The 72,089-nt window shown below is 37.9% G+C and overlaps 2 protein-coding genes across 3 annotated transcripts; both read left to right on the forward strand.

Annotated features, from left to right (window-relative positions):
- Positions 1 to 37,592: 37,592 nt before the first annotated feature.
- On the forward strand, positions 37,593 to 47,556 carry LOC111911038 (putative glucuronosyltransferase PGSIP8). Its single transcript, XM_023906818.3, has 5 exons — positions 37,593 to 37,825; positions 43,849 to 44,104; positions 44,259 to 44,460; positions 44,610 to 44,757; positions 46,940 to 47,556. Exons 1-5 carry the CDS (start codon positions 37,593 to 37,595, stop codon positions 47,520 to 47,522), a joined length of 1,422 nt encoding a protein of 473 aa, XP_023762586.2. The 3' UTR covers positions 47,523 to 47,556.
- Positions 47,557 to 68,706: 21,150 nt separating this feature from the next.
- Positions 68,707 to 71,868, forward strand: LOC111911039 (uncharacterized protein At5g41620). Of its 2 annotated transcripts, XM_023906819.3 has the most exons (3): positions 68,707 to 69,171; positions 70,274 to 70,387; positions 71,053 to 71,868. In XM_023906819.3, the coding sequence occupies exons 1-3, from the start codon at positions 68,791 to 68,793 to the stop codon at positions 71,755 to 71,757; spliced, it is 1,200 nt and encodes a 399-aa protein (XP_023762587.1). In that variant the 5' UTR covers positions 68,707 to 68,790; the 3' UTR covers positions 71,758 to 71,868. The 2 variants fall into 2 exon arrangements, with proteins under 2 accessions (XP_023762587.1, XP_023762589.1); XM_023906821.3 differs by lacking the exon at positions 70,274 to 70,387.
- The last annotated feature ends 221 nt before the right edge of the window (positions 71,869 to 72,089 follow it).

Here is a 72,089-nt window from a genome sequence, read left to right on the forward strand (position 1 = left end):
TGGATCATCCATGGACCATCCTATGGGTTTTAGCCCAGCTTGATTATCCATGGAGCATTAGCCCACTATACAAGTATGGATGATTTACACAATCAACCCATATATTTAATTAGTCTTCTTTTGATCATTTAATTAATTCTAGATTAATTCTTGATCAATACTAATTAAATAATCCTATTAATATATTAGAACTTATAATATATTAATCAACCTTAAGTGTTATTTCTCTCATTATAGTCTATCCAAGTGCATGATGCCATGCAACCCAAATGGACCATGTCGGGTCGGGTCAAGTCTTACCAATTATATTTATGGACTTAGACATTAATCCAATAGTCTCCCACTTGGATAAGTCTAAAACTATTATTGCAAGTATGACTTCAAGCACCGACTGGCAATCGTAGCTCTCAAAAGCTTTCGTCGAACTCTGACCTTGCCGATGAACTCTGACCTTTGTCAATGACATGTCCATTAGATAAGTGATCATATATTCCTCCATTCTGGATATCGTATGGACTGAGACATGGATTATCAATCATTCTCTCTGTCCATTTGTTGTTTCCCGATTTCCGATTCATGATGACTGACTGATTGAACAAATCAAATCAATCCTGGCTTGGCCAAGCACTAACATGTGTCATCATTAAATCATCGAGGGGCCCACAGATATTGCTTTTATCCCGAATGTAAAAGGAATGCATAAACTTCGACTCATATGGCTTGTTCTGCTACTTGTTGAATCATACACAAAGGCACGTTTTATAACATCGAGTTACGAATGCTTTTTCGTGCAATCAATGTACTATCAAGTCATAGTAACAACTCATATCTCTAGGTTTGAAGAATATAAGATATTATCGTCTCATGATCACTCGTGATAAAATCCATGAAGTGATTCAAATGAGCGTGGGTTGAATCCAATACTCAGAACTTATGAGCACCCATGAGTGTTGTAGCACAACTTTGTCCACCAACTTGGACCTCTACAAGCCAACCCATGACAGTCTTGATTCATATCTACTTCCAACATATGACCGACTATGGATGGTTTGAATAACTTAGTCGTTCCGGAAGAATAACCTAGTTATTATGGAAGTCAAAACATGCAAAGTGAAAAACAAAAATAAATAAATCTAATATGGTCTCAGAACTTACGAATATAAATAAAACACCTTTTATTTATCACCATATGATTGCACATTATTCATTGTATACTATTTCAGCTATCAACTTTATTCTTGAATTTAAAACAATAGTTGTCCCATTCTCCAAGCATGTACACTATGTTTTCTAAACACTAGTCATGCCATACACCAAGTATGCATACTATGTTTGTCTATGACCCTTACTTTGTGAAATAAACCAATTGACCAAACTTTCAATGATTCTAATTTCACACTCCCGAATTTTTATGGAAAATGCAGGAATTCCAAATTCATGCCATTTTACCTAAATCTGTTAGATTCTCAACTTATATGCAATGATTCTCTTGTAATGATTATGCACAAACTCAAAAAGATTTGACAACAACCATTACAGAGCATTCCAAAGAAGATCAACTCCTTGGAAACATCCTTCTTGCATTAAGTTTCCTAATCTTATACAGACTTATTGAACAACTTCCACCAATGGGATCATTTCCACATTCCCTTTTTGACTATCACTTCTGAACAGGAGTTGCCTCTTTTCAGAATATGTCAATATGGTCCTTCCAACAATTAACACTATACTTCCAACTGTCCCTGAGCAACCAATCTTTGGTAAACCTTAGATTGTCCTCGACAATTGCTTAATTGTTTTAGTCATATACAGTTCTAGACCTTTTCCCTTCTTAATGCCCCAGGCATCTGGAAAATTTTAGACAGGATGAATATTGCACATGTAATCGATCCTATATCCGAAGCATATGGGACATGATTCATGATGTCTCACATAAAGACTAAACCAGTCTTTTGCTATAATACTTTCATTTCTATTTGCCAAGTTCTCATAATTCAAATTATGAAAAGGGATGACGTAATCATAATCGAATTTTAGAATGCAAATAATGAACCCATATATAGAATTTCCTTATGTTTAGCCATTCCAACATGAAATTCATATATATTCTTGACTAAATTTGATTAAAATCTCAATCTATGCTTTTAGAAATGAAATGAAGTATAATTTCCTCTCCCTTAATTATAGCAAAACAACTTTTTCAACCACTGCAGCCTCACGAATTGAAACTTTTGTTTTCTATAATTAACATTGCTAACTTGCAACCTTTATCATAATTATCATGCTCCCACTAACATGATGATTATTAGAATAACACTTATAATCCCACTAGCTTTGACATGTACTCAGAAATCAGCTGGACTTCTAGAAATCAATAATTTACTGACTTTCTTACCAAAGTTCAGATTTCTGATACTAGATTGCTTTGATAAAACTTATCAAAATCATACACCTTGTCTTAGATAGCTCACAGGTGTGTCTAAACAATTATGAAAAGGGATGCCATAATCATAATGTTTAGACCTTTTGTCATTCCCATAATTGCTATCTACTCAAAATCTACTTAGTGAAAGAGTTTCCTTACCATCATTTTCATGAATCGAAGATAAACCTTATGACACTTAGATTTTATGGTGTAAGTGTTCCTATTCATGTGAATTTGTCAAAACCATAATCACAAGACTAGGTTAGTGACAAATCCTAACTCATATGGATTGAACTTGTGCAATCTTTACTTCTTGCCACCTGGCAGCTTAAGGGCCTACCATTGCTTCCAAGTAGCTATGCAAACAATTGAGAACATGTAGAACTCAAATGTATAGCCAACTTAACAAGAATGGGCACAGAAATGTCAACACGATAGGTTATAAACCTCACGTCGTGTGTTACTGTTAAACTACAAGTTTTTATTCTTGATTATATCTTGAACTTCTTTTCAGGATCTTTAAGACTCCCACTGTCCTCTTGACATATAAGACTATCTTGCCAAATATTCAAGAGATAGTGTGGATTCTAATCAAGACAGACACTTAACACAATTAGCCTTATTTGGTCTTTGTTTTATCCAAAACATCACAACTTACCAATTTCAAATGTACAAGAGAAGAAAACTTTTACTCTTACATTTGACAAGTGTTTTTTTAACCTTCTTTAAGACATGGCACTCAAGTTACAATCTTGGAGTATGACTCTAAGAATTGTTATGGAATGAAATATGACTCATCTTCTTGATTTAACAACTTCAACAATTCATAGTTCCTCTTCTTAGCTATCAAAATGCACTTAGAGAATGAATTGCGATAAGGTCTCTTAATCATTAAGATGATCATATATACATGATTACTAAAGTACTCTCCCAGCTCCTTCCCCTTCGCTGAAGAGGTACTTGAAACCAAAACTGTAAGCACGAAGCTTAGTGAGTTCCCCCATCGTACCACATACCATACAATCACATAGCATACATACTGCCAGGAAATTATGGGGTGCCCGACCTACCCGGTACAGCAATTCTGGGGTGCTGACCTACCTGTACGGCCTATTTGGGGTGCCGACCTACCCATGCGGCCATTCTGGAGTGCCGTCCTACCCATGCGGCCATGCTGGGGTGCCGTCCTACCCATCTCAAGCCATTATGGGGTGCTGACCTACCCGTCGGTCCTAACAATCGAACTTCAGGGACTATTCCACCCCTTACTTCTACTATCACATATATCATAACACAAACATACTACCAGACATATCTGGGGTGTCCGAACTACACTTCGGTCCTAACAACCGAACTTGGGGACTATTCCCCGCCTACTACCACTGTCACATATAACATATCATGTCAGCATAAAACATATTATTCCAGCATATAAACATATCATCACGTAATGTCAGACATATCTAGGTTGTATGACCTACCCTTCGGTCCTAACAACCGAACTCTACTACTATCACATATAACATATCATGCCAGCATATAACATATTAGGTAGCAGCAAACCTAGATGAATATCACAAAGACAATCATCTAACATATGACTCCTACTGGTGGGCCGATATTGTGGCCGTAGACCCACCGCTACTGGAAGGTAACTCACCTCGAACAAGTAGTTGCTGATAATCCGTGTGGGAAGTCTCTACCTACTGCTGCTCCGGAAATCCTCCGACTACAATCCCCACCAACACTTAGTCAAAAATTGACATCTACTCTTAGGGTAAAATAACTATTCTACCCCCAATCAAGTCCAAGTCAAAGTCAACTTCAAGTTGACCCGACTCGCCGAGTTGGGTCGTCAACTCGCCGAGTCCCTCACCCTTTACTCGTCCTCATCCATGACCCCACTCATCGAGTTGGGCCGTCAACCCGACGAGTTCTTCTCTCATATGAACATCACATGAAAACTCATCTGACTCGCCGAGTTGATGAACAACTCGTCGAGTTGACCTTCATCTGATGAACAAGTTCTGTCCTCGCCTCGCTGAGTTGATGAACAACTCGTCGAGTTCATCTTCATCCTTAAGAAGATTGCCTTGGACTCGCCGGGTCCAAGAACGGACTCGTTGAGTCCAGTCTTGACTAATTCCATACAGTCGATTTAAGTGAGATCTAAGACACCAAAACCATAGATTTGGCCTCCAAATGTCCACTTTATAAGTAAAGTTCCAAACTTGATGCACATGCATGGGGTTTTTAGCTCAAAAATCCACATAAAGTGTCCTACAATGTGCATGGGGCTCTCATGGCCCTAAAGTTGGAACCTTTATGCCATGAGACCCCTCTTAAGGTCCAAATCTGAAGTCAAAACCCACTCAACACTTCCAATTCTGAAACATGACTTAGAAATCCAAAGAGATCCCAAGTTAAAGATGAATAAACACATAGATGAGTCAAGACAAGGGAATTATACCTTGAAGCTGCTGAAAATGAAGTAAAATCCCTGGATCTACGGTCCCCAACTCAAGTTCCAAGCTCCTTCCTTCCTTCCCAACTTTACAACCACACAAGAACACCAAAAATGGCCTTAACAAAGCACAAACGGCTAGGGTTTCAATGAGAAGTGTTTTGGGAGCATAAGGGACAATATGGCCGTCATATCATTGCTTAAATAGGGTGCAAACCCTCGGATTAGGGTTTTTGTCCGAACAGTACCTACTCGCTAAGTCCGGGACCCGACTCGCCGAGTTCATCACTTAAGTCCTGCGTTCTGTCTCGCTTCTACTCGGCGAGTTGGTCCTTCAACTCGCCGAGTCCAAGGCCAAAATGTGAAAAAATATAAATATCTAATGAAGGAAATACGAACCAAGAACCAGGTGCTACAAATCTCCCCCACTTATTTTAGACTTCCTCCTCGAAGTCTGCTGCTCGTTCCTGAAACAGCTCGGGGTAATGCTCCATCATCTCGTCCACCGGTTCCTAAGTCCATTCTGAGCCCTTCTGGTGCTTCCATTACACCTTCACGAGCTCCACCCTCTTGTTCCTCAAATCTTTTGACTTCCAGTCGAGGATTGCCACAGGCCGCTCGATGTAATTCAGGTTGCCATCAACCTGAATGTCCTTCAAGGGCACCACTGCCGAGTCGTCCACCAGGCACTTTCCTAGCTGAGAAACATGAAAAGTGTCGTGTATATGACTGAGTTTGGCTGGCAAATACAGCCTATATGCCACCTTGCCCACCCGGGCTAGAACCCTGAACGGTCCAATGTACCTGGGGCCCAACTAGCTCCGCTTCCTGAATCGGATAACACCTTTCCATGGCGACACCTTAGGAAGAACCATATCCCCGACCTCGAACTCTAGGTCTGATCAGCGTTTATTAGCATAGCTTTTCTATCGGCAGGAGGCGGCAACCACTATTCTTATGGAGGGAGCTAAAGTTTTTGGGTCCAAACTCTCACACACAAACACATAGCCACCCCAAAGTGGCGGCTGGTGGGGGCAAATAGTGGCATGAGGTGGCAGCCACCTCCTATAACATCACGCCACTAAACACACATAATTTCACCATATTACACACATATGCGAGAAACACTCATAAAACAGCCACCCCCGCGGCGACAGGCGGTGTTCGGGGATGACAGAAAAGAAAAATGGCAGCAACCACCATGGTTGGCTGCCATGGTGGTCATTATGATCTCCGGATAAAAAAATTCACACATACACACAGAGAGACATAATCTGAAACACCCATCCATACATGAAATGACCCACACAACACCGCCACCCACACAGTGGCAAACGACAGCCGAAGGTCGCAACAATAGAAGCAGCCTGTCATAGATTAAGTTTTTGGAAAGTTCCACGATCGACTAAAGAACACCGGAACGATCAAGTATACTCGATAAGTCTCCGGAGAGATCAAGAATGCTCTACGACACCCTGGAAGATGCTAGAACATTATAGATGTCCGTGGAACAATGGAGAACGATCTGGAATAATCAAGAAGGCACTAGACGAAGCTAGAACGACCTGGAAGACTTTGGAACGATCTAGAGCACGCTAGATCATACAAGAATGATTTGGATAATGTCAGGACGACCTAGAGATTTCTAGAGCATCGTAGACAATTTCACCATATTCTAGAGTCATGTAAAACACATGTATATAATAGGAAGAGTCTAGATTAGTCATGAATGATCGGGACCTAGAAACTTCCATTTGAGGAGGTGTAAGGTTCCTATAAATAAGGGGAGGACTCATTTGTCGAAACCATTGAGAAGTTGAGTTATATAATAGAAGCTTTCTTGAAGTGTCCCTTCTCGCAAATCTTGCTTCCTAAGTTCATTAGTACATCTAGATCATCGAAGTTAGCCTGACCTAGTCGGAGAAGCACTAAGTGGCACACAGTATTGACTAGTCTAAAAGAGTCATCTCGTGACACGTGGTATCAGATCCAGGTTCGAGCAAGCAAAAGACATTATGATGGAAGGAGCAAGTGAAGTTGAAACGTCCCAAAAACACGACCCAAAATCTTTTGTTTTAATAATAATAAAAATCATATACTGATCGTCATATCATGAAACCATATGTCAAATATCTCAACTCATAATAAACGTCATGAACATTTGTGCCAAATCAAACTATGAATCAAAACAAACTCCCAGGAATAAGACTGAAGCTGTGGTGTGTGCGATGCCATCATCCCGAGCTCTTCCCTTTACTTGCGGAAGTACCTAAAACCAAAACTGAAACTGTAAGCACGAAGCTTAGTGAGCTCCCCCAACCTACCTCATACCAAACAAACATATAAACAACTACTGGGCCCCCGCCCACTGCATCGGACCGAAGCCCGGAAACTGCATCGGACCGAAGTCTGGAAGTAACCAGGGCCCTGCCCTCTGCATCAGACCGAAGTCCGGAACTAACTGCATCGGACCGAAGTCCGGAACTAACTGCATCAGGCCTAAGCCCGGAACTGACTGCATCGGACCGAAGTCCAGAACTACTGGACATAATATAGCATGCACATATCAACTAGCATAACCACATAGACTACATACTGAGTCGGGCCATACTCGAAACACATAACACGCAAAACCTGTCTGAGCCACGAAGGCATCAAATATTCTAACTACTGCATCGGACCGATGTCTGGAAACTACTGCTAATTAAACGGGTCGGCATTGTGGCCTTAGACTTGTTCCTTTTGGAAGGAAAACTCACCTCGTAGCCTAGCTGCTGAAAGAACTGCTCTGGAATCTGTCTGTTGCGGCTCCGGCTTCACCCCGGCTACAATTTCCATAAGTACCCTCAATCAAATACAGATAATAATACTGAGGGTAAAAAGACTATCTTACCCTTGGTCACAGTCAACCTATCGGTCAAAGTCAACATTTTGTTGACATGAATCGTCCAATTGGGTCACCAACTCGTCGAGTCCTTACTCTCACTTTCTTGCTTCAGCCCGATACTACTCGTCGAGTTCGGTATAGACTCGACGAGTTCCTCTTCGAAACTAACATTCAGACAATCTGCATCCGACTCGCCGAGTTGTATGAACAACTCGTCGAGTTCTCCTTCAACATATGAACACTCTGACTGTGACTCGCTGAGTTGTATGAACAACTCGTCGAGTCTGTTCTTGAGGTATGATGATTGCCTTGGACTCGCTGATTCAGGGCATTGACTTGCCGAGTTCTTCCACGAATGAGTCTAAACCTCTAGCTCACTGAGTCCATCTCTCATTTACTGGTTCCACTGGGCATAACTCGAAAAGGGGAAAACAGAAGACTTGCGACTCGACTCGCCGAGTCTGAAGAACGACTCGCCGAGTCGTATACATGCAATCACTATATACTCGATTCTGCTTGAAACCAGTTCATTCCATTCATAGATCTGGGTTCTTGGGGCTTGATTAACATGTAAAGTTTCCAACTTTACGTGTAAATAACATCAAATGAAGGTTTTAAGGCTCAAAGCACACTATAAGAGTAAATCTAGAGCTTTCATGCAAAATGGCTCCATAAAGGTACTAGATTTAAGCTTCTGGAACTCAAACCTAGCTAGATCCGAAGGCTATTCATCTCAATGAGTCCTCTATTGCTACTACCAAGCCAAGAAATGGTTCAAGAATAGCTTTAATGGCTTTCCAAAGGGGATTAAAGCATAGAAACAGAAAAGGGTCGAGTTATACCTCACTATACTCTGAAATGCCACAAAGATCTTGGATCTCCTTCTTCTTCTCTTGATCTACCTTCCTTCTTCTCACAAGATCTTCAAAGAATTACACCAAAACACACAAAAAGCTAAGAGAGTTGTAGGGTTTCGAGAAGGATGCTCTGGGGGGGGGGGGGGGGATGGGGGCTGACTTGGGGTCCAAAAAAGTTGTTTAAATAGTATGCAAACCCTTGAAATTAGGGTTTCATCCAAACAGGCGGACTCGCCGAGTCCAGAATATGGACTCGCCGAGTAGCCAACTTAAACGTGCTCAAAATCCCGACTCTACTCGACGATTCTGGCTACTAACTCGTCGAGTTCCCTTGAAAACTTGAAAAATATAATTGTTTAAATAACATACCAGAATTGGGGTGTTACAACTCTTCCCCACTTGTCTCAGACTTCGTCCACGAAGTCTGCTGCTACTTATTCTGGAAACAACTTTGGGTAATGCTCCCGCATCTCCTCCTCGGACTCCCATGTCCACTCTGAACCCTTCCTGTGCTGCCACTGCACCTTCACTAACTGAATTACTTTGTTCCTCAAGGTTTTTACCTTCCGATCTAAGATCGCAACTGGTCTCTCCACATAATTCAGACTGCTATCAACATGAATATCCTCCATGGGTACTACTGCCGACTCATCCACCAAACACTTCCTCAACTGAGAAACATGGAAAGTATTGCGGATCTGGCTAAGCTCTGCTGGAAGATCTAATTGGTAGGCGACCCGACCCGCCCGGGCCAAGACCCTAAAAGGACCAATGAACCTGGGGCCCAGCTTGCCCCTCTTTCGGAATCTGATGACACCCTTCCAGGGTGATACCTTCAGGAGGACCATGTCACCCACCTGAAACTCCAAGTCCGAACGCCACCTGTCGGCGTAACTTTTTTTCCGACTCTGCGCAGTCTGCAGTCTACTACGAACCTGCTGGATCAACTCCGTCATCTTAAGCACTACTTTGGTGCTACCAATGACACGCTAACAAACCTCGCCCCAGTAGATCGGGTTCCTGCACTTCCTCCCGTATAACATCTCGAAAGGAGGGCAGTCAATACTCGCATGGTAGCTGTTGTTATACGAAAATTCCGCTAACGGAAGATACGTATCCCAACTACCACCGAAATCTAGAACTCATGCCCGGATCATGTCCTCGAGAGTCTGGATTGTCCTCTCGCTCTGCCCGTCCGTATGAGGGTGGAAAGCGGTGCTGAAATGGAGACGAGTCCCCATCTCGTCGTGAAACCGCTTCTAGAATCTGGAAGTAAAACGGACGTGTCGGTCTGACACCACTGAGAGAGGCACTCCATGTCGAGCCACCACCTCTCGCACATAAATATCGGCTAGCTTCTCCGCCGATATACTCTCCTGAATCGGTATAAAATGAGCACTCTTCGTCAACCGATCCATAACGACCCAAATCAAATCCACTCCACGTGCAGTCCTGGGAAGCTTTGTGATGAAATCCATGGTGATGTCTTCCCATTTCCACACTGGAATCTCTAACGGCTGCATTTTTCCGTGAGGCCTCTTGTGTTCTGCATTGACCTTCCTACAGGTCAGGCATCTCTCCACATACCAGGCGACATCCCGCTTCATGCAGGGCCACCAATAATAGGGTCGAAGATCTTTATACATCTTCGTCGCCCCTGGATGGATAGAAAATCGAGACTTGTGGGCCTCATCCATCAGCACATGCCGTACCCCTCCCCAGTACGGCACCCAAACTCGACCATGAAGGGTCAACAATCCTCGACTATCATAGTCGAAGGAAGCTACTTGGCCCACGATCCTTTCACACTTCTGCCTCTCCTCCTTGAGGCCCTCGACCTGTGCCTCTCTGATCTGCTCCAGTAATGGACTAATCACTGACATTCTCAGACATATATCCCTGATCGGGGCTGCTGCCGCCTTGCGGCTTAGGGCGTTGGCCACTACATTGGCCTTCCCTGGGTGATAAAGGATCTCACAATCATTTCAATACATCTAACCATCGCCTCTGCCTAATGTTCAGATCCTGCTGATCCATGAGGTACCTCAAGCTCTTGTGATCCGTGTAAATGGTACAACGGACCCCATAGAGGTAATGTCTCCAAATATTTAGGGCAAACACCACTGCCCCCAACTCAATCATGCGTAGGATAGTTAGCCTCGTGAGGCTTCAACTGTATCGAGGCTTAAGCTATCACACGGCCTCGCTGCATCAACACTGCTCCCATACCTGTGATCGAAGCATCACAGTAGACCACAAAATCCTCTACTCCCTCTGGCAGGGAGATAATCGGTGCCTCGCATAATCTCTCTCTAAGGGTCTCGAATGTTGCCTGCTGCTCAGGCCCCCAGCGAAACACCACTGACTTCCTAGTCAGTCGGGTGAGCAGTACAACTATCTTGGAGAAATCCTGGATGAATCTCCTGTAGTACCCTGCCAAGCCTAGGAAGCTCCGAATCTCAGATGGAGACTTCGGGACCTCCCACTGCATCACGGCCTCTATCTTGGCCGGATTTACCAGAATACCCTTCTGGTTGACGAGGCGACCAAGGAATTGCACCTCGCGCAGCCAGAACTCACATTTAGAGAGCTTCGCAAAAAGTCTATCCCTCCTCAAGATCTCTAGCACCTCCCTCAGGTTCTCCTCATGCTGCTCCTGGGTCTTGGAATAAACCAAGATATCATCAATGAACACTATCATAGACCGATCCAACATCGGTCTGCACACACGATTCATGAGATCCATGAATGCGGCTGGAGCGTTGGTGAGCCCAAACGGCATCACCACAAACCCATAATGACCATAACGGGTCCTGAAAGCAGTCTTCTGCACATCCTCATCCCTGACTCGCATCTGATGATACCCGGAGCGTAAATCGATCTTGGAAAACCAAGACGCTCCCTGAAGCTGATCATGTAACAACGCAAATTTTCAAACAAATTTTTCATTTTAAAAATAAAGTATTTCCATTCAAAACAAGGCATAAATAATTTAAGTGTCATGTCAAATACAAACTGTCTAAATCCCAAGATCATAAAAACATTCTTCAATGTGTATCAATCACGCCGGCGCCTTCCCACGGTCCTCACTAGTACCTGAAACACATACATAACAACTGTAAGCATAAATGCTTAGTGAGTTCCCCAATATGCAACTTACGCACATACGCCTTTCCAGGCCCTGACCTTCCGGTCCTCAACACAACGCCTTCCGGCCCATAACATAATCGCTTCCCGGCCCATAACATATTGCCTTCCGGCCCACATAACATACATAGCACATATAACAAATAACTTACCACATATAGCATACATATCACATATCATATCTGACCTTCCGGTCACACAGTCAAACCCTTCCGGGTACAGTATAGTGAGAAGACTCACCTCGTGAATGCTGAAAGCTAGCAAATCCTGAAATCACTCGTGCACAATCCGACGAGCTACAACCTCCCTATAACATCACAAATCTCTCATTAACACTTATATCTTCTAAGTGTGACTATCCCTAAGAAGTCAGACTTAGGTCAACTCTGGTCAACAGCCAACGGTCAACGGTCAACTCGACCGGACTCGACGAGTGCCATGGCGACTCGGCGAGTCTAGACGTCCTCCAACTCTCTGAGATTCCCTATCTACTCGTCGAGTATCCTCCTTGACCCGACGAGTTACTCCTGGAAAAATCGCGGGGCCACCCCGACTCAACTCGCCGAGTCTGAAGAACGACTCGACGAGTCCCAGTTAGTCTTCAAGCTACTCGCCGAGTCTGTTCGTCGAACTCGACGAGTCCATGCCATGCAACTGCTCAAACTGCATCCTAAGGTCAGAACCGCTCCGACCATTCCTAGGTCTGGCCTTCCTAGGCTGATCCACCGCGTAAGGTCCTCATTTCAGTGCTCATGATACACCCTATGATTCATAATTCACATTTTGAACTAAGGCATAAGGATTCCAATCCAAAACCTTCATCAATTCCCGAAATGCACAGACATGGGACATTCTGGACCTCCAAAGGTCCCAATACAGGGTTACAATCGACATGGGGACTAGGGTAACATTCAATCTATTCACAAAAGGGTTCCATAAACCCTAATTCCATAATCACATCAACATAGCAGAGTATACTCGAATTCTTACCTAGATGATGTATCCTCTGTGTCCCCAATCCTCAGAATGTGACTCCCTTGCTGCTCCTTTAGCCAATCCCTTCTCTTCTTTGCACAACCACTCTTCTATAATCAACAATGGCCTATAATCCTTGCTCCAGATGCACACAATCGATTTAGGGTTCTTCTCAGAAGGCTAAAATGAACAATGACGGCCAATAAGTCTCCTTTATACGTCCCAAACCTGAACGGTTAGGGTTTTCGCTAAACAGCATAGACTCGCCGAGTCCATATCTGGACTCGTCGAGTCCAGTCGCGAACCCGCGACCAAGTCTGCGATCCTACTCGGCGAGTCTAGGCTCCAACTCGCCGAGTCCCCTCTTAAATCACCCCAAAAACATAACTTAACAATACCTGAGATTCCGGGCTGTTACAACTCTCCCTCACTAGGATTAGACTTCGCCCTCGAAGTCTCACTCTGAAAATAGTTCCGGATGCTGCTCCCGCATCTCACGTTCCGACTCCCAAGTCATTTCCGATCCCTTACGGTGTTGCCACTGAACCAACACCAGAGGTACCTCCTTGTTCCTCAGAACCTTGATCTTCCGATCCCTGATGGCCACTGGTCTCTCAGCATAATTTAGGCTCGCATCCACCTGAATATCCTCCAATGGAACTACTGCCGACTCATCGGCTATGCACTTTCTCAAATCCTAATACATCTTCGTAGCACCGGGATGGATCGAGAATTTCGATCTATGAGCCTCTTCCATCAAAGTAATACGCGTACCGCCCACGAACGGTACCCAAATCCGACCCTGAAACGTCATAAGCCCTCGTCCATCCTTAGCGAACTCTGAAATTAACCCCACAACCCGCTCTTTCTTCTGCATTTCTGGTCGCACAGCCTCAGCCTGTGCCCCACGAATAGCATCCAATACTGGAGTCATCACAGTCAGTCTCAAGCATACATCTCGCAATGGAGTGCTCTCCGCCCTGCGGCTCAACGCGTCGGCTACCACATTAGCCTTGCCTGGGTGGTACAGGATCTCACAATCATAATCCTTGACTACATCCAACCACCTCCTCTGACGCATATTTAGGTTGGGCTGATCCATCAAATACTTCAAGCTCTTATGGTCCGTGTATATCGTACATCGAACCCCATACAGGTAGTGACGCCAAATCTTGAGAGCGAATACTACTGCCCCCAACTCTAAATCATGCGTGGGATATCTCGCCTCATGAGGCTTCAGCTGCCTCGACGCATACGCTATCACATGACCCCTCTGCATCAACACTGCACCCAGTCCCGAAATCGATACGTCGCAATATACTACAAAATCTTCCATCCCTTCCGGGAGAGCTAATACCGGGGCTTCGCACAACCTCTGGCGAAGTGTCTCAAAGGAGGTCTGCTGCTCGGGCCCCCATGAGAATGCAACACCCTTGCGGGTCAATCTGGTGAGCGGCACTGCGATCTTGGAGAAATCCTTAATGAATCTCCGATAATACCCTGCCAACCCAAGGAAGCTCCTGATCTCAGAGGGTGACTTCGGCACCTCCCAACTCATCACTGCCTCAACCTTGGCCGGATCGACCAATATCCCTTTCTGATTAACAACATGTCCTAGAAATTGGACCTCCCGCAACCAGAAGTCACATTTGGAGAACTTTGCATAAAGCTTCTCCGACCTCAATACCTCAAGGACCTCCCTCAAATGCTCCTCATGCTGCTCTCTAGATCTCGAATACACCAGAATGTCGTCGATAAATACAATCACTGACCGATCCAACATCGGCCTGCATACCCTGTTCATGAGATCTATGAACACAGCCGGGGCATTGGTGAGCCCGAAAGGCATCACCACAAACTCATAATGCCCATATCGCGTCCTAAACGATGTCTTCTGGACATCCTCATCCCGCACTCTCACCTGATGGTACCCTGACCTCAGATCGATCTTGGAAAACCAAGACGCTCCCTGCAACTGATCGAATAAATCATCGATCCTCGGTAACGGGTAACGGTTCTTGACCGTCAACTTGTTCAACTCCCGGTAATCAATGCACATCTGGTGTGAACCATCCTTCTTCTTGACGAACAGAATAGGTGCTCCCCACGGCGAGCTGCTCGGCCGAATGAATCCCTTCCCCAGCAACTCCTGGAGCTGCGAGGACAACTCTTGCATCTCTGGAGGTGCAAGACGATAAGGCACCTTAGCAATAGGCGCGGCCCCCGGAACCAGATCGATACCAAACTCTACTTGCCTCACAGGAGGTACTCCCGGCAGCTCCTCGGGGAAAACATCTGGAAACTCACGCACCACAGGGACCTCCTCAACTGACTTCGGTCTCTCGGAAACCTCCCGCGTATCCATCACATACGCCACAAAACCCTTACAGCCCTGCTGTAGACACTGCCTCGCCCTAGCGGCCGAACAAAAAGCTGATCCCGAACGGGTACCCTCGCCGTACACCGAAAGAACTCCCCCACTATGGTCTCGTATAGTCACCAGCTGACGCTCACAGTCGATGACAGCGCCGAATCGGCTCAACCAGTCCATGTCCACGATGACACAGACATCACCCATCGCAATAGGAATCAGATCAATAGGGAACTCAACCCCGAAAATCTCTAGCACGCACCCCCGAAGAACCTCCGTGGCACAAATCACTCTCTCGTCAGCTATAGAAACTCTCAAAGGTCGGCTCAACGACTCGCGACTAACGCTTATATGCTGACTAAAGGCTAAAGATACAAAGGACCTACTCGCACCCGAGTCAAATAACACTAGAGCAGGCACAGAGTTCACAAGGAAAGTACCTACGCATATAATAACATAAGAATAACATCTCGACATTAAAATAAATACATGAATTACAGCATACCTACCACAACATCGGGCGCAGCGCGGACCTCCTCCGCAGTCAGTTGAAAGGCTCTCCCCCGAGCCCTCGGGGCCTCGACCTTCACCGGTCGAGTCTCAGTAGTCCTGGCAGTAGGTGCAGATCCCTGACGAAGCTGAGGGCACTCGGCCTTCTGGTGGCCGGTCTGGTTGCAATGAAAGCAAACCATAAACCCCTTGGGACACTCCCTAGCAATGTGCCCCTCCTTGCCGCACTTGTAGCAAGCACCAGCTCGACACGCCCCATCGTGACCCTTGCCGCACTTTCTGCAAGTGCGGCCCTTCGGACCTCCCGTCCTCGAATCGGCGGACTTGGTCCGTTTGGCTGCCGGCTGAGACTGAGTCGGCCGCCGGTCCACCTGCTGAGACTCGGCCTCCTCCCTGGCCTGGGTCTCCAACTCGATCTCACGCTTCCTGGCATTCGCCTGAAGCTCAGTAAAGTATGATAGGTGGAGTTCGACACAAACTCCCGGATATCCCTCCTCAAAACTCCCAAGTACCGGCTCATCCAAGCCTGCTCTGTGGACACCAGCTCGGGGCAGAACATCGCCCTCTCATGAAACTTCCACGTGATCACCGCAATAGAATCAGTACCCTGCTTGAGGGTTAAGAACTCCTGAACCAATCGTTCCCTCTCCACCGGCGGAACGTACTCGTCCCTGAACATAGCAGTAAACCCCTCCCATGTCACTGCTGTAATCTCTGCCAAAGTGAAGTTCGCCGTCACGAACTTCAACCAGTCCTTCGCTCCCAGACGGAGCTGGTTCAAAGCGAACCGTACCCTCAGGTGCTCCGGGCATGAACAAGTGTAGAAGCACCCCTCTATATCCGCGATCCACCTCATCGCAGCAATCAGATCCTGCGTCCCATCGAACTCTGGTGGCTTCGTGTTGCTGAACTCTCGGAACAGCAACGAGTCACCCCCCTGTGGCCTAGCAGCGGCCACAGCTGCGGTAGCTGCAGCGGTTGCAGCCTCAGTCAATGTGGCGTACCGCTCATCAAACGTCTCCATGAGGGTGGTCTTAATAGACCCAAACATCTCCGGGATCTCAGCCCGAATCACCGCAGCTACCTCCTCGTGAATCATCTGACGAATCTCCTCGTCACTCACACCGCTCGAACTCGCTCCGTGGCGTGGTCTAACCATGATGTCTCTGAAATACAACATAAAACTATCAGAGACTCCATCGAGTATAATCGCACTCGATAACGCAACCCTACTCAGTCCCCGATATCCAGGGATTCTTACTTGGGTCTCCCACTGACCCGGTGTCTTCGGTAGTACGAGCCCAATACTACCGACCACACCGCATCAGCATTCATCCCAAGTCTTCCTCCCCAAACCCGGGATAGTGAGTACTCTACTTCTGATATGCACTATCTACCCGCACACTAGCAAAGCATCTCATATCGGCAAACTTCCCTAGACTAAGGCATCACAAATCAGGCCGCTCTAGTCCTATCATGAATACCTAGTATTCTAGCATGCATAACAATTTATATCATATAATATTGTAAGGTATTTTGGGGATCTTTACCGTTCGGGCGCTGACTGATCGTACACACTGCTTCTTTCTTGCTTACCACAAAACCATTTACAAAAGTTTATGCCTTTATTTAAAAAGTTTTCCTCAAATCCTCGGTTTGAGTTCAGTTACTCCCGAAGGTGCACCCGAATCCCTCAAACCAAGGCTCTGATACCAATTGTAACAACGCAAATTTTCAAACAAATTTTTCATTTTAAAAATAAAGTATTTCCATTCAAAACAAGGCATAAATAATTTAAGTGTCATGTCAAATACAAACTGTCTAAATCCCAAGATCATAAAAACATTCTTCAATGTGTATCGATCACGCCGGCGCCTTCCCACGGTCCTCACTAGTACCTGAAACACATACATAACAACTGTAAGCATAAATGCTTAGTGAGTTCCCTAATATGCAACTTACGCACATACGCCTTTCCAGGCCCTGACCTTCCGGTCCTCAACATAACGCCTTCCGGCCCATAACATAATCGCTTCCCGGCCCATAACATATTGCCTTCCGGCCCACATAACATACATAGCACATATAACAAATAACTTACCACATATAGCATACATATCACATATCATATCTGACCTTCCGGTCACACAGTCAAACCCTTCCGGGTACAGTATAGTGAGAAGACTCACCTCGTGAATGCTGAAAGCTAGCAAATCCTGAAATCACTCGTGCACAATCCGACGAGCTACAACCTCCCTATAACATCACAAATCTCTCATTAACACTTATATCTTCTAAGTGTGACTATCCCTAAGAAGTCAGACTTAGGTCAACTCTGGTCAACAGTCAACGGTCAACTCGACCGGACTCGGCGAGTGCCATGGCGACTCGGCGAGTCTAGACGTCCTCCAACTCTCTGAGATTCCCTATCTACTCATCGAGTATCCTCCTTGACCCGACGAGTTACTCCTGGAAGAATCGCGGGGCCACCCCGACTCAACTCGCCGAGTCTGAAGAACGACTCGACGAGTCCCAGTTAGTCTTCAAGCTACTCGCCGAGTCTGTTCGTCGAACTTGGTGAGTCCATGCCATGCAACTGCTCAAACTGCATCCTAAGGTCAGAACCGCTCCGACCATTCCTAGGTCTGGCCTTCCTAGGCTGATCCACCACGTAAGGTCCTCATTTCAGTGCTCATGATACACCCTATGATTCATAATTCACATTTTGAACTAAGGCATAAGGATTCCAATCCAAAACCTTCATCAATTCCCGAAATGCACAGACATGGGACATTCTGGACCTCCAAAGGTCCCAATACAGGGTTACAATCGACATGGGGACTAGGGTAACATTCAATCTATTCACAAAAGGGTTCCATAAACCCTAATTCCATAATCACATCAACATAGCAGAGTATACTCGAATTCTTACCTAGATGATGTATCCTCTGTGTCCCCAATCCTCAGAATGTGACTCCCTTGCTGCTCCTTTAGCCAATCCCTTCTCTTCTTTGCACAACCACTCTTCTATAATCAACAATGGCCTATAATCCTTGCTCCAGATGCACACAATCGATTTAGGGTTCTTCTCAGAAGGCTAAAATGAACAATGACGGCCAATAAGTCTCCTTTATACGTCCCAAACGTGAACGGTTAGGGTTTTCGCTAAACAGCGTAGACTCGCCGAGTCCATATCTGGACTCGTCGAGTCCAGTCGCGAACCCGCGACCAAGTCTGCGATCCTACTCGGCGAGTCTAGGCTCCAACTCGCCGAGTCCCCTCTTAAATCACCTCAAAAACATAATTTAACAATACCTGAGATTCCGGGCTGTTACAGATCAAACAAATCATCTATCCTCGGAAGTGGGTAACGGTTCTTCACAGTTACCTTGTTCAACTCCCAGTAATCTATACACATACGATGTGACCCGTCCTTCTTCTTCACAGACAAAATCGGTGCTCCCCAAGGCGAACTACTCGATCTGATAAAACCCTTGTCTAGCAGCTCTTGCAGCTGCGTAGACAACTCATGCATCTCTGGGGGAGCCAACCGATACGGTGCCTAGGCTATCGGAGCCGCACCAGGGATCTAGTCAATCCTGAACTCGCCCTGCCTCTCGGGAGGTATTCCAGGAAAATCCTCTGGAAATACATCCGGGTAGTCTCGCACAACCGCAACATCATCAATCGATAACTTGCCCTTCTCCTGGGCATCTACAACATAGGCAATATTGATGGGTTTTAGCTATAAGAACATCCTATGTGCTCATACAAACCCTAATGCTTGGATCTAGGTTTCTCTATTGTACATGCAAGTTATCCAAGACTATAAACCCTAGATCTAACATATGATAATCAATATAACATATAAATTAGGGTTTAGATCATATCTTGATTGTTATGTAGCAATAACAATCCCAAATCCTTCTTGTAATGAATTTAGAAAGCTTAGAGTCACAAATGTCACTCCTCTAATGGTTCACAAACACCAAGAGCAAGAGGATGAAGAGGAGAAGAGAAAGAGGCTCTCAAAAATGTGTGGATACCCTAGAGAACAAGTTCACCACGTTTTTGGAGCATAAGGGTTCTATATATAGTGAGGCTATTAGGGTTATCTAACAAGGAAACCCTAATTTGGATGCTTAAGCCCTAAGCAACCCATGGACTCCTTTCCTTAAAGGCCTTGGACGATTTCTAATGGGTTTTCCCATAGAATTCGTCCAACCTTATAATATAAGGCAATCCATGGACCAATTGCAATTATCTTATAATTACAATTCTGGTCCCTTAAGTTTAATTAATCTCTTTTAGTCACAAACTTAATTCATATTAATTCTTGACTAATATTAATTAAACAATATGATTTCTCTTTTAATATACTATTCTCATAATATATTAATAAATCATATTTAATCCTTTCCCTCCATAATTCATCCTATCAAGTTGCTTTGGTGAAGGCAACCCAAAAGGACCATGCACCATCGGGTCAAGTACATACCAAAATAGTTATGGACTTAGACATTAATCCAACAGTCTCCCACTTGGATAAGTCTAATAACTATTATGCATATGACTTCAGATCCTGATCTGCAATCATAGCTATCTAAAGCCGCTTTCAACTCTGATCCTATCAGATACGCGTGTCCTTTAGATAAGGGATCATATATTCCTCCATTCTAGATATCATATGAGACATGATTTTTAATCATTCTCTCTGTACTCTTTCTCGACTTCTGATTTATGACGACTGACTAATTGAACAAATCAAATTAGCCCTAGCCCGGCCGAGCATTTACGTTTGTGATCACTAAATCATCGAGGGGACCAAAGATATCGCTTTTATCCTACTTTGGATAAAAGGAACAAATAAACTTTGATTCAATGCTCGCTTGCACTCACTCACCGAATCACACACAACAATATGTTTTATGACACCAAGTTACTGGTGCGTTTACATATTATCAATGTGCAACCGACTCGCAAGATACAACTCACACATCTTGGTTTCAAGAATATAAGATGTTATCGTCTCACCAATCACTCGTGATACAATTCATGGAGTGATCCAAGTGAGCGTGGGTTTAATCCAATGCTCAAATCATATTCATAAGCACTCATGAACGTTGCAGCAAACATTTGCTTATGTCTAATACTCTTTAGACAATCCACACACCAATTCACCACAGTCTTCATTCATACCTACTTCCAACATATGAACGACTATGACCCGTTCGAATAATTTGACTGTTCTCAACCAATTAAATTATTCAGGAAGTCAAAACATGCAAAGTGAAACACAAGGATAATACTAATCCCATATGGCCTCAAACCTTGAGTATAAATAAAACACCTTTTATTTATCACCATATCGATTACTCATTATTTGTTGTTTCAGGTAATCAACTTCTTACTTGAATTATTACAACACTTGTCCCATGCTCTTAGCCTGCACACAATGTTTACCTATGGTTGTTACTTTGTGAAATAGATCAAACTAACACATTTCCAATCATACTCATTTCACAACTCCTAATCCTTTTTTTTATAAGTGAAAGAATATCAAATTCTTGCCACTTATAGAATATGCTAGATTCTAACATTTTATGCAATGATCCTTTCGTAATGTCATAGCACAAAGGTCACAATGACTATTGCCAATGAAATTACAAAGTCCTCTATCGGAGATTGTTACAAGACAATTCCTTAGATATGATGTCTCTCACTCAAAGTACATTCCTTTGAACATCCTTTTGCATAAAATTTTCTAATTTAGACATTGATTCTCAATATCCAACTCCCAATATAGAAACGTTTCCATATTTTCCATATGACATCTTATTCCTAATAGAATCTTTTCTATTCATAATAATGTCAATATGGTCCATCCAATACTATACTTCCAACTACTCACAAGCGACCAATCCTCGGCGAACTTTGGATTGTCCTTTGATAGTTGTTTAATTATCTTAGTCAAAACCGATTCTTGTCCTTTTTCCCTCTAAATGCGCTAGACATTTGGAAAATTTTAGAATGGTCAAATATTATAGCATTTGCAATCGATCCTATAACCGAAGCGTATGGGACACGATGCATAATGTCTTACATAAAGATTTGATACTTTATCAATCTTCTGCCGTAATATTTTATGTGCTACGTTCTCAAAATTTGAACTATGAAGAGGAATGCCGTAACCATAATCGAATTTTAAGAACGCACTATGTTTCCTTGACTAAAATATTAACATTCCACAACCTAAGCCTTTAGATTTGAAATGAAGCATAATATTCTCTCCCTTAATTATAGAAAAACAACTATTCAACCTTTACAACTTTGCAAAGTATGACTTTTGTTTTTCTATGATTAATATTGCTAACTTGCAATACTTTCCATAATAATCATGCAATCATAACATTTATGCTCCCACTATCATGATAATTATTATAAACATAACACTTATGCTCCCACTAGCTTTGACATGTATTCAGAAACCAGCTTAACTTCCAGAAAAACAGTACTTATTGAATTTCTTAAGTTCATGTTTCTAATACTTAATGCTTTGATAATCCTTTATCTAAGGCTTCTTAAACTTATACACCTTTGCCATAGATAGCTCATATGTGTGTCTAAAACAATTCAGACTAATTGCCAAATCTCACAATTCGAATCATGGAAAGGGATACCGTAACCATAATCGAATTCGAGAATACAATTTTCACAATCACTATCCTTGTAAAATCTCTCTTAGTAAAAGCATTTCCTCACAGTCATTTTCATGAAGGAGGGAATCTTATAATTCTTAGAGTTTAATGGTGTATGTGTTCCTATCCATGTGAATTTGTTAAAACCAAAGTTTACGACAAATTCAAACTCTTATGGACCGAACTTTCTTAATATTGATTTCTTTGCCTTATGGTAACACAGCTGCCCACCATGTCTTCCAAGTAGTTAAGCAGCTCACCTTTTTCCTATCAATGTACTTTTCATTGATCAAGGTCCTTGCCTTTTATGCATTCAAATGAGAATTCATAGGACTCACATGCATAATTAACTTAATTGGAACGACACATAAACAAAATAATGTCAACATGATAGGTTGTAAACCTTAACTCGTGTGCTAGTGATGATCGATAAGGTTTATTTTGATTTGTTCTTGAAACCTTTCAAGATCATTAAGACTCCCACTGACTCCTTGACATATAAGATTCTCTTGTCAATAAACATTTCTTGACAAACAAATATTCAAGAACTAGTGTAGTTTTTATCAAAACACTTCATAAATTGGTCCTAGTTGGTCTTTGTCTTATCCAAGACATCACAACTTTCCATATTTGATGAATGTTATAAACCTTCCTAATACTTGTCACTCAATATCACAATCTTAACTCTAAGACTTTTTTTGGAACGAAGTATGATTGACTTTCTGATTTAACCATTTCTTCAATTCTTGATTCCTCTTCTTAGACATACAATTGCACTAAGACTCACTCAGAGGATCAATTGAGATATGGTTCTTAATCATTATGACATATCATAAAGCATAAAAGGTACTCTCCCTTCTTCTTAGAATAGATTAACTTTTAGCTTTCTGCTTACTTGATTCTTCTTATTCGTTCTGCTATTGATTTAAACTTCTTTCAATCAATTCAGAATTACACTTAATCTTATAAGTATAATCATATTTACTAAACCTTTAGTAAATCATTACGAATATCTTTGTTATTCTTGTGGTGGAATTGATCAACACGCAACTTTGTGTACTCGATCTCCTAGTCCTTCACTTGACACTTTGTCAATGAATTAGTCTAATTTCCAAATATGAAATTTCTCATTCATCGTGCAGCCAAGTTGCATGATTCCAAGTTTCTGTCCACATGAAACTTGGGCGATGAGAAACTCTCCCTATATAGTAAATTCTCGACATTTCCACAAACAACATAATTAAGAATCAAATCCATTATTGCTAATATTAGAAACATTCAAACATCAATTTTTCATATACGCTATTGCAAGGATAAATAAATAATATAAAATCAAAATTTATTTTATTGCGGAAAAAATTTGTCCTTACAATGCAATTCATTGAAAAACTATGCTAATACATCTTTCTTAGCAATCTTATTCTAACTCTAAGTAGTAGCTCAAGAATCTAATCTTCAAGTAATGCGAACGAAATCTATTTCTTCACGGTTAGATTCTGCTCACTTCTTCCCTTAAGCTTCCTCTCTTTTCTTCGATCCTACAAAACATCAATTGTAATCATATCACATTATGTATTAAGCATCTAGAATAGAAGCTTAAAAGAGTTAGTCAATGGTTTTTTTTACCTAAAGTAGAGCCATACGTATTGGCTCTCCCATCTCTTAGATCTCTTAGGTAAATATGGCAGCTTCGTCTCCAATGCCCCTTCTCTAGGCAATAAAAGCAAATTGACTCTTTTGGAAGAGCACATGGAACTACTTCAGATATTGCCTTTCTCTTATGATCAAACTCTTTGATCATGGCATTCCTTTCATTGTCATTGCCTATATCCATAGAGATCTGGAAGGAAGATTCACCAATCAACTTTGCTTTTCCATTGCGCCAAACCATTGCTGATTCAGCTGTAATAAGCATGTAGGTGAGATCTATAAGGGTCACGTCGTGGTTTATCATATAGTACTCTCTTACGAACTCACTATACGAGTTAGGAAGTGAATGAAGAACCCAGTCAACAACCATCTCCTCACAGACAACGGATCCCATCATTCTTAACCTATCAATGTGTGACTTCATCCCTAGGACGTGTGCACACACCGACTTTCCTTCTTTATATTTACTTGTCAAAAGGGCTTGAGTGAGCTTGAATTTTTCAAGCCTTCAAACTTGTGGGTTAGGGAGAATTATGGGAGGAGGTGGGGGAAGAGAATGATGATCTCTTGTTCCTCGATCAAATCGTGGAATATCATCTTCATGTGGAAAGCTTGTTCCACGGGATTTGGGAATACCATAGTTGTCATACTTTGACATCTACAAAATGGAAAAAAAAAACAAATTCAAGTTAGTTGAGTGATTGAGTCCTTAATAAATCACCCAAATGAGATATTAAGGCTAGGACCCAACACAATACGCTACAACCTAGAAAATGGATGTCGTAATCTAGTTGCAGAATATTTGAAGGTAAGTGAATGACGATTCACTAATTTCCACCATGAAAAACGAAAAGGGAATTTAAGTTTTAAATCTATGAAAACTCCTAGATCCTTTGACATTCATTGAACATTTCAATGGCATGTTTAAATCTCGATATGCCCCTCTTGTTTGTGACTGAGATGCCGAGGATCACAAAGCGGGTGTGAATAACCATGCAAACTTACATGGTGCCCTCACATGTTACAATCACCTATTCGATGTGCCGGTAAACCACACACGCTCCACCGAACTATGACAAACATTGAGTCACCCTTTGCTGCCTTTGCTTAGAACCATTTAGTGTGCCGGTTAACCACACACGCTCAACTAACGTCTTCGCAAGGGCACAAAGTGTAATTTCATGGAATTGCATCAATTCACTTTTGCCTAAGTAACTAAGATTGGGAATTTGTAGAACATTTAGTTACTTTTGTACTTCATTATACTTATAATGGAAGGTTTTGTCCTATCCTACCCGTTCGGCTAACGACCCTCCACTAGTCAAGAGTGCGGTGGGTAAGAGTGGATACCCATTCAATCACCATTTTATAGGCAATTTCCTTAAACACCCCTTATAGATCAGCTTCGTGAATGAGGCCTACTAACGGTAAGACTGACTTTTACATATATATATATATATATATATATATATATATATATATATATATATATATATATATATATATATATATATAATGTTAGACTTTTAATGTTATATATAGTATAGGGTGTATTTTACACTTTTAAAATACTAGGTGGTCAAATTTAACAATTATACTTTTAATTTAATTAAATTGTAATCCAAAACTTTATGGATTTATTAAACCTCTTTTAATTATACACCTTAATTAATTAATAAAACCATAAGGGTGTGATTTGAACTTTTCAAAACAATACTAGGGTTTTAGAATTTAACATTCCTAAATTAAACCTTTAATCAACTTTTAAATTCCAAAACCTGAGGGCAAGTTTTGAAACATTTCAAAACATTAGGTTTAGAATTTAAATATACATCAAAATTAAACTTTTAATCAAAATTTAAATTCCAAAACTCGAGGACAAGTTTTGAAACTTTTTTCAAAACATTAGGGTTTCAACTATTTATATTTCAAAACTAAACTTTTGAGTTCAAATTTAAACTATAAAACCTAAAGGGGAAATTTTGAAACTTTTCATAACACAAGGATCAAAAATAAAAAAATATAAATCAAACAATTAATTTTGTCATTATCTATATTTGACCTAATTTCAATTTCTTGCAAAATAAGTTACCCAATTAATACAAATAATCAACTTTAACCATATAAGGAAGTTATTATCTAATCAATTGGTAATTATCTTTTGTCTAATCAAGGATATACTAAAAAATATGAATAAAATCGGATTTTAATGATCTAAAGCAGATAAGGCAAGTATCCATGAGAAAAACAACAAGAAATCCCGAAATCCCCTCTTTCTGACGCTCGAACTCGCCGAGTACCCATATGGACTCGCCGAGTAGGGGCCTACTCGCCGAGTCCACAATGGGACTCGCCGAGTTCATCAGGCAGTTTCACAAAAATCGAATTTTTCAACTTGAACAAACATACAAGGCATCAATACAATAGAAACCAATCAAGGCTCTGATACCACTGATGGGTTTTAGCTATAAGAACATCCTATGTGCTCATACAAACCCTAATGCTTGGATCTAGGTTTCTCTATTGTACATGCAAGTTATCCAAGACTATAAACCCTAGATCTAGCATATGATAATCAATATAACATATAAATTAGGGTTTAGATCATACCTTGATTGTTATGTAGCAATAACAATCCCAAATCCTTCTTGTAATGAATTTAGAAAGCTTAGAGTCACAAATGTCACTCCTCTAATAGTTCACAAACACCAAGAGCAAGAGGATGAAGAGGAGAAGAGAAGGAGGCTCTCAAAAACGTGTGGAAACCCTAGAGAACAAGTTCACCACTTTTTTGGAGCATAAGGGTTCTATATATAGTGAGGCTATTAGGGTTATCTAACAAGGAAACCCTAATTTGGATGCTTAAGCCCTAAGCAACCCATGGACTCCTTTCCTTAAAGGCCTTGGACGATTTCTAATGGGTTTTCCCATAGAATTCGTCCAACCTTATAATATAAGGCAATCCATGGACCAATTGCAATTATCTTATAATTACAATTCCGGTCCCTTAAGTTTAATTAATCTCTTTTAGTCACAAACTTAATTCTTATTAATTCTTGACTAATATTAATTAAACAATATGATTTCTCTTTTAATATATTATTCTCATAATATATTAATAAATCATATTTAATCCTTTCTCTCCATAATTCATCCTATCAAGTTGCTTTGGTGAAGGCAACCCAAAAGGACCATGCACCATCGGGTCAAGTACATACCAAAATAGTTATGGACTTAGACACTAATCCAACAAATATAACCGGCGCAACCCTGCTGGAAGTAGCGCCTCACTCTTGCTGCTGAACACAGAACTGGTCAGCGCTGTGGCTTCTCGCCCTGACTCACTAACTCTCCCCCACCGGGAGTGCGAACCCTAACCAACTGTAGCTCACAATCTATCACCGCCCCATTGGGGCTCAGCCAATCCATTTCTACTATAACCTTATTCCCTCGCGGGGGAATAGGGACCAAGTCTACCGGGAACAGCTCATCGAATAATTGCAGGGAACGTCCTCTGTGTACCCTTGCAACCCTAATGGTCCTATCAGCTGCTATCTCAACCTCAAGTGGACAATCTAGCTCCCCTAGAGCTCTGCTAAACCTCTTACTAAGCACAAGAGAGACGAATGATCGGGTAGCCCCCGAATCAAACAGTACTGTAGCCGAAATGCCGTTCACTGAGAACGACCCTATACAAAACATATAACCATAAGAAACAATCAATAATAAATGCATAGATAAGAGAGAAATACATACCTATCACCACATCAGGAGTCGCTCGCGCCTCCTCTGCCATCAGCTGAAAAGCCCTACTCTTCGCCACCGGCGTCTCCACTCGGCCCTTACGGCCATCCGCAATCCTCAAGGTATTAGGAGCAGGTGCTGACACCTTCCCTGCAGCGGCTAAACTCGGACACTGGGACTTTTTATGTCCCCTCTGATTGCACTGAAAGCAAATCAGATCTGATGCCGCAACGGCGGTAGTAGTGGCTGTACAATCTCTGCTCATATGCCAGTCCGGCCGCACTTGTAGCAACCGGCACTCCCTGCCTTGCACGCCCCATCGTGCAATCTCTCACACTTGTCACACCAACCGTGGCTCTGCTGACTCCTAGCTCTGTGATCTGAACCCTTGGGCTTTTTGCCCGAACTCCCTGAACCTGGAGCCGCCTCCAACTTCCTCTTTCTCTCCATCTCAAGGTCAATCTCTCTCTCTCTCTCTCTCTCTCTCTCTCGCCCTAGCAATCATGTCATCCAACGTTTTACAGCTGGACCGGCTCACAAACTGGCGGATATCACTCCGCAACATCTCATGATACCGAGCCTTCTTCATTTCCTCATCAGTTGCGTATTGAGGAACGAGAAGTGCTCTCTCCCTAAACTTGGCAGTGATCTCCGCCACTGTCTCTGTCGTCTGGGTGAGGTCCTGAAACACTCTGGCCAACTACTGCACCTCAATAACCGGTGCAAACTCAACCCTGAACCTGGTAGTAAAATCAGTCCAGGTCATAGTATCCAAAGCTGCGCCATCTCCAATGGCATGTCCAACCTCCTCCCACCAATCCCGTGCCCTATCCTTCAGAAGACAGGACGCCAATCTGACCTTGTCCCCCTCGGGACATCTGCTCATGCGGAAAGCATTGGCCACATCCACCAACCATCTAGTACTCGCTATGGGGTCCCGAGCCCGGTGGTAATCTGGAGCTCCATATGCACGGAACTCTCTGAAGGTAAGCGTGTGCGACCCCATCATGGCCGTTATCTCAGCACGGAAAGTGCTCAATCTCTCGTCCATCAACTCTAAGATACCCTCCTTGATTGAACCAAAGATCACAGGAGTCTGCTCAAGTATGGTGCGTGTAATCTCTGAAGAGAGAAACTCCCTAGTCTGCTCATCCAACTGCCCGACCTCCGGGCCTGGTCCTGATCCCTCTTCGGCCTCTGAACTGCCGACTGCTGGCCTAGGGCGTAGTACCACCATTCTGAAAACATAACATAATAAACTTCAGAAACATAGATATATCTCAAGGGATCACTACTACCTCAGGTTTCCTGGTCTCATCTCAGCTTTCCTTGATTTGAGTACGGATCCTCTGCTTTCAGTAGTACGGGCCCATACTACCTTCCACATCTATCTGTACTTTCCTCAAGTATCGCCTTGACTCCACCAAGTCACTACTACTGCTACTAATCTCTGCTACTCCTACCCTTGGCTTGCCCTAGGGAAATCTCTGACTCTACTCAAACCAGTCCTCAACTGCTGAAGGACCCCCTTGTAATGCCAATTAGCCATCACCTGAATACCATCACATGTGGCGAGGCTTAGATAATCCTTCGAGTAAAAAGCCCGTCCCCACAATGGTTAAACTCATACAAGATCCGTTTGATAGGGCCAGATCTAACACTCTGAGATTATTCAACCTTGTTCACATGTGATGTGACGTAGTCACCTAATGGCTAACTCACATCACTCAGATCCCCACAAAGCACATAGCAAGCAGCATTCAGACACAGGAAACTACTCAAGCAGTTCTATCCTCATTACAAGGAACTGTACTAGCATACAATGCTAAGTTCATACTATCAGGCATAACCTAAACAGGCTATCCTACAGCTGTCTACTCAAAACTAGCATGCAATTCTCATAGCATAGACTTGTAACTGAAACTGATAATCATAGCATAGACTTGTATGGGTAATTTGGGAGTACTTACTTGAGCTCGGCTGATCGCATGCACCACACCCTTTTCCCCTTTTCAAAACTCTTTCTCTTTTTAGGTTTTTCTTTTCAAAATCTTTTTGAAAATACTTTTGAAAATCTTTCTACCATTTCCTTAGTTTGAGTCCAGTCACACCCGAGAGTGTGCTTGAATCCCTCAAACCAAGGCTCTGATACCAACTTGAAACGTCCCAAAAACACGACCCAAAATTTTTTGTTTTAATAATAATAAAAATCATATACTGATCGTCATATCATGAAACCATATGTCAAATATCTCAACTCATAATAAATGTCATGAACATTTGTGCCAAATCAAACTATGAATCAAAACAAACTCCCAGGAATAAGACTGAAGTTGTGGTGTGTGCGATGCCATCATCCCGAGCTCTTCCCTTTACTTGCGGAAGTACCTGAAACCAAAACTGAAACTGTAAGCACGAAGCTTAGTGAGCTCCCCCAAACTACCTCATACCAAACAAACAGATAAACAACTACTGGGCCCCCTCCCACTGCATCGGACCGTAGCATGGAAACTGCATCGGACCGAAGTCTGAAACTAACCAGGGCCCTGCCCTCTGCATCAGACCGAAGTCCGGAACTAACTTCATCGGACCAAAGTCCAAGCTAACTGCATCAAGCCTAAGCCCGTAACTGACTGCATCAGACCGAAGTCCGGAACTACTGGACATAATATAGCATGCACATATCAACTAGCATAACTACATAGACTACATACTCGAGTCGGGCCATACCCGAAACACATAACACGCAAAACCTGTCTGAGCCACGAAGGCATCAAACATTCTAACTACTGCATCGGACCGAAGTCCGGAAACTACTACTAATTAAACGGGCCGGCATTGTGGCCTTAGACCCGTTCCTACTGGAAGGAAAACTCACCTCGTAGCCTAGCTGCTGAAAGAACTGCTCCGGAATCTGTCTGCTGCGGCTCCAGCTTCACCCCGGCTACAATTTCCATAAGTACCCTCAATCAAATACAGATAATAATACTGAGGGTAAAAAGACTATCTTACCCTTGGTCACAGTCAACCTATCGGTCAAAGTCAACATTCAGCTGACCTGACTCGTCGAGTTGGGTGACCAACTCGTCGAGTCCTTACTCTCACTTTCTTGCTTCAGCGCGATACTACTCGTCGAGTTCGGCATAGACTCGACGAGTTCCTCTTCGAAACTAACATTCAAACAATCTGCATCCGACTTGCCAAGTTGTATGAACAACTCGACGAGTTCTCCTTCAACATATGAACACTCTGACTGTGACTCGCCGAGTTGTATGAACAACTCGTCGAGTCTGTTCTTGAGGTATGAAGATTGCCTTGGAGTTGCCGAGTCAGGGCATTGACTCGCAAAGTTCTTCCATGAATGAGTCTAAACCTCTAGCTCACTGATTCCATCTCTCACTCACTAGTTCCACTCGGCATAACTCGAAAAGGGGAAAATAGGGGACTCGCGACTCGACTCGCTGAGTCCGAAGAACAACTCGCCGAGTCGTATACATGCAATCACTATATACTCGATTCTGCTTGAAACCAGTTCATTCCATTCATAGATCTGGGTTCTTGGGGCTTGATTAACACGTAAAGTTTCCAACTTTACGTGTAAATAACATCAAATGAAGGTTTTAAGGCTCAAAGCACACTATAAGAGTAGATCTAGAGCTTTCATGCAAAATGGCTCCATAAAGGTACTAGATCTAAGCTTCTGGAACTCAAACCTAGCTAGATCCGAAGGCTATTCATCTCAATGAGTCCTCTATTGCTACTACCAAGCCAAGAAATGGTTCAAGAATAGCTTTAATGGCTTTCCAAAGGGGATTAAAGCATAGAAATAGAAAAGGGTCGAGTTATACCTCACTATACTCTGAAATGCCACAAAGATCTTGGATCTCCTTCTTCTTCTCTTGATCTACCTTCCTTCTTCTCACAAGATCATCAAAGAATCACACCAAAACACACAAAAAGCTAAAAGAGTTGTAGGGTTTCGAGAAGGATGCTGTGGGGGTGATGGGGGCTGACTTGGGGTCCCAAAAAGTTGTTTGAATAGGGTGCAAACCCTTGAAATTAGGGTTTCATCCAGACTGGCGGACTCACCGAGTCCAGAATATGGACTCGCCGAGTAGCCAACTTAAACGTGCTCAAAATCCCGACTCTACTCGACGATTCTGGCTACTGACTCGTCGAGTTCCCTTGAAAACTTGAAAAATATAATTGTTTAAATAACATACCAGAATTGGGGTGTTACAGAAGTAACCAACATTCTCCCTATCATTGAGGAGAAAGGAAGAAAGTCCAAGAAGAGGGACCAATCAATAGATGCCTTGGAAAGCTTAGAGAATAAGCTTACAAGGACCGAGATTAATGTCGGTGAGATCCTTGAATGGAAGGATATCGTCGATCAGTTTGTTGCAGAGATAAGTGACACGAGCGATGGACTGAAGGAGACCATCGGTGTCATCAAGGAAGATGTCCTTGGACTTATCAACACCTTGCGGAATGAGTTCCGTGATAAGGTAGCTTCGCTGGAATCCGAAGTAAACTTATGCAAGGCAGCAATCGCCGGAGGAGCCGTTGCAAGTAAGTTATCGCACATGGAAGCACCCAAACCATTGAAGTATGGAGGAAAACGCGACCCTAAAGAGCTTGACGAATTCTTTTGGTCGATGGAATGTTACTTCAATGCTAGTCAATTAAAGGAAGACAAGACGAAGGTCGATACAGCAGTCCTTTACCTATGTGAAAGTACAACTCTATGGTGGATAAGGAAGCACAGAGACATTAAAAAAGGCTTATAAGCCATAGACACCTGGGATGAGTTCAAAAGGCAACTTAAGAGACAATTTTGCCCATATAATGTTGAAGACATACTGATGAAGAAACTTTGTGGGTTAAAGCATAGTGGATCCATCCGAGACTACATAGTCGAGTTCACGAGCTTGATGCTGGAGTTACCTGACATGCAGGAAAAGGACAAGCTTTTCTATTTCATGGATGGACTACAATCTTGGGCCTATAACGAGCTTAAGAGAAGAAATGTCAAATAAATCGACGAAGTTATTGCCGCAACAAAAGATCTAATGGAGTTTCGGAGAGAAACCATGGTTAAGAGAAATAGTGGGGGAGAACAATCTACATTTGAACCACAACCAAAAGAAGACACACTCCATCCCTCGAATTCGAAAGAAAAACAAATAGAAGGAAGAAATAAGAAAGGAGAATGGAAGGAGGTCAAGTGTTACCTATGTGATGGCCCTCACCTGATCCGAGATTGCCCGAAGAAAAAGACTTTCTATGCGATGGTGCTGCAAGAAGAAGAAGACGAAACACAAATAAGCTCAATAGTTTTCTAAACTCAATATCGAAAGATGAGATAAAATCATCTAAAAGGGAAGACGATAAAGGAGGGAGTCTCATGTTCATCGAAGCCAAAGTAAATGGAAGGAAGACTGAGGCGTTGGTAGATTCCGGAGCAACACATAGTTTCATCGCAGAGGAAGAAGCCAAGAAGTTGAGTATTCACTATACAAAGGAGTTAGGACGGTTGAAAGTTGTCAACTCTCCATCCAATCCGATCCTCGGAGTTTCTCGTGGAATACCCATGAAGATTGCAGATTGGGAAGGGACCATCGACTTGATAGTGGTTTCGATGGACGACTATTGCATGGTACTAGGAATGGACTTCCTAGATATGGTTCGTCCTTGGTCATTCGAAAGAGACAACACGATGCATATAACCAAGGGATCAATTATCCATATAATTCCATTGGAAAGAAGTAAGACAAAAGCTTGAACACTTTCAACTATGAAGTTTAATAAAGGCCCCGAGATAGAAGGAAGTATGCACAAGTGTTACGGACAGAGTAATATGATTAAGAAAAATATGAAGCCAAAAAGGGAAAATCGAGTAAACAACGCACATTTGAAGGAAAATCGATCCATATCCCACTTGAAAATTTACTCAAGAAGTTATGAGGTTGAGAGAGGAAGTAGGTGTCAAGCTACGTTGAGAAATAAAAGCCCACCTTACTCGAAGCAATACGTTGGAGAAAAACAAAAGACACGAAGTATCCTCGTGACGAGATTGAGACATATGTATGGAAGACTTAACGAGGACAACAAGGATTTAAGTGGGGGAGGGTGTCACAGATCAAGTTTCTGGAAAATTCCACGATCGACTAAAGAACACCGGAACGATCAAGTATACTCGAGAAGTCTCCGGAGAGATCAAGAATGCTCTACGACACCCTGGAAGATACTAGAACATTAAAGATGTATGTGGAACAATGGAGAATGATCTGGAATAATCAAGAAGGCACTAGACGAAGCTGGAACGACCCGAAAGACTTTGGAACGATCTAGAGCACACTAGATCATACAAGAATGATTTGGATAAATTCGGGACAACCTAGAGATTTCTAGAGCATCGTAGACAAGCTCACCATATTCCAGAGTCTTGTAAAATACATGTATATAATAGGAAGAGTCTAGATTATTCATGAATGATCGGGACCTAGAAACTTCCATTTGAGGAGGTGTAAGGTTCCTATAAATAGGGGAGGACTCATTTATCGAAACCATTGAGAAGTTGCCTTGTAAAGAATTTGAGTTATATAATAGAATCTTTCTTGAAGTGTCCCTTTTCGTAACTCTTGCTTCCTAAGTTCGTTAGTACATCTAGATCATTGAAGTTAGCCTGACTTAGTCGGAGAAGCACTAAGTGGCACACGATATTGACTAGTCTAAAAGAGTCATCCCGTGACATGTCGCTGGGGCTAAGGCGGCAACGGGACACAAAAATATTGCAGAAGGAGCGAAATGGGTGGAAGGGTTGGCCATTATCGGAGAAGGAGATGCAACAGTGGCCCCCAGACGTCGGCCTTGAATTACGACTTCGTCGGCAGCAAAGTAGCATCGGCGGTGCTCAGCTTGCTTGGTGGCTTACGGCGACGGTAAGAACTCGATGGTCATGATCTCGTCTGTAGAGGGAGCGGCGGCTGAAGACGAGGGGGTATAAGGGTGCTGGATGGAGTCAATTAGGGTTAGGGTTTTTAGATATGATGCTGGTGAGTGAGGAACACAGGTGAGGGGGTGACGGGTTTTAGCCCCGCCTCCACCCATTCAAACATTCTCCATATTAACGCATTTAGTCCCTCCATCCATCTTTCTTTTCGAATTAAGCCCATTATTTACCAACAACCCCTCCTCTGTAATTATTTTGCAATTATGGTCCAGATGTTACAAAATGGACCCCGACTTCCTGAAGTTATAACTTTTAGCTCCCTAACGCCAACCTTGATAAGTTACGAAGGATTTAGGACTAAATAAAATAAAATATAAAATACATCTCGTGATCTTAGGGATTATTATTTATTTATTAATTTTATCTATTTATTCATTTACTTATTTTATTTTATTTATTTTATCTTTAAACGGAATGTTACAATTCTCCCCCACTTAAATTATATTTCATCCTCGAAATCATTCCTTACCATCCCTACCACGCCAACAACTTGAGCAACATGGTCACAATCCCGAGCATACCCTAACCTTCCCAGGGTAACCGTGACCAACCTTTGCAAGGCCCTAAAATCCGTAGATTAACGAATTCCTTGCAACAATCTCATTTAATCAACCTGAAATCTGAAGTCTCAAGTTGGTCTGATTCCCTAACAGACCGCCCATATAAAATCATTAATGTTAAATCCCTGTAAAACCATTATACTTGATAGTATACTCAGATAATCCTTCGAGTAGGAGACTCTTCCCTGCAACGGTTAGACTCAGACGAGAGCTGCACAACAGGGTCAAATCAATTACTCTGAGATTATTTAATCCCACTATAAGTGACTTAGAACTTTCGATCATCAAACTACCCCATACACACGAACCAAATCACTACTACTGGTCTGAAGCATCACATTGCCTCCTATAAGCTTTCCAAAGGAAACTAAGACCTCCCCGGTCCCCAACTTATCTGAAATACTAAATTCTTGTACGTTGTTGAGCCAAGAGCAACTTTACAGTCACTCCACGCGACTTCTGAAGAGAAGTTTGACCATCGAAATCCGCCCTAACCATATTGCCACTCATGGCTCCATTATTCCTTCTGGTCTTCCCGATCATGACAGTCCAACTATTTGTCGCCATCGAATCTAATACGAAAAGTGAATGCTACCAAAATCGTTGTAGTCCTACATCACACCTGGTCTCCAACGAACTACCGTTTCCCGAACTTGATCATATTGTGGTCTACTCACAATTGTGCGGCTGATCCGCCCCAGTCTAAATCATCTGAAGGAATCCGTGACTGCCGCCCAAATCCTTAATCTAGTCCCTACTAAGATGATTGCCAAAACACCTCACGAGATGTGGATAGCGAAGGTTCCCTCCTTGGATCACATCAAGGTTTGGGGTTGCGAGGCTATCGTAAGACGAGAGACTCACGACAAGCTCGAACCTCGCAGTGAGCGATGTATTTCCATCGGCAACCCACCGAAATCCTTTGGATATCTCTTCTATAAACTGAGTGACAATGTTGTCTTCGTTGCAAGGACAGAGGTTTTCCGAGAGAGAGAGAACTCATATGCTAAGAGGACAGTGGGAGGCAAATTGACCTTGAAGAGCTTTAAGAGTTAGTGATGAAGGAACCTCAAACATTGACGCTCAACCCGAGGAGGAAACTCATGTTGAACCGATTGACGAGTTCGTACCTCTGAGACGTTCCAGTAGAGTTAGTGTTCCACATGTGTTAAATGATTTTCATATAACAACTGAAGGTGATACATTTATTAGTGATAGTACATTGAGAAATCTGGATGAACCTAATAACTACAAGGAAGCCATGGCAGGCCCCGAGTCTGCTAAATGAAAAAAGGCAATGGACAACGAGATTCAGTCCATGTATGACAATCAAGTTTAGAATGAAATCATAAAATCGTAAAGCATATATATATACTTTTCATTTATAAGGAATGAATGTAACAATGTTCTCGAGTTTACTTCTTTTAAGAGAAAAGAAAAAAAGATGGAAAAGTAAGGAGCTGATTAGGAAGAAAATTTTGTTTGTTTTTCTTCCAAATCCTTCTTTGCAATTCTGGAGTTTAAAGGAAACGAAAAACAAAACATAATAATAAAAGGAGAAATTAAATATCCTCCTACATTTTATTCATACTCACCCTCCTACCCACGTAAAATGTTGACATATGATATATTTAATGTATATAATAATATTTTGATCAACCTGTCACCATTTAATATGGATAGAAAGATAGATAGAAAGAAATTGTAGAGGATATTTAATTTCTATGATAAATTTTTTAGTTTATTATTATTTATGAACTATAAAACATTTACATAATAAGAAAAATATTATAATATTGTCAAGCTTTCATTTATTACTTTAGCTTTAAAACATGAAACATTAATAATTCTTTTTTAAATTGTTTTATCCTTTATATTTTTATACTTCACTCTTTCCATTAAAAAAACAGTCATATATCCCTTCATTAAAAACTTGTTAACGGTAAAACTCTTAATTAAAACAAGTTATATATAATATAAATTGCTTATTCAATGATACTCATTTCGTACACCAATCTTTAAACAATTAAACTCCCCTCTCTTTAAATTTCCAACGATCCATCTTCTCTTTTCCCACAAATTTCTGATTTCCTACATCTCTTTATCTCTCCAACGATCAAGTTTTCGAGTTTATCACCGGAGGAGGATTTCTGTTGCAGAAAGCGTGACAGTACGTTTGTTTAGTTTCCGGTGAAGTTTTTCTGGTGCAGTGTTGTTTGAAGTGTCTCTGTGTTTGTGTGTGTGTGTGTGTGAGAGAGAGAGAGAATGGCATCAAGTAAAAGTGTATTGATGTGGATGTTTTGGGTATTGGCGATTGGTGGCACGACGTCGGAGAGGGATATGGCTGACAACGGTGGTCACCGGAATGCGTATGCGACGATGATGTACATGGGGACACCAAGGGATTATGAGTTCTACGTTGCTATTCGAGTGATGCTTCGATCTCTCTCAAAGCTTCAAGTAGATGCCGATCTGGTAGTCATTTCTTCTCGTGACGTTCCTCTTCCTTGGATACATACGTTGTACGCACATCTATCTCTTTCCATTACTATTAATAATTTCCTATTACTTTTTATTTCTTTCTTTCTAAGATATTTAATTTGCGTTCATATCTCTACTACTACTTCCCTTGTTTGCTACGATACACTCTCTATTTGGCGTAATTTAGCAAGTTTCTAACTTCACATAAAAAGGAAAGAAAAGAAAAGTTCATTATAAAATTACATTTTGCACATTTATGTCGATACTAATTAGTAAGAAGATCAGAGCTCCATCGATTCAACATTAGAATGCAGATTTGGTGTCAAAACTAATTTTAACCATATGGAGTAAACACACAAATTTGGTGTTGGTATGTAATGCATTTTTATCATATATAAATACTTAAATATTTAGCACAAGAAAATTACGTGAATGGTCCTTACAATTTGTGGTAATTAGTATGGTTGGTCCCTAATGTTTTTTTTTAACTCGGACAGTCCTCGTTATATGTTTTTTGTTGCCTAGTTGGTCCCTACCAAATATATATATATATATATATATATATATATATATATATATATATATATATATATATATATATATATATATATATATATATATATAAATTCTATGTTTCCCATTTCTTTTATTAATTATTTTATTATTTTATTTATTAATTATAATGAAAAAAACCAAATTACCTTCACCCACCCCACCCCATCATTCCATTTATAACTTGATAGCTCTTTTCTTTTATTTCTTTAAAATTAATGAAGAGCCTAACCCTAGCAACTTGAGGATAGCCGTCGGTAGCTCAAGACCGTCGTCGACAACCTCCAACCTCCGCCATTGAAAAGAAAATGCATGTATTTGATCTACATGTTCATATAACCACCAGAAAATCGAATGTTGAGATCTCATTCTTTAGATATCCACCAGAAAAACGTATGTTTTAGGTCTCCTTCTTCAGATCCTCTTATTCTCTCTCTCTCTCTCTCTCATCAATCTCAACAAAAAATGGCGGTCTTGGTCGTCTAGATCCCCCTCTTAACGATCTTTCTCCAACGATTGGTGAAACACCTCGGATGTTGGGTTTCTCGATCTCCGGTGATAGCTATATAAAAACCGCAGGTTATAGATATTTACTAAAAATAGGAATTTTCAGGTCTCCAACTAGAAAAAAATGAAGATTTCAGTTTTTGAGATGTGCTCTAATGTCTGCTAATCCTCTCTCTTATGCTCTCTAACATTCCAACGATTCAGGGTTGAATCCTAAGTACTTGATTTTAATTTGTGGGGTTTTATGGATTAGATTTACTTGCTTTTCTTCTGGATTTGGTGGCTGGGTGTGAATTGGATTCTTTTTAAGTAATTTGTTGGGAAATTTAGGGTTTGTGGTGGAGATCTGGATACTAACTTGGATCGTGATATCACTTTCTGAACTGATATTTCTACCCTATGCCTGGGTTACACGAAATTCAGCCTAGGATAATCTAAGTGGACACTTACGTTTCTAGGCACAGAAGACATAAGCCAATATGCTAGATGATTATGTGAAAGTCTAATCAAAACGAGAGCTTAAGATCGTAACCCCCTTCTGTAGAGAATAGCTATTTATATATTGAACATGATTAGCGGGACCCCAGCCAGGGGCTCTGCCCCTTGGACCCCGCTAGGGGCGCTGCCCCCGGACCCCCGACTAGTCGTCGAACCGGCTTCTGATTCGATCTTATATATGTGTGCACTCAGCACAACCCCGTACATATATTAGAGTACAAATCATGAAGCCTCTAAGCTCACATGGTTGTTCCAGTTACTTAAAATGACATGGTGACACTAAAATCACCAACATAATTTTCTTCGGGGGTGGGGGGAGGGGGCAGAGTATTTTCCGATGGCTGGAGCTTTGGCCGGAGAATGTGGTCGGTGTCGAATGAAGAGGGTGAATTTACAAAAATAAAGTAGGATTTATTTACTTTTAATAAATAATTAATAATAAACAATAAATTAAACAATTAAAAAATAAATCATTAAGGACATAATAGTCTTTTATATCATGTAGGGACCAAATAAGTAACAAAAACATATATTGAGGACTGTCTGAGTTAAAGAAAACATTAGGTACTAAATACGCATATTACCTCTAACCACATGGACCATTCGTGTAATTTACTCTATAAAAAACTAGTTGTGAGACTCATGTATTACATGGGTTAATTAAAAAAAAGTTAAAATATAAATGTCAAAATATTTGAGAACTTTGAATTTATAAGAAAATATAAAAAAATAATGAATTATTATAATCGAAATGTTTTTTTATCTTTTAAATTTAAACAAATAATTTGAATAAATAAAAGAAACTAATGAGCTTTAATTTTAGGAATTTTGAAATTAAAAGGTAAGTTTGGAACGACACAAATTTCACGTCCAAAAATTTCATTTTTTAATTAAACACTCTGCAAAACATTTGTAAATAAAACATTGTCTGATCAAATCATTTCGCATCCATACATCGTGTTTGAAAACCAAAATACGAAATCAACCAAAAGTCAGAGTACAAATCAAGAACAATCTCGGAAGGCGGAAAAACGGTGTGTGTGTGTGTGTATGATGTGTCGCTACCACGCCAGCTCCTTCCCCTTTGAAAAGGAGGTACCTGAAACCAAAACTGAAAACTGTAAGCATTAGGCTTAGTGAGTTCCCCCACAATACCACATACCATATCAACACAGAACATACATATATTGTCAGGCATATCCGGGTGCCCGACCTACCCCTTCGGTCCTCTCGACCGGATACTGGCTAACATATCTGGGTGTTGGCCTCCCCTTCGGACCTCTCGACCGGATACTGACTAGCATAATGGTCTAGGTAGCTAGCTACATGACCCATATACGTATATATAATGTATTTGTGATTTTGATATCCTAACTAATATATATTCAAAATTAAGCTTTAATTAAAGGAAATACTACTTATAAGTATATATGTTAATTAAGTTGTCAGTTAATAAATTAATAAGGGGAAATGACATAAATGTCATACGGACTTTCTAGGGTTGGTTCATTTAGTCTCAAAACTATTTTCATGGCTTTATGAGGAAACAAGCTCGTTTTTGTCGGGTCGATTACATCATTTTTGAAGTTTTGAAAGGATATTCAGAACCCCAAAAGTGGCACCTTCTCCTTTCGCCTTCCCCTTCCAATAGATCAAAAACCAGACTCGATGTCTATGAGGAGGCCACAGACCTATATAGTCATGTCGCTATTACAAGATCCAATTTGCTAATATATGTTCACTCAAAAACACTAGAAGATCCAGGAGGCGAACGGAAGAGGATAAAGATCTAATTGTCGATTGTTATTAGAACAAAGCAAAGAAAAGGAGAGTTAACAACAAACCAAAGAAAATGAGACATAATGGTAGATCAAAGAAGGAGAAATCGATTTCTTTCCCTTCCGTTTCATCCCCAAGTAAGAAAAAACAGATTTATATTGCTTCACTTCTTGTTCTGATCTAGGGTTCTATTGATCTCCTTCTCATCTTGATTGTATTGTTATTTCAAAAGGAAACGACGAGGATTATGGGTACAATTTCGATCGAAGCAGATTCCTGATAAATGATTTGATAATGTGGAATGATGCCGCAAAATCAACCCTCTTCGGTTCACTCTAATTCTTATCTTCATGTTTCACAACATGCATTATCTTTAGGTAAGTCAATCCCTTTTACCCCTTTTGAATTTTACAAACTTCAACACCACCCTGGATTTGATCTTCATTTTCACCATGCTTTCTTTGATATCTTACCTGGGTCTACCTATGTTTGGGCATTTCATTCTTAAGTAAGTTACTAAAATCGTACTTATGGTTTGGTCAAAATTGCACGTTTGGTCCCTAACTTTTATTTTGCACTCGGATTGTCCTTGTGGTTTGACTTTGTTGTGTTTTTCGTCCCTATGGTTTGGTCAAAATTTCACGTTTGGTCCCTAACTTTATGTATGTAAGGGACGAAAAACACAACATAATCAAACCACAGGGACGATCAGGGTGCAAAAGAAAAGTTAAGGACTAAATGTGCAATTTTAACCAAACCATAGGGACGATTTCAGTAATTTATTCTTCATTCTTCTCAAATTCCATTACCTAAAGGTCAGAAAGCAAGAGAAACCTTAAGCTTAAAGGAGACGACATTCTAAAAGCTTCTAGGGTTATACTTCTTGCATTAAACCTTGTAATTTCAAAAGCTTGAGAACTGTTTTTCGGCGAACCATATATGACCCTTAAGTAAATCAATATCCTTAAAGTAAGTTGGTTTCCATGTCATGGTTGATGTGGCAAATATTGCGGATGCTGTAAGCAAACCGGTTAAAACAAGTCTATGGGACTAAATAGACAAGTTTCCCCCGAATTCGTTCCCTCATAAAGTTACGAAAATAATTTAGGGACTAAATGGACCAGCTACTTATAAGTATACATGTTAATTAAGTTGTTAGTTAATAAATGACAAAATTGAAAAAATGGTCCTTAAGGTATGTATTTTTTTGGGGTTGTAGTCCAAACCACGACTTTTTTGGCTTCGTGGTCCTTTTGGATTAGTTTGTATGTGAAAATAGTCCGTCCGAAAATTGAAATGACTATAATACCCTTGGGGTATTTAATTTTCATTTTTCTTTCGTTTTTTTAAATTTAATATTTATTTATTTATTTTAACAATTAAAAATAATAGAGACCTCTCTCTCTCTCTCTCTCTCTCAAATTTTAATCTTCCCAACTATGGATTTGGCATCAAGATCCCGTTCACACAACCCTGGAGAACCTCCAGGTCAATCGTTGCCTAGAGTTAAGCTACCCAAACCCACCATCGTTCTGTGCTTGTTCACTGAAACAACCTTGGGGAAACATACAAGGAGAACGGTGGCTCTATATCAAATGAAATCGCAAACGAAACATTAACATCCTTTTGCCCTTTTGCTTCTGAATATACTCAGACCCGGTGCAAGTGCACGCCTCTGTTTTTCTTCTCAAATCACCTGCCAGAGTAGTCACAAAAACACCCTAAAATTCTCCATCGCTGCACTAATGGAGTTCAGATCAGGATTCAATGCGTAAATGAAGCAAAATCAAGTCCAAGCCAATCTTCAATGGCGATGTGATAAGAACAGGGCTTCAATTAAACGACGTGTTCAGGCCCAAATTATGGATTCCACTCTAAAACTTGCAACTACTTCCAGTGAGTTTTTTGCACTTTCTTTGAAGATCTTTTCTCTAGAGCAAATTTGAATCTCTTGAACTCCCCCTCCCCCTGAAGATTGTTGTGATCGCTGCTGCCTTTCCCTCTTTCATCCTCCATTTTTTCTTCATTCCCTGTCCTGAACCCACCACCAAAGTGGGTGTTTCCCTAGAGCAAACATCGGAGGCGGAAACCCCCTTTTGATTCCCCACCTTTGCACCTTCCTTCAAAGACAGAAGAAGCGCAGGAGTTGCTTAAGCAGCCCTTGCTGCTTTCCTTACTCCCCAGCTACAAACCAATAAGGCACTGGAGGTGCTCTTCTTCTCAAAGGGTCTTTCACCACCGAGCCTTCCCTGTCACCGCCTTGTTCGTGATTATCCTTCTCGATCAAATGAAAACCAAAGACCGGAGGTCCCTTTTCCCATTGTCGACAGCATAAGCTTCCCCCGTTCTCCTATTTCCTTTCTCAACAGATGAATCATTGGAGGCGATTGATTAAAATAAATTGCTTTAGGGTTTCTGATTCGAACTGAAAAAACTAATTAAAAGGGAGAGAATGAGAGAGAGAGAGAGAGACTTTTATTTTTTAATTAGTTAAATAAATAAATAAGTGTGTAGATTTAAAAAAAATGAAAGAAATGAAAAATAAATAACTCAAGTGTATTATAGTCATTTTACTATTCAGAGGACCAAAAAAGCAATGAAACTATCTCAAAAGAATCACGAAGCCAAAAAAGTTGGGGTTTGGACTAAAATCCCAAAAAAATGCATACCATAGGGACCATTTTTGCAATTTTGTCTTAATAAATTAATAATGTGTGACTACGTACAGGGAGGAGGAAGATGGGGCAAAGGTGGTGAGAGTTGAGAACCTAAACAACCCATACCAAAGCGAGAGCAACCATGACCGATTCAAACTCACACTAAACAAGTTGTATGCATGGAGCTTAGTAGAATATGAAAGAGTGATCATGCTCGATGCGGACAATCTTTTCCTTCAAAATACAGATGAGTTGTTTCAATGTGGCCACTTCTGTGCAGTCTTCATCAACCCTTGCATCTTCCATACCGGCCTCTTTGTTTTGCAGGTATGTATCGTACATTTGTAATTAATTAATTTGTTTACATATATATGATATAATATAGCAGCTAGTACGTGCTTCCTTTAAATTTTTTATCAATTAAAATAATCTTTTTAATACCCGTACATTAATTGATATTAATTTGAATATACATATGCAGCCATCATCAAAGGTATTTAAGAAGATGTTACATGATCTAGATATTAAAAGAGATAATCCAGATGCAGCCGATCAAGGCTTTATTGGAGGTTACTTTCCATGTCTTCTTGATCAGCCCATGTTCCATCCACCACCTAATGGCACCAAACTTGATGGTACTTTTAGACTCCCATTGGGCTACCAAATGGACGCTTCTTATTATTGTAAGTACCTTTCTATATATCGGCATGCATACATCTATGTTTTATTATTACTTATGTTATGTTATATTGTTAATTAATAACAACCTTATATAAGAAAATTCAAATTTGTTAGTTGTTTCTTGATTTATATACATGTTAATTATATATAGACCTGAAATTGAGATGGAGTGTACCATGTGGACCAAATAGTGTCATCACATTTCCTAGTGCACCATGGCTGAAGCCTTGGTACTGGTGGTCATGGCCCGTTTTACCACTAGGCATCCAATGGCATCAACAACGTCAACAGACGTTAGGGTATGTATGGTATAACACTAAATAATTTACATATCTTTTACCTACAAAAAAATAATAAAAAAATTATATATATATATATATATATATATATATATATATATATATATATATATATATATATATATATATATATATATATAATTTTTTTATTATTTGTGTGTATATATATATACACACACACGAGAATCTCCACAAAAGTCCTAATATTTTTGTCCAGATTATGAAAAAGTCTCAAATATTATTTTGTTTATAAAAAGTTAGGAAAACCGGAAAAAAAATAATTCAAATTAGCCCCTTTTTACCAGCAAACTACCTCCAGAAAAGTCCATATTATTTGGCTAAGTTTATGAAAAAGTCCTAATTTTTTTTAACTTCAACTATTTTACCCTTTCACTAAAAATCTTTGAATTTCTTGATTGAAATTATAAATAGGAATAAATGTCATTAAGCTCCATAAAACTAAGAATGAAAGTCAATTATAACCAATTATTCTCCACAAAACATTGTCGTTAGCATCATGTTGTACTCATCGTCATCCATATAATGATTATAATCTATTTTCCACACAAATACTTGTTACAAGTTTGTGATCATAGAAGTGGATCCATAGAAAACAAACATTGCATTTCTTACGGTTTTAATGTTTTGGAGCTCCAAAATTTGAATATATTAAGTTTTGAAGTAATTGATCCATAGAGGAATTTTTCGTATATGCTTAAGATTTAAGGTTAAAACTTATGTTCTTCTCTAGAATTTAACATAACATATTATTATATTGATTAATCAATGGTTTCTTATATGAACATAATAGTTGATTTTCCATTAACCCACTTTTAGGTAAATTGTAATAAAGTATTCAACTAATAATTTAAATATCTTATAATACTAGTAGTATAAATTTGTGTGAGAAATGGATTATATGGACGATGAAGAGTTCAAAATGATGCTAACGTCATTATTTTGTGGCAAACAATTGGTTAAAGAAGACTATGATCCTTAGTTTTATGTGTTTGATGACGTTTATTTCTATTCATAATTTCAACCAAAAAAATTCAGATTTTCAGTGAAAGGGTAAAATAGTTGAAGTAAAAAAAATTGAGATTTTTCATAAACTTGCTCAAATAATGAGATTTTTCTTGAGGTAATAAGATCAAAAATAGTTTGTCGGTAAAAAAAGATTGATTTGATTTTTTTTTTTATCGGGTAATCGAGAATTTTTTTTGTATATAAAAAATTTGGGACTTGTTTACCAAAATATTAGGATTTTTTTGGATATATATATATATATATATATATATATATATATATAAATAAGGGTTATATGGAAAATAAAAAAACCTTAAAAATACATAAAAAAAAATACCTAGACATCACAAAACTTTTTTTTGACTTTACACATAAAAAATCGCAGCTTTTTTAAAATTTTGCTGAAAAAAAAATAAAAAATTAATTAATTTATTTATTTTTTTTATTAAAAAAAATTCAAATTTTTTTTTCAGCAATGTTGTGTTAATAGGTGCGATTTTTTCAAAAAAAAAAAGTTTTGTGAACTCTAAGTATTTTTTTATGCACTTTTAGGGTTTTTTGTTTTCTATAGAAACTAAACCTATATATATATATATATATATATATATATATATATATATATATATATATATATATATATATATATATATATATATATATATATATATATATGTATATATATATGTATATATATGTGTGTGTGTGTGTGTGTGGTGCAGAACTTAGCCTTGGCGGCCGATTAGTCGGAGATTAATCGTTTGACTGTTTGCAGCTGATTGCGATTAGGGTGTTTGGCGAAAATTGGTACTCCTAGGCGGAAAAATTTTTAAAATTTCAGATTTTCATATAAATAATTTTAAAATTTTAAAAAATTTAAATTTTCAAATACTAATTTTTCTTAGAATATATCAAATTTTAAAATGATTTTATTAGTAATTTAGGGTCCCCGGTTAATCTCCGATTAATCCCAGCCAAAATGATTAATCGTTTGACTCCAGTCGACCGTGCGAGCTACCGTTGAACGATTTTTACCACCTATTATATATAATGATAATGTATAGTAAGTAGGTAGTGTTTAATTTATCAAGGGGAACGTACGTATACCAGTGATGGATTCGGATGCGATTTCTAATTTGATGTTGATTGTTGAGTGCAGGTACGATTCAGAGATGCCTGTTGTACTAATCCAAGGTCTAGTTTACCTAGGAATTATAGCAATCACCCATTTGGCACGCCCAAGCTGGCTTAGCAAGTTATGGTATCGTGGTGGTGGAGATAAGAATGTGATGATAAGCATAATCATAATCCAGAGTAGAAGCTTGATTATTATAAAAGCAGTGGTGATGTTGTCGATTATGATGACATCATACCTGTTCCCATTTTTGGTAATCCCTCATACGATCCATCCAATTATAGGGTGGGGGACGTACTTACTAGGGTCGTTTGCTCTCTCATGTATAGCCATCAAGGTGTTTCTTCTTCCGGTGGTACCTGTGTTGACCCCTTGGGTAGGGATCATTGGTGTTCTTTTGGTCATGGCTTGCCCCTGGTATAATGATGGTGTTGTGAGGGCATTGTTTGTTTTTGCATATGCTTTTTGTGCTGCACCAGTTTTGTGGATTTCTTTAGGGAAAATTGTATCATCACGCCACACTATTTCACTTGAAAGGGAAGGTTTCTTGCCGAGTAGACTCGTTGACCCAACTCAGCCTTCTGATCCTTTTAATAAATTATATTGATAACTTAATACAAATGAACATACGTAGATTAGAAAGAAAAAAAAAAGTCGAGTTGTGATCATACTTTATTCAAGCAGTCAAGCCTTTTTATAGAAAGGAGATTTTTTGCTTTTGTGCCATGTATAGACTTTTGGATGAATGCAAACATTTTTGAAACATATATAGAGGACGTGAATGGAAAATGTTGAGCTGAGTTTGGGTACATACTTGTAATTAAAGTACAAAAGCTAATTCGAATGGAAAGTTTATCACATTTAGATCACATACATGTTTAAATAAATTAAAACCTTGAAAGTTGCATCCATGCAGCATGCATGGGAAGGGAATTTTCAATGATTGAAGTATATTTAAAGAAGAGAAAGAGAAACAGGTCAAAGACAATAAAGATGTTGAATTTATAACAACTCTTAATAGTGATGCCGAGTAGCTAGAATCAAGTTTTCCAATATATAATGTAATGTGTAGGCATAATTTTACAAGCTAATTAATGACCGTATATTTTTCAAAAATGAGAAAATGTCAAGTTAAAACATGCATATATAAAACACAAGTGATCGAAGGTGTATGCTTTCATCACATTATGCAGCAGTTTTCCTCGGAAGCAAGCATTTATAGTGATATATGCATTTTATGGTACAATGCAACTAACTCAGCAACATACAAATAATTTGTAACGTACCAAAAATTACAAAGAGATTTTTGTACTATAAATAGACCGACCAATTAAAACATTTATGTTAAAACCATTAAATAACATTTATTTGATTAAAAACCCTACGTTATCAAAGTTAAATTACAAAACCATGGAAACAGATATCTTTGATGCGTTTATACAATCCTGCTAAGCTCTTCTTACGAATAACCTGGAAAAACATTTAATCCACAACTGTAAACATAAAGTTTAGTGAGTTTTCTCAGTATACCACATAATCCACAATACATACAACGCATCCATACAAGCTCTCGGCTCTAACGTCGATCTGTCAAATCTACTATCCATAAGCATACATCATATATACAATTATGCATATCAACTACTGGCACATTGCAAGTGACTCTCATCCATTACTGCTATCAGCTCTCAGTCACCCTGCTATCATCGATCTCTCACCGGAACAAATCCATCGACCTCACGTCGGAATCATACTGTCGGTCTAATGCCGAAATCATACCATATCGGGGCCAATGCTAATACTGACAACCCCTTCATGAATACATAATTGCATATATTCGGGGGTCAGATAGACAGTTGAACAGGCGATCATGATCGAGAGCGAACAATCAAACAAGAACATCACATAAAGCATCAGACAAAGAGTTCTCGGGTTATCCACCTTAAGCTACATGCAACCCTAGGGTGTCCTCTCAACAATTCCAAATACCAATATTACCCTAACTGATCATGACACCTAACAATAACATACAATCAACATGAAAACCCTACCATTCTAGCATACCATCATACCAAGTATCATACTCTACATAAACAAAATACATAACAACGTCAGCCACACTGCAAGTGTCAGGGGCCAAATCCTGATCTTCCATACAAGACATAAAATCATAGGTAGTTAGAGATCAGAAAACCAGTCAAACAAATGATCCACCCGAAAGCAAACAATCAGACAAGAACATTACAATAAGGCTTTAGACCAAGAGTTCTCAGTCTATCCAACTTATCCACCTACAACCTTAACAAGCAAACAATATTGCCATTACTCTAACCACTCATGACACCTAAAGTGTCAAATACTGCACATGCATAACAAGTAGTGATCCGAGTTCACTAGCATCCTCGTACCCTCATAGCACTACTATTTTATCATACAAATGATATATACAATATCATATGCGACATAGTGAGAAAACTCACCTGAAGCGAGGAACTGAATAACAAAGCAACACACCCACTCCTTACATTGATAAATCCCGCGAACTTACGTCATCAACCGCCGTTACGACTTAATGTCAAACATAAAAATGTAATAGGACAACCATGTAACCATTCGATATATATATATATATATATATATATATATATATATATATATATATATATATATATATATATATATATATATATATATATATATACTAGCAGGATACCCGCGCGATGCAGCGACGGTAAAGAGGGACAGTGAATTGTTTCTTTTTGCCAACGATTTTCGGGTTATTGGTTTAGTTAGGGTTTGGCTTTAAGGTTTATGGCTAACGATTTTTGGTTTATGATTTTAGGATCTGAGTGTGATGTTTAAGATTTGAGGAGTAATTCACTCATTTGTAACTAATGAGTTACTTTTTATAATGCTGAATAAAAAGTTAGTATTATTTATCCAAATAATTTCTAAGTGGCAATTAATTTTTTTTGGTGGACATCGAATAGTTTCTTTCAATGAGTTGTTTCATTATGACGTCTACTTCATATCTACATGGAACTTCATTTTTACGGTTAAATTCAATTCGGTGAATAGTTTGGATTAAAAATAACATACATTTTTGCTGTGTTATAAATGAAATGTGTGGTTGTTTTGTGATTAAAAGTAAGATTATTGTCTATGTTTTAGTGTTTTGCATTTAGTCGTTTATAATTATCATTAAAATGAATGTGTGTACACAAAATAGTACTTTCTCAATCGTCAGAATTTGATGAAAATAACAAAAAAAAAAAAAAAAAGTCTAAACAATTTATTTGGAATTAAATCTTCACACCTCAAACAATGTTTTAATTATATTATTATAAGAAAGGTAAAGATTACAAATCATATTAAAATTTTAATTACAGTTTACATTTATAAAGATATGGTTAGCAATAAGATAGAAATTCTATATTTATTTATTTTTGTCTTTTATAAAAAAAATATAATAAATTGATTTACCAACGTATTTGCTTTCTAGTTTTCGTCATATTTAGTTATACAACTTTATAACCTAGGTCTTTCATTTAATCATCATATTATAACTATTTTACCTTTTTTTTTATTAGTTACATATAAAAGTAAATATACTGATTTTAATAAAAAGATAAAATTGCACAAATGGTCCCTATGGTTAGCTCAAAATTGTCAACAAAATTGTCAATTTTGTCCAAAAATGTTTGGACTAGCACCAGAGGTCCAAACTTTTCATTTTGTTGCGAATTTGGTCCGATGAACTTTTTTATAAAGACGATTTTGCTCCTGATTATTTAATATTTTAATTTTCTTTTATTACAACAATTAAATAGAATTAAAAATAAAAGAAAAAAGAAAATACTATCTCTCTCTCTTTCTCTCTCTCTCTCTCTCTCTCTTTCTCTCTCTCACATCTTCTTCTTCTTCCTCAAGAACACTGAAGAATATCTTCCGCCACCACCACCATTCGACCGTCATCCTCCACCACCATTGTTTGACCACCATCCGCCACAACCGCAATTTGCCACATCCATCTCCACCTAAATGAAATCAGATGAACACACACATAAAATTAGATTAGAGGAACACACACACATAAAAATGAAATCTGATGAGCAAACACAGATCAACACAAACATTCATCGATTTTTCAACAGATACAACACAAACACACACATACAGATTAAACACACACAAACTCGAACAAGACCAACGAGAGATTAAACACACATACACACACAAACATCACAACAGATCTGAATAGCTAGGGTTTCAAAAAACTAGAAGGACAACAGTCGAGTTCAGCGCCAAACCTTCATCGGTGTAAGATCTGAGAAGGGTTCGTAAAGAGGTGGTGGTCGCCACACCTCAGTCGATTAGGTTGAGTCCAGCGCCACCATTACTAGGGTTTTAGCTCGCCATCATTACAAACCCTACCTGTTACAGATTCGTTTCAGAGATGGTGGCGACAAGGAGAAACACGATGGTTGGATAGATATACACTGAGAACGGCGACGAGGCAGGAACAAGTCTAAACCCTAGTCGTTGCCGCCTTCGACCCCCTACTAGATCTTGATTCGTTATGGTTGTTAACGATAACCGGGTCGTAGAGTTCCATGCCAGGGCTTCTTTTAACAGGAGGAAGAGGAGGAGGAGATCGTCGTCTAAGGATGAGATCAGAGACTCATTACTCGATCTGATTTCTTCTTCTTGAATGTGTTCATTATAAAACCCTTCATCAGATCTGATTTCATGTATGTTTTCTTGAGCGTGCGTGTTTGGAGAATAAACTTAAAAAATATGGAGTGTTTGTGTATGTGTTCATGAATATGAATATGTGTTTCTGAGTTTCAATGTGTGTTCTTGAGTGTTTTGTATTTGCAGAGAGAGAGAGAGAGGGGTAATTTTTTTAAGAGAGAGAGGGGGGGTAGATTTTTATTAATTTTTTAATCATAAAAATATATAAATAAATAAATAAACTGAAAAAACAAAAAAGAAGGGTAAAATCGTCATTTCAAAAAAGTTTAAAGTAAATTGGAGCAAACTCACAATAAAATGAAAACTTTGGACCTGTGGTGCTAGTCCAAACCTTTTTGGACCAAAATGACAATTTTCAACAAACCACAGGGACCATTTGTGCAGTTTAGTCTAATAAAAAATCTATTTTATGAATAAAATTGGATTAACTGAATATTTTTTAATGAAGTTATAGTTTTTGTTTGACAAAATTGCAAAAATGGTCCCTGTGGTTTGCCGATTTCTTTGGGTAAGGTCCAAAAAAAATTATTAGCAAAAAAAATCCTTATTTAGTGGTTTATTTGTGATTTTGATCCCTATTTCGTTAACTTTAACATTTGACTGTTAATTTTTTTAAAATGACAATTTTACCCTTAGGGACCATTTCTGCAATTGTCTCTTTTTACCAAACTACAAGGACCATTTTTGCAATTTTATTTTTTATTTTATTGAATCATTATACATTAATTCTTCATTTTATTTTTATTAAATTTTAATACATTAACTCTTTTTTTTAATTTCATTTTTATTGGATTATTTTTAATTGATTATTATATATTACTTAATTTTATTTTTAATATATAATATTCATATATAAATAAAAATATTAAAATATTATATTATTGATTTCTTTTAATAATTCTTTTTTTATTTTTTGTTGGATTATTTTTTTAATTTCTTTTTTATTAGATTAAATTTACCATAAAAATAAATAAAAAGGCCATTCATTTTTTTATTGGATTATAAATTTAGTTTCAATGTGTAATATTAATTCTTTTTAATCTTATTGGTTCCACCACAAAGTCATTAAAATGCGTAAAAGCGTCGCACTCCATCGTTAAAAATCGTCATGACCACCGCCAATCGCATTCATCGAATTTCCGATGGAAAACTACCATCCTGTTCACATTTCGTCGGAATCCTCCGAATTTGCCACTAAGTCGGTAGTTTTTTGTTACAACCAATACTGTGTTAACCACCAGGAGGTCCTATCCAAACACCCCTGGTCAGTTCCTCCATTCATTGCTTTCTACCACCTTTCGATGTTATAAGGTTGTGTGTAACATCCATAAAATTTCAATAAAATTTAAACTTTTTCAAAACAACCATTTCTCTAAAAAGTGTTTACGAAACCATTATGTCCAAACATTATTCAAAATCAGAGTCATTTATAACTTAGTTTTCAAAACATTTTTATTATTAGAGTATCCCAGAAATCATAAGTCCCCAAAACACGAGGAGATGTACGATCACGCCTTCACCTTGCCATAATCTACTGAAGTACCTGAAACCATAAACCAAAACTGTAAGCACGAAGCTTAGTGAGTTCCCCTAAAGTACCCACATACAAACAATAACACATATACAAAACAACATACTATGGGTCCAATCAACCATCAGGTTGGAATACCTCAGGTCCTCAACTTCAAAAGACTAACTAAACTCAAGGAGATTATGGATCTATAGCTTTCCCTTCAAGCTAGGCACCACTAACTTCAAGCTCTTTTAAAAAAATGAGACCAAAGAAGCAACTTTTAAGCTCACACAATCAACTTGGGGTAAGGTGCATGAATTCTAGGGTTTCTGGAAATAGGAGGCGATTGGGGTGGCCATCAATGAGACTTAAGACCTTTAAATAGGGTGCAACACCCTAAAAATTAGGGTTTTCATATTCAACCACCAACTCGTCGGGTTTTTCTCTCCAACTCATCGAGTTGGTCCAGAAAGATACGTGGCCCAAAAACTTTCAACACATCGAGTTGATGCCATCAATTCGACGAGTTCCAAGGAAAATTTGCCTTTTTCATAAAAATTCTCATACATGGGAATCGAGATGTTACATTGTGCCTGGTTTGTGGAAGCCAACAAATGGAGGAACTGACTAGGTAGTATGATTTTGTGGCGTAAGCTGGTCAAAGGCAACAAATGGAGGAACTGTCAGTGGTGTTTGGGTTACACTTCTTGGTGGTTCAAATAGTGATGGTTCTAATGGAAAACGATCGTCTTTGTGGCAAATATAAAAGATTCTGACGGATTGTGAAGAGGTTGTCGCATGTAACTACTGGATAGCGGCATTGGGTGAAACATGTTTGTAGTGTTTCCGTCGGACCTCCGATGAAGGTGATTAGCGGTGGTCCCGATGATTTTCGACAGTGAAATGCGGTGCTTTTGCGTATTCCGAAGAGTTTATGATAGAACCAATAAATTAAAAAGAATTAATATTATACATTTAAATAAATTAACGATCCACTAAAATATCAGTTATTATATATAGAATATAATAAATTAAATGAAATAATCCAATAAAAAAATCTAATAATTTTTTTTAAATAATTCAATGATTTTTTTTAAAATAAAATAGTTAAAAGAAATTAGTAATATAATAATGTAATATTTATTAATATACAAATATTATATATTAAAAGTAAAATTAACTGATATATAATAATCAGATAAAATAATATATATATATATATATATATATATATATATAAAATAGTCAATAAAATAAAAAAGAAAGAAAAATTAATATAAATAATTCAATAGATTTAAAAACAAGAATCGTAGAAATAGTCCTTATAACTTGGTAAAAAGAGATAACTACAAAAATGGTCCCTAAAGGTAAAATTGTCATTTTAAAAAAGTTTAAAGTTAACGAATAGAGACCAAAACCACATTTAAACTACCAAATAAGGACATTTTTTGCTAATAAATTTTTTTTGGACCTTACTTACATAAATCATAAAACCTCAGGACCATTTTTGTAATTTTGTCCTTTTGTTTTTAGGTACATTAACCTAGATTATTTTTTGGGTTCGGCTAACGTGTCACATTATTGCTTTAACACGCCTGTTTACACTTTGGGCCTTTGGGGATTTTAAGGAAAAATCAATTATTACCACTAATTACCCCTAACAATCGAATATTACGTAGGCGGCCCCTATTCTATCTGACAACAAAATAATTCTCAAAGATATCAAACATTTCATAACCTTACTTAAAACGAACAGGACCACACTCTTATTTACATTTATATATTTAACTCTTTTTAGAATCTTTATAAATCAAACATTTTATAACCTTACTTAAGACGCACAGGACCACACTCTTATTTACGTTTATATATTTAACTCTTTTTAGAATCTTTAATAACATATGTAAAAGTAACCCTATTAAATTGACATTATCACTTCAAGTTACAACCTACAAATATTTCTTTCATTTTTAGATACAAATCAAAGTTTAAAATGTTTAGGTGTTGTTTGTTTTTTCGAAGTAAAAATTCAAAAAGTCTGTGGATCACCTCTACAGCAGAAAAGGTAGACCAAACGGCTGTAGTCTGTAATACGAAGCGTGTTTGTTTTTGTTAACATTTGCAGACTGTTGTAGACATTAAAAATTTAAAATAAACTAACTTAATAAACCGAAAATGGTTTTTAAACACAAAAAAATTTATAATTGTAGTCTTAAAACATTGAAAAAGATTTCATACAACCAAATTAGTCTTACAATAAATTTTTGCAATAAAGTTCATACAACCAAACTTTAATAATTCTCATTCGATATTTTGCATCAATTGCTCGACAATTTCATCCCGTAACTTGATCATATATTCACGGTTCGCTGCAGTATTATGTGTTGGAATCTCATCTTCATCATTATCAACAACTATATTTATTAATAAATGTAAAATTTATTTATAGATGGGATTAATTATTTTTTTCAAAATTACACAAGATAAATATGTTCAAAACTAAAACTAATAAAATATAATATGTTATATGTTTTTGTTACAATCTATTGTTCCATTTTATTTTTTATTTCATTATTAAAACAAAACGATAGACACTTATTTAAAAAGAAAATGAAAAATGAAATTATAAACACTTATTTAAAAAACAACATTAAAATGAATTAATTTAAGTAAATCAAATGGGAGAAAACAGTTAATAATATATACTAATATATAAGTAATGTAATATTAGTTGTATTTGAGGGTGTTATTGTTCTTGCAGATAACGAGTGTATTAGTGGGATGTAAATTTAATGTATTAAATGTTAAAAGGATGAAAATAGAATATAGTATATAAGTAAAAGACCATAAACGTAATATTAAATATACTTCATGAATAATGGGTGTGTTTAACAACACCCGTAGTTGTTCGATTTTTGGGAAAATAAAGCGACCGATTGTTTTTTGGGGTTGGATTTTTTAGGTTTATGTTTGAAGGGGTGAGAAGATGTACAACAAGTGCTTCCCCAAGAAGCACGCGGACAGAGGTTTTAAGTCCCGAAGACTTCCGAAAAACAAACTGATGCGGGACAAAAAATGTTGTGCGTGTGCTGCGCCGCGCAGCAATAAGAGTTTTTTTAAGAAAAACAAACAACACATTGATAATATATAAGGTTATTTGATATACTTACCACTACCATAAATATGATTGGGTGTCACGATATTGTTACCTCATCACCACACAAACCATGAGCAGATCGTATATAGGACTAGAGGGGCTGTCCCCCCCCCCCCCCCCCCCCCCCCTTTTTGTTTTTGCAGAAGTAGTAAATATATTTTAATTTTATATATATTAAGCCTAAAAATATAAAATTTTAACTATAGCCCATCTTGTTCACTGATTTTTATACAAATTATATTTCTGATCCACCCAAAGGAAAGATTGAAACTCCGCCACTGATACAAACATCACATGAGTCAAATCCGTGCTGGTTTCCACAATTGAGAACAAATACAAACACGTTGGTTTAGTTTATTGTTTAGTCTTTAATTTTGTCTAACAACAAGATAGTCTGCTTTTCTTATAGTCAAATTTGATTGTAAAAGATCATTCTAATTTCTGGATGAAACTCGGTAACAATATTAATAATAATTGAATTTATTAATTGCAACTTCTCAACGTTTAATTCTCGATATTAATCGTTAGTCGTTTGCTTATGTTAAAATGTATTAGATATTTAGTCATATATATTATTTATTCATTCGTTTGTTTGACATTATTAAAAAATTCACTATTAGTTCATAATACTAGTTATCAAAATTTTTAAATATCAAGTATGAATTCAATAGATGGTTAAAAGCAAAAGCTAGCAAATACTAGAAATGTAGCGAAAAAAATGGCTAGAAATGGAGATCGTCAAAAGCAAAAGTCAGGAAAGACTTCTCATTGGGCATGATCAAGTGTGGTTGGGAACATGGTGGAGAGCGAACACACAAAGTGGTGTGCGTACACTCGTGGTGCATGTCCACCAGGCTACAACAAACTTTTCATGGTATGCACACTAGACAATCTATTTTTCTTGTTTTCAAAATTACTTCATTTTTACAAAATGTATTTTTCTTTTTCATGTTTGAGTTTTATTTACAATTTTTTTCAATCATGATTTAACATATTGTTGATTTTATTAACTTACAAGACACACATAAAACTATGGATGTATATGGGACATGTTGGTTCGGTTATTGAACAAAACCGAACCATAACCATTACTACTGGTTAATAAGTTTTGGTATCCATTGGTTATCGTTAGTATTGGTTATGGTTAATGGTTTTTTCGGTTAATGCTATTGGTTAATGGTTTATAATGGTTAATCATAATGTTCAAAAATGATACAAAATGAAAGTATATTTGTATAAAAATAAAAAATAATACAAAAAATATTGGACCAACAATTTTTGTAAGTTTTTGAAATCTTATAATTATAAAATAAAACATATAACTTTTGTATTTGAATGCGACCTCCAAACAACTCTGCTAAACGCTTACAATGTGTAGTTAAGAATTACTAAATTAATCAATTGTCTTAGCATAATGTGTGATTGCTATTGCATGTGTCTTTGTGTGTGCAACCGTGGATGATTTAATTCCTCAATCATGTCTACCGATAAGTGAACATTAATGATTTTTTTTTTAATTTTAATTGCACTTGAATAAGTGGAACTATATTATTGTTATATATATATATATATATATATATATATATATACACACACACACACACACACACACTAGCCGTTTACCCGCACCAAGCAACGAGTGTGAATCGTTTTTCTAGAAATTAGTTTGTAGAGGCAATTCGACAAATAGTTTTATTTCGTGGATACTTTCTTTTTTTCAATTAATTTTCTTTCGAAAGCTTAAGACCTTTCTTTCGAAACCACATTATTATGCGGTGTGGTTTTGTGCGATGCGAGTGGTTTGAACAGTTCGATGAACACCCCTAGTTTTGCCCCTATTGTTAAATATTTTATTAATTTCGTTTGAGGATAAAATGCTCATATTTACAAATATAACATCTTAATAGATAGATTTATCTATCGAAGGACCAACCATGCATAAAAGTAAAACCACAAACACCATCTATTTCGTGATATTTACAAATTTTGTTGAAACCATTGAGACCATTTTTGATACTTACTCATGTATTAATGATTTGAAGTTATGAACACCTTAATTACATCATAGAATAATATGATTCATCATACTTAAATGGTTAAAATTACCTTGTATGTTTGGCCGTTTGGGAGTCGATGATCAGTCTTTAAAAATAACTAAGATTTGCCGAGTCATTTTTTAAGCCCTGTTGGAAAAAAATGTCATTTACAAATTAACCAAGTCTCCTCGGGATTGGTCTTAGTAAAAAAGAGTCAATTTAATAACTTTGACAAAGTTTAACTGCAACCATCTACAAACATCCATACATACAACTCACAGTGACACACCATTTCATATACACAGACTGACTTGCACACAACAGTCAAATACAGATTCAAACACACACACACACACAACTATATACACAGTCACATAAACATACACAACGATACATACATCCATACACAAATAATCCAGATTGGCGGACTATTTTGTGTCAGGTGGTTTATTTTAACGGATAATATCTAGCTAGGTGTATACCCGGGCAATACGACAGACAAATAAGTAAAGATACTTCTAAATTATAATGCTTATTCTAAAAAATAGAATTAATCAGTTTTTACAAAAACATGTTATTTATTGTGTCATAATCATTCTTATTCCTTGTTTAAAAAAAATGTTTCCAAAAATCAAAAGCTAAATAACTTTTTTTTCAAATATTAGATGATCATTTTGTTTTTTATACCTATATCATTTTTAAAAAATTAATGTCAATATTTCTAATTACCATCAACCAATAACAATAAATACTAAGAACAAATAGTTTAAGCACGTAAAAGATACCAATGATTTTGAGTTTTTTTTTGTTTGAAAAAGAAAATATGTTATTTATCCATTTGATAGTTTTTTTATTATTATTTTGATTTTAGATTATATATATAATTTTTTTTTACATTTTTAAATACTTTATCTTTTGATTATCAAGAAGATCAAGAAGAAGAAAAATTAAATTCAAGGGCTGCTAGCTATCAATGAGGAAAGAGTACAAGTTGGATTTGTTCAAGAAAACATAGAGCCGTTTTTTTAACTGGAAGAGAAAGTACATAGACACTACAGTTAATGTAAAATACATGTGAAAATAAAGAAACTATAAATGACAGGGTGGGAACTAACAAATGGACTTTTTAACAGCTACCATTGGACTAATTTAAAGTTAATCTTTCCTTTTGGAGTTAGAGTATTCACAGCTAGAAGCCAACTTGACTACTTGAGTCCAAATAACAATCGATTCATGGAGATCCATATTGAGATGTCCAAACAAGGGAAGCGATGTATAGGGGTATTTTGGTCAAATACGCCCTATATGCAGCAAAATATTGATGTTATAAGTGATACCACATCGTCCATTGACAAGGGTATTTTGGTCCAATTTTCCATCAACTACAAGACTCAGATTCCAAACCTCAGATTGTTTCTACTTCCAATAAGCCAACAATGTATTTTATAAATTTGGCTAAAGATGTTAAACATGCCAAAAGTATCTGAAATATTTATTCAAATGCTTACAAGTATTAAAGGCATTGCCCTTTTCACACATAAAAGGGTTGTTGTAAAAAAAATGCCCCTGTTAAGTAAAATGCATAAATGATCTTTGTTTAAAAAATTAACTGAAATGGTCCGTGTTTAAAAAAAAAGAACTCGTATAATGGCTTGTTACATAAAATAATTAAGCTTTTGAGACCATCTCTAATTTGTGAATATTTTTCTAAGAAAAAAAGGAAACTACCACAAGAGACCTAACAAGTCATTTGTCTATAAAAGTAATGAAAAAAAAAAACAAAACAACGCTTTTGAATCTATCTTTAATAAAAAAAACTTTCATGTAATAGAACTGAAATATACTCCATTAGTTAGCAATAACACCAGCAGATGGATTTCGATCGTCGACACTTTTTCTTCCATATTCTTCCATTTTTCACACCAAACTGCTTATCAAGAAAAAAAAAGCATTGTGTTGTTAGTATATGTTAGTAGAGTGTCTTCGTTTTCGTCCTTGAAAGCTTCTTGTAAAGAAAAATTAGATGCAAACGATGTGGCTGAGGCTCGAGTTGGACTCGATTCCCTTAAACAAATTCACCGTCTGTTCCCAGAGTACAACAACCTAAACAGTATTGTGTACTGCCGGATATCACCACTTGGCTGAAAGAATCGCCGGAAACAGGAGTGCAGAGAAGGAAGAAGAAGAAGAGTAGTTTCATTCGTGTGTTTGAATGAGAAGACACGGTCTTCTTTTATAGTTGGATCATGAAACGGAAACAAATCACTAATTGATTGAGCGTTTAATGGCAATAAATGTCATTAATCACGCAATCAAACATCTTTTACAGAATTAAAAAATAGGGAACAAGAGCGTTTAATGGCAATAAATGTCATTAATCACGCAATCAAACATCTTTTACAGAATTAAAAAATAGGGAACAAAAATGTCAAGTTTAGGAAAAATGAGGGTAGCGCGCGCCCGAGTTTTCGGAGTTGCATTCGTGTCCGCAGGTCGCGCCCATGCACGAGTTTGGTGTTTTTGGTCTACGGAACCAAGATTTGCACCCCCCCTGCGCGCGGGTAGGAATTGTAGCATAACCATAGACACAAGCTTGTAAGCCTTCCATGTAATGAAGCTTATAAACCTTGTTGAGTTTGGTCTCTCTACCAATGTGGGACTCATTCCCACATTCCTCTCTTTTGCTAAACTTATTCTCAAATACCCATCTTTGAGTATCGATATCTCATTCATTTATACTCTATTTTGGACATATAATATATCGTTTCGAAGTCCTCATGGAGGAGAACACAAACTCACTTAGAGTTCGTTATATATACAACATATGTATATATTTATATATGTCCAAAGTTAGTAAAAAATATAAATATTTTTACTAAATTTCCAACAATCCCCACATAAATGGAGATCGATCTCTGCACATCCAATTTCCAAACGAAATTTTCAACAGTTGAATCCTGCATAGGATAGGTAGGTATTACCCTTTAAACCCTCCCTCAAGAAGTTACACTTAATCTCCTAGCAGTTAGTAGATCTGGATGTCTTTGAACTAAGCTTCCATTTATGTAGATGACAATGTAAATCTCATAAGACTCTCCCTGACAAGGTCATATCCTCATAGACATGTTCGTTTTGGTCATGAACACTAACCTGGTTCTGCAAGAGCTTTAGGAATTTTTGCCCCTATAATTCCCTTCGAAGCGACCCCACTTTTCTCTCACATAGGTGATTCCAAGAATCATTAAAAACCATATGTTTAGCCTAATTTTGTCACTACATAAAGGAATGGACTAGGAAGAAATGTTAACCCCCCCCACAGTGACCTGCCCCACTCATACAATTAGGTTATCCTTTTGAACCCAGATCTTGGGATCTCTAGTCTTCTTGGTAAGGCTTCCTTCGTATGAATTTATTCATTTATGGGCTTTAGTACCATTCCTCTTGACGACTTATAAACTACATCTTTACTCAAGCCTTTTGTAAGCGGATCCGCAATGTTATCCTTTGACTTCACCCAGTCAACCGTGATAACCCCCGTAGAGATTAGTTTTCGTATCGTTTTATGTCTACGTCTAATGTGCCTTGATTTCCCATTATACATTGTACTTTGAGCTATACCAATTTCCGATTGGTTATCATAATGTATACATATGGCCGTTACCGGCTTAGGCCATTCGGGAATGTCCTCTACAAATTGACGTAGCCACTCCGCCTCTTCAACACAAATATCTAAGGCGATAAATTCAGATTCCATCGTGGATCTAGATATAACTGTTTGCTTGGATGATTTCCATGCTACAGTAGCACCTCCAAGTGTAAACACATATCCACTTGTAGATCTGGAATCTTTTATGTCAAATATCCAATTTGCATCTGTGTATCCTTTGATAACTGCTGGATGTCTGCCATAATGCAGTCCATATTCTCGCGTGTATCTCACATACCTCAGCAACCTAGTAATACTCTTCCAGTGTTCAGAATTGGGTTTACTAGTGTATCTACTTAGTCTGCTCACAGCATATGCTAAGTCAGGTCCGGTACAACTCATTAGATACATCAGACTGCCAATAATTCTTGAATATTCCACTTGATTAACACTATCACCTCTATTTTTACGTAGATGTTGACTAGTGTCAATTGGAGTTCTAGCTATGCTAGTGTCTCCCTTAGCAATTTTTTCAAGAATTTTATCCACATAGTGTGTTTGACTCAAAATCAAACCACTTTGGGCTCTTGTGATCTTCACTCCAAGAATCACATCTGCTAAACCCATATCTTTCATGTCGAACCTGGATTTCAACATATCCTTCGTGGATCTTATTATCTTGTCATCACTACCAATGATAAGCATATCATCAACATACAAACACAAGATGACATAACCATGAGTGGTGTTTTTCACATAGATACACTTATCACACTCATTGATTCTAAAGCCACTTTCCATCATGACTTGATCAAACTTTTGATACCATTGTTTAGGAGCTTGTTTTAATCCATATAGAGACTTAACAAGTTTACAAACCTTGTTCTCTTGTACTGAGGCAATGAATCCCTCATGTTGCTCCATATAAATGTCTTCTTCCAACTCCCCATTTAGGAAAGCCGTTTTCACATCCATTTGATGAACTTGCAAGTTTCTGATAGCTGCAATGGCAAGAACTAATCTAATGGATGTTATCCGCGTTACCAGTGAATAGGTATCAAAGTAGTCTAGACCTTCCTTTTGTCTATAACCTTTGATTACTAGTCTTGCCTTGTATTTATCAATACTGCCATCAGGTTTCATCTTTCTCTTAAAAATCCAACGGTAACCTAGTGGCTTGCTACCTGGAGGTAGATCTACTAGTTCCCATGTATGGTTTTGTAAGATAGATTCTACCTCATTTTTGATGGCCTCTTTCCATTGAGGTCCCTCAGAAGAAGTTACTGCCTCTTGGTAGGTCTTAGGTTCACTTTCCACCACATAGGTGAAAAAATCATCACCATATGATTTTGCAACTCTAGCCCTCTTACTTCTTCTGGGTTCTATCTCTTCCTCCTCGGATTGAGCTTGTTCTTCCTCTCGAATAACTTCGTTATTTGGTAAAGATGGGATTTCAACTTCCTTGTTCAACCAAGGAAACACGTCTTCAAAGAATGAAGCATTCCTTGATTCCATTATGGTATTCTTGTGTATTTCAGGATTCTTAGAATCATGCACAAGGAACCGATAAGCACTACTACTTTGTGCATACCCAATGAATACACAGTCCACTGTTTTAGGTCTTAACTTTTGTACCTTAGGTGGCGGCACTACAACTTTAGCTAGGCACCCCCACACTCATAAGTACTTATACGATGGTTTTCTTCCCATCCAAAGTTCATACGGCGTTTCATTCTTTTCTTTGTGAGGTATCTTATTTAAAAGATAGTTAGCTGACAAAATAGCTTCCCCCCACATTGACTGGTTTACACCCGAACTAATTATCATGGCATTGACCATTTCTTTCAAGTTACGGTTCTTTCTTTCAGCAATTCCATTGGATTGAGGTGAATAGGGTGATGTGAATTCATGACGAATTCCATTTTTAGCACAAAAATCAGCATAGGGAGAAACATATTCCCCACCCCTATCACTTCTAACCACTTTAATTCTCTTGTTGAGTTGATTCTCAACTTCATTTTTGTACAATAAAAACTTGTCTATTGCTTCATCTTTACTCTTAAGTAAATATATGTAGCAATATTTCGTGCTATCATCAATGAATGTAATGAAGTATTTGTTCCCACCTTGAGTAAGAATTGACTTTAGATCACACACATCAGTGTGAATTAAATCAAGAGGTTTGGTGTTTCTTTTGATTGTTTGGAAAGACAATCTAGTTGGTTTAGCTTCAACACATGTGGGGCATTTGTGATTTGAGTCAATATTAAGTTTTGGTATGTATTATAGTTTAATTAATCGCTTAATTGAATTGTAATTTACATGTCTTAAGCGACCATGCCAAACATTTGAACACTCAAGCAAATAAGCAGAACTAGAACTTTCATTATTCATTTTGTTTGTCACCATTACATTCAATTTGAACATGCCATTCAAGGCATATCCTTTTCCCACAAACATACCATTTTTGGACAAAACAAACTTGTCCGACTCAAACACTAGCTTAAAACCAAATTGGTTCAACAAACCACCCGACACTAGATTCTTACGAAGTTCAGAAACATACAAAACATCCCTAATCTTCACTTCTTTCCTCGAAGTCATTTTTAGAATGACATCACCAACACCTTTGATATCCGCGGTAGCTGCATTTCCCATGTAGAGCTTTTCACCATCTTCAACTTCTTTGTAGGTGTTGAAAACACTTTTGTCATGACACACATGACGAGTAGCTCTCGTGTCAATCCACCACTCCTTTGAATTTGTATTCATGAGATTCACTTCAGAAACCATAGCCGTGAGATCAGTTATCATGACCACCAACTCCATGTTATCATTCACCATGTTTTCTTGACGGTTTTCCCTTTTAGGTTGAGGGCACTCCGAAGCCTTGTGACCCAGTTGGCCACAGTTGTAGCACTTGAACTTCTTCTTGAAAGTTCCTGCCTTGGGGCCTAGGTTTTTTCCCTTTGCTTTCCCTTTGTGAGGTCCCTTGCCTTTGCTTTTGGAAGTTTGACCAGCTTCCACCATATGAACCTTAGAAGACTCAACTTCACTACCTTTCTTCAATGCCATTCTATTGTCTTCTTCAATGCGAAGACGCACCACCAGTTCCTCCACAGGCATCTCCTTTCGCTTATGCTTAAGGTAATTTTTGAAGTCTATCCAACCAGGAGGAAGCTTTTCAACCATTGATGCAACTTGGAATGATTCATTAAGATCCATCCTTTCTGCATTGTTATCATGTATGATGACCTGAAGGTCTTGGACTTGACTCATAACAAATTTCGAGTCAACCATTTTGTATTCCAAGAACTTAGCAACAACATGTTTCTTAGTTCCAACATCTTCTGTCTTATACTTCCTTTCCAACGAATCCTATAGTTTCTTAGCAGTTGCAACTTTACAATAAACATTGTAAAGTGCATCTGTTAGCCCATTCAACACATAGTTGCGGCACAAAAATTCTGAATGCTTCCATGCATCCACTACAGTCACAGATTGAGCATCAGCCTGCCCCTCAGCAATTACAGGAGCAGTTTCTGTTAAGAACCGAGCCAGGTTCAAGGTGGTCAAGTAGAACAACATCTTCTGTTGCCACCTCTTGAAGTTCAGACCATAAAATTTTCCAGGTCTTTCAGCATGATTAGCCATGATGTTTGGAACCGGTGCATTTGGGTTCACAACAGGGGTAGCACTAACAGCAGAAGTTCCAGTACCAACAGGAGTTGCAGACATTCTGAAAGAATCGTAATCACAATCAAATATATTATTACAAGAAAGAAAAAAACGATACAAACTTGATTTTAGAATAAAAGAACAGAAAACGAAAGTATTAGAACAAAGAATTAATCTGTTTAAGACTGTTAGTAGAGTGTCTTCGTTTTCGTCCTTGAAAGCTTCCTGTAAAAAAAATTAGATGCAAACGATGTGGCTGAGGCTCGAGTTGGACTTGATTCCTTTAAACAGATTCGCCGTCTGTTCCCAGGGTAGAACAACCTAAACAATATTGTGTACTGCCGGATATCACCACTTGCCTGAAAGAATCGCCGGCAGCAGGAGTGCAAAGAAGGAAGAAGAAGAAGAGTAGTTTCATTCGTGTGTTTGAATGAGAAGACACAGTCTTCTTTTATAGTTGAATTGTGAAACGGAAACAAATCACTAATTGATTGAGCGTTTAATGGCAATAAATGTCATTAATTACGCAATCAATTAATTAGCAAAAATGAGGGTAGCGCGCGCCCGAGTTTTTGGAGCTGCATTCGTGTCCGCAGGTCGCGCCTATGCACGAGTTTGGTGTTTTTGGTTTAAGGAACCAAGATTTGCACCCCCCTGCGCGCGGGTAGGAATTGTAGCATAACCATAGACACAAGCTTGTAAGCCTTCCATGCAATGAAGCTTATAAACCTTGTTGAGTTTGGTCTCTCTACTAATGTGGGACTCATTCCCACATTCCTCTCTTTTGCTAAACTTATTCTCAAATACCCATCTTTGAGTATCGATATCTCATTCACTTATACTCTATTTTGGACATATAATATATCGTTTCGAAGTCCTAATGGAGGAGAACACAAACCCACTTAGAGTTCGTTCTATATACAACATATGTATATATTTATATATGTCCAAAGTTAGTAAAAAATATAAATATTTTTACTAAATTTCCAACAATCCCCACATGAATGGAGATCGATCTCTGCACATCCAATTTCCAGACGAAATTTTCAACAGTTGAATCCTGCATAGGATAGGTAGGTATTACCCTTTGAACCCTCCCTTAAGAAGTTACACTTAATCTCCTAGCAGTTAGTAGATCTCGATGTCTTTGAACTAAGCTGCCATTTATGTAGACGACAATGTAAATCTCATAAGACTCTCCCTGACAAGGTCATATCCTCATAGACATGTTCGTTTTGGTCATGAACACTAACCTGGTTCTGCAAGAGCTTTAGGAAATTTTTCCCCTATAATTCCCTTCGAGGCGACCCCACTTCTTTCTCACATAGGTGATTCCAAAAATCATTAAAAACCATATGTTTAGCCTAATTTTGTCACTACATAAAGGAATGGACTAGGAAGAAATGTTAACTCCCCCCATAGTGACCTGCCCCACTCATACAATTAGGTTATCCTTTTGAACCCAGATCTTGGGATCTCCAGTCTTCTGGGTAAGGTTTCCTTCGTATGAATTTATTCATTTATGGGCTTTAGTCCCATTCCTCTTGACGACTTATAAACTACATCTTTACTCAAGCCTTTTGTAAGCGGATCCGCAATGTTATCCTTTGACTTCACCCAGTTAACCGTGATAACCCCTGTAGAGATTAGTTGACGTATCGTTTTATGTCTACGTCTAATGTACCTTGATTTCCCATTATACATTGTACTTTGAGCTCTACCAATTGCCGATTGGTTATCACAATGTATAAATATGGCCGTTACCGGCTTAGGCCATTCGGGAATGTCCTCTACAAATTGACGTAGCCACTCCACCTCTTCAACACAAATATCTTGTAAATGCTTTTAAAGGTAGTACCTCTTAAAATTCAGCAAAATCTTGTAAATGCTTTTTAAGGTGTGTGTGTATATATATATATATATATATATATATATATATATATATATATATATATATATATATATATATATATATATATAAAGTTACCGGTTCGGTTAATCTATAAAACCATAATCGAACCGTTAGCTATCGGTTAGGAAAAAATACAAACCGAACCATTGGTTTTAAAAATGGTTTGGTTAATATGGTTTGGTTTCATCGGTTAATTTTGTTATGGTTCGGTTTTTCGTTTATTATGCTCAACCCTTCATAAGACATTGAGCCTGACATATCATAATCAAACCTTAAGAAAAAGATAGGATATAGGTCTAAATGTTTGGTGACAAGACGAGCTTATGTTATATTTATACCTCATGACCCTCATTCACGACACTATATAAAACCAACCTTCAATTTTATTTGTAATACCAAACCAAATAATATAATATATATATATTTTACAAAATATAAATTTTAAAATAGTATAAAAAACAAATATATCCACGGCCACAAAAAAGATAAATACAAAAGATTGCCCATTCCACAAAACAACTACTAATTTATCAAATGGATTCACTATAAAGTTATTATTTTCTGCCAAATTAATCTGGAGTTAAGATATATATTAGATTTTTTTCATTATTACACTAAATTTGTCTTCAAAAACATTTGTCACCCCATTTTATACACTTCACAATATATTTGTGCTACGAAATTGGTTCTTGAAGATCCCTGCAACAAAAATATCATCAATCTAAAAGAAGATTGTGAATAGTTTGACATTATGAATGCCAAATTGCAATAGACGTTGCGAAATAAAAACTCCAATTTTTAATGCCAAATTTGACATTAAAAAATTGCAATTGGTTTTGCGAAATTGATAAATTGTCATCATTTTTTTTCTGACGTTTTTGTTTTCAAATTTCAAGGGACCATGAAGGTTATTTTGTAGAACGTGATTTTTTTTTTCCATAAATTAGTTATGATTGACTTTTTTTCCTTTAAAATACATATAACTTACCCACGTTAACGGGAACCATAAAATCCTTTTATGTATCTCTAATCAAGTATTGGACGCATGCATCTACCATAAAAGGAATAAAAAGCTTCACAATACTTCTGATAACAAGTCTTTTTGTAGGGAGAAGGGGACTTGAAAAGAATTTGAATTTTGATAGAGGGGAAAAGGTCAAAAATAGAGAAAATAGAAAATGGGTATTGGAAAAAAGCAAGAACTATTTGGAATAAAGCTGAAAAATGCGATTTTAATCAGTAAAAAAGCCAACAAAACCACACCTTCTCCCACTTGGAAACTAGGGTTTTCTAATTCATCTTCTCCACATCATCATTTCTCAATGAAATCATCCCTTTCCGCTAGAAAGATTGGTGCAAATCTTTGGGAAGTTCAACCCCAATTCAATTTCAACACAAACGACGGTGATCGTGATGCCGATGATGGTGATGGTGATGGTGATGTTGCTGTTGATCGTGGTGGTCTAATCCACCACCATCACCGGCGCCACCATGAGAAAGACGAATTTGAGGTCTCTGATCAATTGGATGGAGAATCTTCTGATAGTGATCCACATACTGTAAGTTTCTCCTTATAAAATTTCATTCTTTTATGGGTAATTGGTGGTGGTGATAGGCTGAGCCACCGCCGTCGACGCTGTCATAGTTGAGTTTTGTACTTTTTGATCAGTTGAAAGAATTTTCTCCTGATAGATATTCACACATCACACCCTGCAAGTTTTTTCCTCGAATATCCATTTTCTTATGTTAAAATTGTTTTTCTAAGCATTTAAATTAATGATTTATATTGATAAAAACATAAAAGAAAGACCAGTACATTTGATTTTATTGTAAGTTAATCGTTGTTTATGCTTTTAAACATGATACGAAATCAAAACTACTTTTCGTATATTCATCATCTTATGATATTTAGTTTTTAAAAACATTTCTTTAACATACACCCAAAAAGAGAAAAAAAAATTAATTAACTCAAAAGCAAACAAATGGTTGTTCTCGAGGAACCATAACTAAAAAATGTAATATAAGCTTTTATGAAAAGTAAGGAAATTATAAAATTCTTTAAATATTGATGAAGATATTAATAAAAGAGTTTTCTGCATAAATTATTGTTTTTAGAAAGATTTGGAAAATTATATTTGAAGAAAATAAAATATTTAACTGCATGATATTTCTATTGAAAATATATCAATCTTTAGACAAACTCGTGGATTGAGATGAAAATTTTACTCTTTTCCTTTATAAAGCAGACATAGAAAGAGTTCAAACATCGTAACTTGGTTTTTGCTACAAACAATGAAACAAACTGATGTTTTTATTGAAAAGACAAAAACTTTCGAAAGTGCAAAATTTATTTTATTAAAAGGGCAAATTCCATGTAAAAGAAATCTTCATTTTGAATGGGCATTTTTAGATCTGAAGTTCAAAGATTTATCTTATAATTTGAAAATTAAATAACCAACCTGGTTACCAGACGTGGAAATTTTATTTTTAGGTGACATTATCTTTTATTTGATTATAAACATTAATTTCGAAAATACAATACCAAGAATGTCTTTCAAGAATTATGGAAATGTAAATGTCAATTGCCTTAAAGTATGTTTGTTTTTAAATCTTTTGTTGTTTTTACAAAAACAATTGTTTCCTTTTTCTATTTCTATTCAGCCAGAAATTAAGACCAGTTTGAGAAGAAAAAGTAAAAAAATATCCCATTTGCCAATTGGGAAAAATGAAGATCTACAACATGTATCATCTGCAAGTTGTTGTAGTTCAATGCAGGTACTTTTTGGGTTAAATGAAAAAAATAACAATGTACTTTATTTATTTGTTTATTTATAACATTCGACTTTTCTTTTTTCTCATTTTAATATTAAAAAAGAACCACCTAACTATAACAATGTCTTCTAAATACAAAACAATTTGGGTACTATAAGTAGAACTTCAACATACAATGTCGTAATAAGATTTTAATATATATATATATATATATATATATATATATATATATATATATATATATATATATATATATATATATATATTCGTTACTTATAAAATTCTATTTTCATTTTTTCTCTTCCGAAATTATATTTCAAAAAAATGTACCTAATTATAGCAATGTCGTTTAAATATGAAATAATTTTTCATTGCGGAAAGGGATATAATTTCGAAGTATAATGTTAGAATAAGAAAAATATCAAAAATTAAGTGTCTTAACAGGAAAAAAAATTGGAAGTACGATGCCATAATAATAAAAACGTAAAATACATTTCTCTAAAGTACAATGTCATGATAAGAAAAAAATATGAAAGTACAATGCTATAGGCTTATAATAGAAATAAATCATAGTAAGATACTAAGTTGCTATAATAACACATAAATAAAAATATATTGCTAGTTCTTTGTAAATTAATCCCAATTTTTGTCATCATTTCTGTTCATAGGTAACGCCTTACGCTTGTGGCATTACCCCAAGTGGCTACACCTTGAAGACATCAACACATCTCCTTAAAGTCCTCAATCGAATTTGGAACCTTGAAGAACAACATTCATCCAACGTAGCATCAATCAAAGCCCTAAAACATGAACTCGACATCTCACGAGCACAAATCAAAACCCTAATCGAAGAAAGAAAAAACGATCATAAAGAAATTAACGAATTGAAATGGTCAACACACGAGAAGAAGAAAAAAGCAGTTCAGTCAACAAAAGACGAGATCTCAGATACAAAATCTTCGTTGATTCGCGAGAGAAAAGCACGGATTCTGTTGGAAAGTTTGTGCGACGAATTTGCAAAAGGGATTAGAGATTACGAACAGAAAGTGAGAACTTTACAGCAAAATCGTGGGAGAAAAGATGAAAATGGACCCGATAGGCTGATTCTTCATGTTTCTGAAGCATGGCTTGATGAAAGGGTGCAGATGAAGTGTGATTTATCAGAGAACACATCGATTTCTGATAATTTATGTTGTGAAATTGAAACGTTTCTTGAGGCTAAAAAGAAACAATCGCGTGTTTCTAGGGTTGAAGACGACTGTGAGCCATCTTCAAGGATGGTGAATCAGGGTGTAAAGTCGAACACATTGATGGCAAAATTACTTGAAGCAAGGTTAGAAAGCAAGCTTTTGAAATCAAGAAGTAAGAACTAAGAAGGTTGTTTAGGTTTAGCATAGTTTTCTTGTAATTTTGGTTTATACTATAATGTGAAGAGATGGTATATTGATCTTGAAATCATCATCTGTTTGTCATTTTCATTTTAAGACATTTTCGACCAAACTCTAGTTTTGGTAAAAAAAAAAGGAAATGGTGGACACTGTTGTGTGCCAATTTGGGGAAGCATATGATAATTATGATGAACTTGTTAAAGAAAGAAAAAGAATGCCAAAGATCAGAGCTTCTGGAGAGCTTTATTATTATTACTATAGCATAATAAATTTTTGTTATTTGTTTGATTTGATCACTATTTATTTATTTATTTTTT

Source organism: Lactuca sativa, chromosome 3 (assembly GCF_002870075.4).
Source record: "Lactuca sativa cultivar Salinas chromosome 3, Lsat_Salinas_v11, whole genome shotgun sequence".
Lineage (NCBI taxonomy): Eukaryota > Viridiplantae > Streptophyta > Magnoliopsida > Asterales > Asteraceae > Lactuca > Lactuca sativa.

Bases quoted from the DNA above. Each gene is read 5' to 3' on its own strand.
- LOC111911038 (XM_023906818.3), top strand. From the start codon at position 37,593: ATGTGGATGTTTTGGGTATTGGCGATTGGTGGCACGACGTCGGAGAGG. The intron at 37,826-43,848 runs GTACGCACATCT...GACTACGTACAG, and splicing joins CTTCCTTGGATACATACGTT to GGAGGAGGAAGATGGGGCAA. The intron at 44,461-44,609 runs GTAAGTACCTTT...AATTATATATAG, and splicing joins AATGGACGCTTCTTATTATT to ACCTGAAATTGAGATGGAGT.
- LOC111911039 (XM_023906819.3), top strand. From the start codon at position 68,791: ATGGGTATTGGAAAAAAGCAAGAACTATTTGGAATAAAGCTGAAAAAT. The intron at 69,172-70,273 runs GTAAGTTTCTCC...ATTTCTATTCAG, and splicing joins CTGATAGTGATCCACATACT to CCAGAAATTAAGACCAGTTT. The intron at 70,388-71,052 runs GTACTTTTTGGG...TTCTGTTCATAG, and splicing joins GTTGTTGTAGTTCAATGCAG to GTAACGCCTTACGCTTGTGG.